This window comes from Medicago sativa, chromosome 7, assembly GCF_051527215.1.
Source record: "Medicago sativa cultivar Bolivia chromosome 7, Bolivia_mono, whole genome shotgun sequence".
Taxonomy (NCBI): domain Eukaryota; kingdom Viridiplantae; phylum Streptophyta; class Magnoliopsida; order Fabales; family Fabaceae; genus Medicago; species Medicago sativa.
Window position 1 is genome coordinate 35,626,969 of NC_140755.1, and position 63,364 is coordinate 35,690,332.

Genomic DNA, 63,364 nt, shown 5'->3' on the forward strand with positions numbered 1-63,364 from the left:
AGCTAGAAAAAAGTCACTTTTGTGGCAAGAGATGATATGTTGTTAGATGCAACATATTCAAGTAAGCAAATAAGCAAGTTCAGAGAATTATACCAACGACGATCATAGGTTTCCCCTAATCGTCTGGTTTAGAGTTGTGTCATGACTTTAGCAAGTGAAGACATTGATGCGTAAATCGTATCTTGGCATTGCGGTTTTAGTTTCCCCTTAACCGCCATGACACGTGTAAGATAAGAAGCCTATAACAAGTAAGATAAGCCTATGACGGGTTTAGCATGCACTACCGTCCAGGGAAGCAAGACTCCACACACGTGTAATCAACCGTCAGGTTGTATTGTAGACTCGTGGCGACCGTAGGTTTCCCCCGAGGTTGCCTATAGCCTAGGGTTAGGTGGAACTCACTGAGACATTATGTCTCATTCCAATCCTTATTTGTTTCAGATATCAGGATGGATATCAAGCTAGTAGCCGGATAGACGTTGCGACAAGTGTTTGTTCGTACCCGATGCAAGATGATGAGGATATTCAAGGATGTACTTTTACCATTTTAGAATAGTTGAGTTGTAAACTTATTGTACGAACACATTTGTTGTATTTTCCATTCATTCGAAGTTTTTATTGTTGTAAAATTTTAATGTATCCAGTACTAAACTGATGCACATGCTAGACTTTCTAGATACGTCTAGTATGGGTGTTACAATTGGTATCAGAGCAGGTCGATTCAGACCGTGCCTTGGGTCAGTAAGTCGCAACTAAGGTAGTGGGACCATTGGGTTCCGGGTAAATGTTTTAATTGTCGTTGTTAGTTGAGCCTGATCAACTCAATTTAACATTCGACGATTAGAACGGATGCCTGAGAGCTGAATAGGACCCAGGAGGAATGAAGTAAGAGATGAAGTTGCATCGAAAAGTAAGAACTCGGGATGAGTATTAGTAAGAGTTTGTCGTGCCAAAAAGTGGCCGGTGAACTAAGAAGTGGAAGTATAGATCCTCCGGGAAGGTAAAGTTAAGAAGGAACGTTCCGACTATGTTGGGAAAGATGTGGAAGGTACTCGTATACCCGTAATTAATGTTTGCAAATGACTAAGTATGATCAGAAGATTCAGTAGGAGCCGTGGTTTGAACAGATTTATTGTGCAGGAAGGAATTGTATTTCGGAACGTAAGCGCAAGACTGCAAGTTAGAAAGAAGTCGACGTTGTTGACTGAATTAGCAGGCTCTCAGGGATATCATTATGTGAATCAGGTTATAGATTTGTAAGTTCAGAGTGGACAAATTTCTAGTGTTCTGAAAGTGCGTTAAGTCGCAAGGTAGCGAGGCAAGTTACTCGTAGTAGAAGAAGTTAAGGGTTTAAGCGAAAGTTTATGTTGTCAGGACTAAGGCATTGATTTCCAATGTGCTGAGAACTGTATCGAAGTAAGTTGATGGTTGTCGTGCATATATAGTAGAATATTTTACGATGATGGGAATGAATGGAAATTGAGCTGAAGGAACTCGCCAATAGCGAACGTGGAACAAAATTTCAGTTTTTCGAAAATTGTCAATTTGTTCCTAGGATCTATAATAGCTAATGGGGAGTTGTCTTCACAATCTTTTATGTAACAAAAACCTTTTATGACATCAAGTGATGAATGCATATCACATCCTAAGGTTTTCAAGGGAAAAGGCATGAGCAACTATTAACGAAAATTGATACGGTTAAGGTAGCTTTGGAAGTTAATGTGTCAAGGGGCGAGAAAGAGTTCATACCAAGAGTTTAGAGGTTCTAGTATTGAGAATGGATGTCACGGAAGTGAATACATGAGTAAGAATTAAAGTGGTGCGGAGCTATAAGAAATCAGAAGGTTCTTGGATTTTGTGAAAATATGATGTATCCCTCGAATCTATGTTTTGCTTAATTAACTTGCTAAAGCTCGTTAGGATATTGAATCATAAAGTTTACGAGATTTTAGAAAGATATATGCGTATGGGTGATTGAAGTTGACATTTCTGGAATTCAAGAGAAATTTTTTTTTGCAGGTACCGGTTGTTACGACTCGCGTAGAGTATACTAAACTCACTAGGACTAAGATTTGATGGCACGTATATGTTGTCAACTTGTCCTGTGAATTTAGAGTAACAACTGGGGCTTAGGTTCAGTATATTTTATAAACGTATATAGTGGAAAATCATCAACGTCAATAACCCATGTGCTAAATTACAAGGTTTCCTTTGAAAGAACAATCAACAAGCAAGCATAGGTACGATTAAGCAAAACGTAGTAAGAGAGAATACGAAGGCACCATGTTAGATGCATAAGGCATATATGTTCAAGTACGAGATGAGTTTACCACAGAAAGTCAGAAGACAAATCATGGAAGTAGTAAGTATGTAGTAACAAAGATGTACTCTTTGAGTTGAGATTTCTCGAGAATAAGTGTAAGCAGGGCATTTATATGTAAAGAGAAAAGTTTATCTGGAGATTCAATAATATGAGCAAAGGCTAGAACAAGGTTGCAGTGTTGGTTACAACATAGAAAGTTTTGAGAAGAGTTCAAGAAGATATTAATGAAAAGATAGAAGGAGTGTGAAGTTCACCCATTTCAACGGACTAGAGTATTGGTTAGAGCCATCCGAAGGGAATCAGAGTTGCGCCGCGGAAATTAACCGATAAAGTTGTGGACGGTGACCATGGAACATGGAATGTTGTAGTAAGGATCTTCGCGAAGAATGTCTGGGAAAGTAATATAAGTTTTAATAAGAAGTACTATGAGACGAACAAGGAATTCTCGATGTAGCAAGCAAGTAGTGATGATTAAGGTAAAAGAATAAGAAAAGTATCCTCACTTAAGTATGACAAAGAAGACTAGAGTTATCACGGATGATGTAGTCGGGTTGTTTAATGGATGTTGTCGAATATGTAGAAAAGCATATGCTATTATATTGGAGTAAAGTTCATGAATTATACACGAAAAGTACATACCCTCATATACCAAACTTGTTGAATGATAACGATACTTTCTAGAAAAGCGACAAGCTATGTTTGAAATTTTCATAAAGTTAAGATTGGTATTAAGGAACTTGGGAACGAAACTGTTTTAAAAGTATGATATTAAACGTTGATGAAACCGATGAGTGCGCCGTAAGTGAGCAAGCTCACTTAAGACGTACAGACTTCAGGACCAACTTGATATGGACAAGTTTGGGGCGAGATATTAAACCTTTTTAATAAAATTTAGAGACTCGTCCTGTGGTTCTGAAGTACCATTGCAAACTTGGTTTCAAAATGAGATTTTCTTTATTCAATTAAATGTTCATTCCAAGAACCTATGTACCAAGGTTTAGAAATTTCTTGAAGTAAAGTACTAGACTGGGTATCGTTATTAACTAACAAGAAGCGGTATTTGGAAGTATGTAAGTAATATGAGGATAAAGTTTCAAGAGGAGATGGCAATGTTCGTGTGATTTTTAAATCGTATAGAATGCGCGGATTTTTGCTAAGAGTATTTATTTTCAAGTGCAAAGGGACTTGGTAGAAAGTTTTAAGGTGAGCAAACCATAGATTTGGTTATTAGATTGTCAAGAGAATCGATGTAATGGATTACGCTTCTTCATGTCAAGATAAACAAGTTAACCATGATTTCGAGTGTGAGAAGATTGTGAAGAGATATAAAAGTTTGTGAAGATTTTGAGCAAGATAAGAGATCATATTCGTTTTATGCGAATTTAGAAAGAAGAATGAGTTACATGTTTGATGAGCAAAGTATACTTTGAACTTTTGAAGTGGGTATAATCAGACTTTAAGTAGCTGAAGTTAAAGAAGGCAGGTTTTAATTACGATGATTGGTAGCAGGTTTCTAAATTTCGAGGACGAAATTTATTTAAGGGGGGAAGAATGTAACATCCCGCCTGTCGGTATCGGTATATTACCCGTTAATCGTGCCAGAGGAAATAATTCATGGAAAGTGGGTTAATAGTTAATATTTTATGACATGTCAGCATAACACGAAAAAGTATCGGTGTCGTATTTAACACGCTTAAGACAAGGGCATTTTGGTAATTGCACGGGAAAGGATATTTATTTGGATTAGGTTCCAAAATATCTCATTCTTCATCTTCTTTCTCTCTCTAAGTTTGGCAAAACTTTCCTCCTCCTTCTCTCTACTCTCCATCGCCCTCTTCCTCTCTTCCTCACAATCAATCCTTTTCAAATCTTCTTCTTTAAGTGGTAAGAATTAACCCTAGGTTCCTTCAAGATCATAGAGAAGTATATAAACTTGGGTTTTGGTTTGAATCTCTTTTTCATCTCTTTAGAAACTCATTTCCTCTTTTCTTTCAAATCATCAATTTCTCCAAGTTTGTTTAAGAAGAGGAGTCAAGCAAGGATGCTAGCAACTTAGTAAGAAAGAAACAACTATGGATTGATTAGAGGTTTGGTGGTTGGTTGAATCAAGAAGCTAGGGTTTGTTATTTGATAAAGTGGAAGCTTGAATTACTTAGGTCATGGTTTCAAGTTTGGTTCAAGTGAAGCAATGTTTTCTCAAGAGATCATAAGTACAAGAGAGTTTGGTAGAAAAGCTAAACATCAAGGAATGATCAAGAGTTAGGGTTTTGTTGTGTGAAGTGATGTGATGCTTGTGAGCTAGGGGATCAAGTGCAAATATTTAAGGTGAGTTCCTTAGATAGATTACCTCCCTTGGTTTATGTGTTTTTCTCTTGTAAGATAGCTATAAATTTTCTAGGGTTTACACATAGAAAAGTTACCCCTTTCATGTCATGCAACATTACACATGTGAATACTTGCTCAATGACTCTTTTATAAGTTGTATATGATCTCTAGTGCCATGATATGCCTTAGAATGCTTGGAATTGAGGTTTTTGAGTGGAAAATACCAATTTTGACAGTTCTGGACTGTCATAGCTCGCCACGGCGAGCAAATAGCTCGCGAGGCGAGCTTGAAGGCCGAATGGGGGTGTTCACTCGCCTCCTACTCGCAGCTGCGAGCAGGTGCTCGCCTTCCACACAGGATCACTCGCCATGGCGAGCAAACAGCGGGGCAGCTCATTGTTTGTTCGCTTTCGGGTGGTTCTGGCGTTTCGCGAGCGGTTCTTTTCAAACAATCTTTTAAAAGTATAATCCCTCAATCATGATTCCAAGGCATAGGTTGTAAAAAGGTTTTCTTGAAGGTAAAGCCAATATTTTCTTTGTGTAGTATAGCATGGCATATGAGCGAAGTAATAACTTTACGAGCGGGTAGCAAGATAAACTTAAAGGAAAGGGAAGAACTAGAGCCTTGGTATAGTTATCGAGAACTAGAATTGTTAGAAATAAATAGAATGCTATGCATTAGTAATATGCTTGATAAGACGCAAGGTAATGTGAGTATTATCTTTGCATAGAAGCAAGTGCCACACGAGTATGGCAAGACGTGAATCGATTTCACATCCATTCACAAAGTAAGTTAAGCAAGCATATAAGTTTACCTCTAGTGGGATCGTTTAAGGATTCGAGGTATAAGAGATTGTATGTATAGATTTAACCTTCATTCATGCATAAGACCAAGTTTTAAGAAGAGTGTTATGTCTCTTGAATTCCTTCCAAGGTTGGATTCAAGGGGTTCCCCAAGGGGAATGGTTAAGCCGAGAGGGAGCCGCATTTCACTAAGTTATGGTGCCGTGTCTTTTGTATTCCATCCAAGGATGGGTACAACAGGTTCTCCAAGGAGAATGGGGTAAGCCGTAAGGGACCCGCACGTTCACTAAGGGAGTCCGGTGCGCTATTGCAAAGCATTTTTACCGGTAGTAAGGGATTAACTTCCGGGGTTACTCCACTCGGGACTAATCCGTAAAATGAACTCAGAGAAGTTGTCTGTTACACGCTAACATAATCAATGAAGCTGACAATGCATATTCATCATATATTTATGTGTTATGTCATAGAGCCTTGGTATAGACTGTCAAGAACTAGAAAGAATATAGAAGTAAATAGTCAAGAACTAGCAAGCTAGAAAAAAGTCACTTTTGTGGCAAGAGATGATATGTTGTTAGATGCAACATATTCAAGTAAGCAAATAAGCAAGTTCAGAGAATTATACCGACGATGATCATAGGTTTCCCCTAATCGTCCGGTTTAGAGTTGTGTCATGACTTTAGCAAGTGAAGACATTGATGCGTAAATCGTATCTTGGCATTGCGGTTTTAGTTTCCCCTTAACCGCCATGACACGTGTAAGATAAGAAGCCTATAACAAGTAAGATAAGCCTATGACGGGTTTAGCATGCACTACCGTCTAGGGAAGCAAGACTCCACACACGTATAATCAACCGTCAGGTTGTATTGTAGACACGTGGCGACCGTAGGTTTCCCCCGAGGTTGCCTATAGCCCAGGGTTAGGTGGAACTCACTGAGACATTATGTCTCATTCCAATCCTTATTTGTTTCAGATATCAGGATGGATAGCAAGCTAGTAGCCGGATAGACGTTGCGACAAGTGTTTGTTCGTACCCGATGCAAGATGATGAGGATATTCAAGGATGTACTTTTACCATTTTAGAAAAGTTGAGTTGTAAACTTATTGTACGAACACATTTGTTGTATTGGCCATTCATTCGAAGTTTTTATTGTTGTAAAATTTTAATGTATCCAGTACTAAACTAATGCACATGCTAGACTTTCTAGATACGTCTAGTATGGGTGTTACAGATACCAACATTTAGTTATATATATATATATATATATATATATATATCTTTAGAATCCTTCATAATCTTCTTATTGTTCTTCTACTTCTTCTTAAAGTTTCTTCTTAACTAAGAAAGTTTACATGAACAATCAAAACGATTAATTTGTTAATTAAAACACCTATAATGAAAGACAATAGGAAAAGAACAGAATGAGAGAACTATTCCAACTCCAACCCCAAAACTGACGAGGCTTTGAATTAGTTATTTCCAAAAACTTTTTCCGTAACTAATCAAAAGATTCGTCAGCCTTGGAGTTGGTGCTAGAATATTTCTCTCTCACTCTATTTTTTCCTCCTATTTTTCATCATAGGAGTTTAAATTCTCAAATTAAATGTTTTTATTTTTCTTGGACACATACTTGCTTAAGAAGAAGAAGAAGAAGGTAAGGATGGATTCTGAGAACTATATATATAATTAGTTATATGTTTGTATCTCCCTTTCTAACATCTAACTTCTGCAAGAATTGAGGAAGAATATTTTTAAGATCATTCTGATTATATCGAAAAAGGGACTATGATCTATAAGGGTATATGGTCTTAAGAGCACTCTTAATTTCGAAGGAAAAAAAATGAAGGGAAGAAAACTTCTTCAACACAAGTCAAAAAGGGAGAAAGAAGAAAAGGGTTAATTTCATGGACCAAAAAAAAAATAAGATGAAGGGAAGAATGACTCGTCAACACAAGTCAAAGAGGGAGAGAGAAGAAAATGATTCGAAGTTTCAGAATACCTTTCAGTGTGTAGAATGCAATATATGTGAGCTCTCTATTTATAGAAAAAATTCACAACTAATATATGAGAAACTTTGGGAACAAGTAATTCACATATTAGATCTAGTACAAAAATATCTCAAATTCAGTACCAAATATATCATATTGAGTACAAAAAATATATTATTGAGTGCCATATGTCTAATCACTTAAGAAAATATATTAGATTGCATACCAAAATATATCAGGATGTGTTCCAAAATATTGTAACGAAATTTGGCGACTATGAAAAAACTTTCTAATAATGACTAAATTAATTATTTCATTTGAAATTTCCAAATAATAAAATATATATCAATATATATTTTTCAAATAATTTAAGGGTTAAATATGTTTTTAGTCCCTACAAAATCATGAATTTTTAAGGTTAGTCCCTACGAAATTTTAATGGTAATTTTAGTCCTCCAAAATATTTTAGTTTGTAAAAATAGTCTCTATTTTGAAAACATTTTACAAAAATTTGATAATTTAGTCCTCCAAAATATTTTAGTTTGTAAAAATAGTTTCTATTTTGAAAACATTTTACAAAAATTGGATAATTTTAGTCCTCCAAAATAGTCCCTATACAATGCAAATATGGACTAAAAGTGAATAAAAAATTTCAGGGAGGGACTAAAAACATATTTAACCCATAATTTAATATCGACAAATTTCCACTCAATTCATTATTAATTCTGAAAGGAACAAATTGGAACAATAAAAATAGAATTTGAGGTCTTTTAGAAAAAATTTCTCAAATTTGTTTTGTTCTTTGAGCATATTTGAAAATGAGTGAAGACATATTATGGTCCCGGGGCCAAGTCATAGACAAAAAAAAAAGACCAATTTTTGTTTTATTTTATTCTTCAAAATATGGGTCAAATTTATCCCTTAGAATATACACACACGTTAGCGTAGTAAAAAGAGAGGTCAGACGGGCATGGTAGTGCCATTCCTTCCGCTAGTTTATTATAAAAAATGTGCTCCCATTTTACTCGGTAACTCGGGATTTTTTTTTTATTTTCCAGAAATTTTGGTTCATCAAACATTATTGCTTATGTGACTCAAGGAATTTTTCAAAATAAATCATGGGAATGCTTGGTTCTTGATAAATAAATTCATATGATATATTAATAAATTAATAACAATAATTCATCAACTTATTAATACAAAATAAATAAACATGTTAACATGTGATTGGAATAAAAATTTAGTTTGATTATCATATTGGTCACAATCTATTATGAAACTAACTTGTGTTAAAGGTACTTAATCTTACACCAAGTTAAAATATTACTGAATCTAGTATTGCTTTAAAGATTTCTCTTCTTACATTCAGTAATTTTTCATATAAGTTTTTTTAAAAACAGTTTATCAAGTCACAAGTTAGTTCTATCAGTTGCCACAATCATGCTTTTAGGTGGAATTTATCTCCAAGAAATTATATACAATTGTAGAACTTTTTTTTTACGTTTATACAATTGTAGAACTTGATATATACACAAAAGTGAAAAGGAAATACCAACATTTAGTTATATATATATATATATATTTTTATTTCTTTAGAATCCTTCATAATCTTCTTATTGTTCTTCTTCTTCTTCTTAAAGTTTCTTCTTAACTAAGAAAGTTTACATGAACAATCAAAACGATTAATTTGTTAATTAAAACACCTATAATGAAAGACAATAGGAAAAGAACAGAGTGAGAGAACCATTCCAACTCCAACCCCAAAACTGACGAGGCTTTGAATTAGTTATTTCCAAAAACTTTTCCGACACTAATCAAAAGATTCGTCAGCCTTGGAGTTGGTGCTGGAATAGTTCTCTCTCACTCTATTTTTTCGTCCTATTTTTCATCATAGGAGTTTAAATTCTCAAATTAAATGTTTTTATTTTTCTTGGACACATACTTGCTTAAGAAGAAGAAGAAGAAGGTAAGAATGGATTCTGAGAAATATATATATAATTAGTTATATGTTTGTATCTCCCTTTCTAACATCTAACTTCTGCAAGAATTGAGGAAGAATATTTTTAAGATCATTCTGATTATATCGAAAAAGGGACTATGATCTATAAGGGTATATGGTCTTAAGAGCACTCTTAATTTCGAAGGAAAAAAAATGAAGGGAAGAAAACTTCTTCAACACAAGTCAAAAAGGGAGAAAGAAGAAAAGGGTTAATTTCATGGACCAAAAAAAAAATAAGATGAAGGGAAGAATGACTCGTCAACACAAGTCAAAGAGGGAGAGAGAAGAAAATGATTCGAAGTTTCAGAATACCTTTCAGTGTGTAGAATGCAATATATGTGAGCTCTCTATTTATAGAAAAAATTCACAACTAATATATGAGAAACTTTGGGAACAAGTAATTCACATATTAGATCTAATACAAAAATATCTCAAATTCAGTACCAAATATATCATATTGAGTACAAAAAATATATTATTGAGTGCCAAAATATATGTCTAATCACTTACGAAAATATATTAGATTGCATACCAAAATATATCAGGATGTGTTCCAAAATATTGTAACGAAATTTGGCGACTATGAAAAAACTTTCTAATAATGACTAAATTAATTATTTCATTTGAAATTTCCAAATAATAAAATATATATCAATATATATTTTTCAAATAATTTAAGGGTTAAATATGTTTTTAGTCCCTACAAAATCATGAATTTTTAAGGTTAGTCCCTATGAAATTTTAATGGTAATTTTAGTCCTCCAAAATATTTTAGTTTGTAAAAATAGTCTCTATTTTGAAAACATTTTACAAAAATTGGATAATTTAGTCCTCCAAAATATTTTAGTTTGTAAAAATAGTCTCTATTTTGAAAACTTTTTACAAAAATTGGATAATTTTAGTCCTCCAAAATAGTCCCTATACAATGCAAATAGGGACTAAAAGTGAATAAAAAATTTCAGGGAGGGACTAAAAACATATTAAACCCGTAATTTAATATCGACAAATTTCCACTGAATTCATTATTAATTCTGAAAGGAACAAATTGGAACAATAAAAATAGAATTTGAGGTCTTTTAGAAAAAATTTCTCAAATTTGTTTTGTTCTTTGAGCATATTTGAAAATGAGTGAAGACATATTCTGGTCCCGGGGCCAAGTCATAGACAAAAAAAAAGACCAATTTTTGTTTTATTTTATTCTTCAAAATATGGGTCAAATTTATCCCTTAAAATATACACACACGTTAGCGTAGTAAAAAGAGAGGTCAGACGGGCATGGTAGTGCCATTCCTTCCGCTAGTTTATTATAAAAAATGTGCTCCCATTTTACTCGGTAACTCGGGATTTTTTTTTTTATTTTCCAGAAATTTTGGTTCATCAAACATTATTGCTTATGTGACTCAAGGAATTTTTCAAAATAAATCATGGGAATGCTTGGTTCTTGATAAATAAATTCATATGATATATTAATAAATTAATAACAATAATTCATCAACTTATTAATACAAAATAAATAAACATGTTAACATGTGATTGGAATAAAAATTTAGTTTGATTATCATATTGGTCACAATCTATTATGAAACTAACTTGTGTTAAAGGTACTTAATCTTACACCAAGTTAAAATATTACTGAATCTAGTATTGCTTTAAAGATTTCTCTTCTTACATTCAGTAATTTTTCATATAAGTTTTTTTAAAAACAGTTTATCAAGTCACAAGTTAGTTCTATCAGTTGCCACAATCATGCTTTTAGGTGGAATTTATCTCCAAGAAATTATATACAATTGTAGAACTTTTTTTTTACGTTTATACAATTGTAGAACTTGATATATACACAAAAGTGAAAAGGAAATACCAACATTTAGTTATATATATATATATATATTTTTATTTCTTTAGAATCCTTCATAATCTTCTTATTGTTCTTCTTCTTCTTCTTAAAGTTTCTTCTTAACTAAGAAAGTTTACATGAACAATCAAAACGATTAATTTGTTAATTAAAACACCTATAATGAAAGACAATAGGAAAAGAACAGAGTGAGAGAACCATTCCAACTCCAACCCCAAAACTGACGAGGCTTTGAATTAGTTATTTCCAAAAACTTTTCCGACACTAATCAAAAGATTCGTCAGCCTTGGAGTTGGTGCTGGAATAGTTCTCTCTCACTCTATTTTTTCGTCCTATTTTTCATCATAGGAGTTTAAATTCTCAAATTAAATGTTTTTATTTTTCTTGGACACATACTTGCTTAAGAAGAAGAAGAAGAAGGTAAGAATGGATTCTGAGAAATATATATATAATTAGTTATATGTTTGTATCTCCCTTTCTAACATCTAACTTCTGCAAGAATTGAGGAAGAATATTTTTAAGATCATTCTGATTATATCGAAAAAGGGACTATGATCTATAAGGGTATATGGTCTTAAGAGCACTCTTAATTTCGAAGGAAAAAAAATGAAGGGAAGAAAACTTCTTCAACACAAGTCAAAAAGGGAGAAAGAAGAAAAGGGTTAATTTCATGGACCAAAAAAAAAATAAGATGAAGGGAAGAATGACTCGTCAACACAAGTCAAAGAGGGAGAGAGAAGAAAATGATTCGAAGTTTCAGAATACCTTTCAGTGTGTAGAATGCAATATATGTGAGCTCTCTATTTATAGAAAAAATTCACAACTAATATATGAGAAACTTTGGGAACAAGTAATTCACATATTAGATCTAATACAAAAATATCTCAAATTCAGTACCAAATATATCATATTGAGTACAAAAAATATATTATTGAGTGCCAAAATATATGTCTAATCACTTACGAAAATATATTAGATTGCATACCAAAATATATCAGGATGTGTTCCAAAATATTGTAACGAAATTTGGCGACTATGAAAAAACTTTCTAATAATGACTAAATTAATTATTTCATTTGAAATTTCCAAATAATAAAATATATATCAATATATATTTTTCAAATAATTTAAGGGTTAAATATGTTTTTAGTCCCTACAAAATCATGAATTTTTAAGGTTAGTCCCTATGAAATTTTAATGGTAATTTTAGTCCTCCAAAATATTTTAGTTTGTAAAAATAGTCTCTATTTTGAAAACATTTTACAAAAATTGGATAATTTAGTCCTCCAAAATATTTTAGTTTGTAAAAATAGTCTCTATTTTGAAAACTTTTTACAAAAATTGGATAATTTTAGTCCTCCAAAATAGTCCCTATACAATGCAAATAGGGACTAAAAGTGAATAAAAAATTTCAGGGAGGGACTAAAAACATATTAAACCCGTAATTTAATATCGACAAATTTCCACTGAATTCATTATTAATTCTGAAAGGAACAAATTGGAACAATAAAAATAGAATTTGAGGTCTTTTAGAAAAAATTTCTCAAATTTGTTTTGTTCTTTGAGCATATTTGAAAATGAGTGAAGACATATTCTGGTCCCGGGGCCAAGTCATAGACAAAAAAAAAGACCAATTTTTGTTTTATTTTATTCTTCAAAATATGGGTCAAATTTATCCCTTAAAATATACACACACGTTAGCGTAGTAAAAAGAGAGGTCAGACGGGCATGGTAGTGCCATTCCTTCCGCTAGTTTATTATAAAAAATGTGCTCCCATTTTACTCGGTAACTCGGGATTTTTTTTTTATTTTCCAGAAATTTTGGTTCATCAAACATTATTGCTTATGTGACTCAAGGAATTTTTCAAAATAAATCATGGGAATGCTTGGTTCTTGATAAATAAATTCATATGATATATTAATAAATTAATAACAATAATTCATCAACTTATTAATACAAAATAAATAAACATGTTAACATGTGATTGGAATAAAAATTTAGATTGATTATCATATTGGTCACAATCTATTATGAAACTAACTTGTGTTAAAGGTACTTAATCTTACACCAAGTTAAAATATTACTGAATCTAGTATTGCTTTAAAGATTTCTCTTCTTACATTCAGTAATTTTTCATATAAGTTTTTGTAAGAACAGTTTATCAAGTCACAAGTTAGTTCTATCAGTTGCCACAATCATGCTTTTAGGTGGAATTTATCTCCAAGAAATTGTATACAATTGTAGAACTTGATATATACACAAAAGTGAAAAGGAGATACCAACATTTAGTTATATATATATATATATATATATATATATATATATATATATATATATATCTTTAGAATCCTTCATAATCTTCTTATTGTTCTTCTTTTTCTTCTTAAAGTTTCTTCTTAACTAAGAAAGTTTACATGAACAGTCAAAATGATTAATTTGTTAATTAAAACACCTATAATGAAAGACAATAGGAAAAGAACAGAGTGAAAGAACCATTCCAACTCCAACCCCAAAACTGACGAGGCTTTGAATTAGTTATTTCCAAAAACTTTTTCCGTAACTAATCAAAAGATTCGTCAGCCTTGGAGTTGGTGCTGGAATAGTTGTCTCTCACTCTATTTTTTCCTCCTATTTTTCATCATAGGAGTTTAAATTCTCAAATTAAATGTTTTTATTTTTCTTGGACACATACTTGCTTAAGAAGAAGAAGGAGAAGGTAAGGATGGATTCTGAGAACTATATATATAATTAGTTATATGTTTGTATCTCCCTTTCTAACATCTAACTTCTGCAAGAATTGAGGAAGAATATTTTTAAGATCATTCTGATTATATCAAAAAAGGGACTATGATCTATAAGGGTATATGGTCTTAAGAACACTCTTAATTTCGAAGGAAAAAAAAATGAAGGGAAGAAAACTTCTTCAACACAAGTCAAAAAGGGAGAGAGAAGAAAAGGGTTAATTTCATGGACCAAAAAAAAAAAGGAGATGAAGGGAAGAATGACTCGTCAACACAAGTCAAAGAGGGAGAGAGAAGAAAATGATTCGAAGTTTCAGAATACCTTTCAGTGTGTAGAATGCAATGTATGTGAGCTCTCTATTTATAGAAAAAATTCACAACTAATATATGACAAACTTTTTTTTTTGATAAAGCTAAAATCCAATAAAAGAAATCAGGAGAGGCCTGAACCGATTACAACAAAGTAGCAAAACAAACAGCAGAACCAAAACAACAGTAAAAGCAAAAATGAAAACCCTCCCAAACCAACAAGAAGGGAGCGAAAGCAATCAAGTCATCTGCAATCTAGCAATAGGAAGTCCAAGAGTGTCCCTAGAGAGAAGCTGCTGAAGGAAAGGAGGAGGGGAAGGCCACCACTGAGTACAAAACATAGATAGACCTGACCATTTTTCGCCAAAGCGTCTACAACCAAATTCCCTTCTATGTGCACATGAACAAAAGAGCAAGCAATACTATTGTAGAAGTGCTTGCAGTTTGCCCATCTAGCCCTCATCTACCAAGGAACTCCAACATCCCTGTGAAAGGCATTAACCACTCTCAAAGAGTCAGTTTCAAGACAGATATTAGACAGATTAAGAGTCTGAGCTTTTTCCATTGCCATCATGCAAGCACTGAATTCAGCTTCCAAAGGGGTGGCGTAGCCAATGTTACTGGAAATTGCCCCTAGAAACCACTTCAAGGAATCTCTGATCACAACTCCTATGGCACCACAAGGCTGGCTACCAACTGATGATCCGTCACAGTTGAATTTAGTTACTCCAGCAGCAGGGGGACTCTAAACAACATCAAGGGATGTGGAGAATCTTTTAATTTTGCGGGGAATGTTGAACAACTTAGCAACTTTATAGTCAAGCATGGCAGACTCCCCTTTCACCAAACTTAAGCTATAACTGAGTTTTACTTCCGCCAAAACAATATTGAATAGAGTGGTCATGGCTTGTTTCTTAGTATTGAAGTAACGTTGATTCCTCTCAATCCAAATAACCCATATCATATGTATAACGGCAGAATTAACAATATGTTTAACCAAAGCAGTTTTGACTCCCATGTTACCCAAAAGTAAATGCAAGCAAGAAGAGCAGTCAAGTACCTGATCAGTGCCTTTGCCCAACCATTCCCAAAGCTGATGGGTGATAGGACAGTCAAAAAACATGTGCTGTGAGGTTTCAGCAGATTGCAGACAGAATACACAAATAGAAACTATCGTACAACCCCTCTTTCTAAGGTTCTCATCAGAAGGAATTTTCCTATGAATCAACCTCCAGGTGATAAAGAATCTGGAGGGAGGTATGTGAATGTTCCACAGCAAAGTGGCCCAGCTAACCTGCTGACCAGTGCCATTGATTATCTTATAGGCAATTTTGTTGGTGAGGACTCCATCAGGTGCAGAAATCCAACATAACTGATTAGGAAGTTCCACAACTGGCAGAGTTATTTTGTGAATTTGAGTCACTAAACCTGCATCTCTACGCACAATGAAATCAGGAATACACCAGTCTCCTTCTAGAATACAGTCAGATACCCTCATGCCCAGGGAGGAGGTGACAGAATGAGGAATGTGCCAATGCTCTGATCTAGTGGAGTCTAACCACCTATCAGTCCAGAAGTAGATATCTTTACCACTGACCATTTGGAGTTGTCAAGCACCAGTTGAAAGTGTTTCTTCATACCTGGCCAAATGGATGAAGTCAGATGGTGTGTTTTAGGCTGGCCATTTCTGAGAAACCTCTACCAACATAGAACAACCCATTGTTCAGTTGAATGCATCATTTTCCAGGCTAAGAGAGCTAAAGCAGCCTTATTCACTTTAGCAGGGTCTCTGACTGATAGCCCTCCCTCCGCTCTAGGTTTACAAATAGTTGCCCAAGCAATAGTGCACAGTTTCCTGTCTTCCACATTGCCACTCCAGATGAAATTCCTCATACTTTGGGCCACTTCAATGAGCAAGCTAGCAGGCCATTGATAGATATGGAATGAATAAGTAAGCATGCTGTTAATAACTGCATTGATGAGCTTCACTCGACCCATAATAGTCAAAAGTCTTCCTTTCCAAGCACTTAGTTTGGTCTTGATTCTATCCACAATGGGCCTGATGTAAGATTTTTCCTACATGTCATATAACTATGTACACGTGAGTATATATAGGATCGTTTCCACAGGGAGTTACGTTTAATCATAAGCATTTACACAATCGTTCACATTAAGGGTTTGGATATAATTTGTTTGTTTGTAACACTATATCCATATTTGACATTTAAGTAAAAACGAGAGGGGATCGAACTATTTCGCTTGCGGTATAAGATAACGAGCAAGCATAACAGCAGCAATCTCTCGATCGATTAACAGACTCTAGCTTTATAACCAATATTATTACAATCATTTCTACAATATCCTTCGTGTCCAAAGCGACATCGTTATTTCCAAGTTAGCGTTTAAACATTCGTGTCCAAATTCCTTAAACGATAACAAAGTCGATCGGATAACTTAATCGACCGTGTCCAGCCTGATTAAGTATCCGAAAGCATTAAAATCTTGATTAAAAGTAATTATCAAAGGTTTACAAACTTGTCAAGAGTGATATAACATAAGATAGATTGTTATTCTAGTTCTAGATTCAAGGGTTTGTGTCCAAATCATCTTGAATCTCTTTGAAAGCATTAAAAGCAAGAATAACAACAATATTGAATCATTAAGCTAGAACCTTATATATTAAAAGATCAAAAGATTACATAATAGCTTGATTGTTACCTCAATACTACATAGAAGGTGATAGTTACATATAGACATGTAAACTAATGCAAGGAAGGAAGGAAAGATGAAGATTCCATGCCAAGATCCTTGATGTCTCAATGAATCTAGGGTTGAATCTACTCCTTAATCACTTGCTTTGTGTTTCTCTCTATGAAATAGCTCTAACCTCTCTCTAGAAATGTATAAAATGTTTCAATGGAATAGTGAATAGTGCTAGAGAGAGGGAAAACTTGTATTTAAATGGGCTGAAAACGTGTAATCTCGCTTAAGCGAGATTCATCTCGCTTAAGCGAGAAGCCTAAATATCTAACAATGGCCAATGAAGTCTTGCCACGTAGCCCTGCTCCTTGATGAAGTTGCATCTCGCGTAAGCGAGTGAGACCTCGCGCAAGCGAAGTTGCTTGAAACTTAAACCGCCTTAGAATCCTGCTTGAGCGACATGGAAGCGAGATAGAAAGCGAGATGCTCATCTGTTCCCTGGAGAAATCTCGCGTAAGCGAGATGATCTCGCGTAAGCGAGATTCTAAAATTCACAAGCGACCCTGGAAGCGAGATGCAAGCGAAGGTTGAGCTTCTCCCTGGAGGAATCTCGCTTAAGCGAGATGACCTCGCGTAAGCGAGATTTGCTTGGTTCACACAACTTGAGTTTTGGTCCTTGCTTGTCATTTCCTGCATAAATTGGGTAGAATTAGGCATATAAAGCATAAATGGTATAATTATAACAATTGGTTGCTTTTCCGTAGATAACTTGCATAACAAGTCACTAAAAATGCCTCTTTTAACACATGAAGATTTTTCCTACATGTCATATAACTATGTACACGTGAGTATATATAGGATCGTTTCCACAGGGAGTTACGTTTAATCATAAGCATTTACACAATCGTTCACATTAAGGGTTTGGATATAATTTGTTTGTTTGTAACACTATATCCATATTTGACATTTAAGTAAAAACGAGAGGGGATCGAACTATTTCGCTTGCGGTATAAGATAACGAGCAAGCATAACAGCAGCAATCTCTCGATCGATTAACAGACTCTAGCTTTATAACCAATATTATTACAATCATTTCTACAATATCCTTCGTGTCCAAAGCGACATCGTTATTTCCAAGTTAGCGTTTAAACATTCGTGTCCAAATTCCTTAAACGATAACAAAGTCGATCGGATAACTTAATCGACCGTGTCCAGCCTGATTAAGTATCCGAAAGCATTAAAATCTTGATTAAAAGTAATTATCAAAGGTTTACAAACTTGTCAAGAGTGATATAACATAAGATAGATTGTTATTCTAGTTCTAGATTCAAGGGTTTGTGTCCAAATCATCTTGAATCTCTTTGAAAGCATTAAAAGCAAGAATAACAACAATATTGAATCATTAAGCTAGAACCTTATATATTAAAAGATCAAAAGATTACATAATAGCTTGATTGTTACCTCAATACTACATAGAAGGTGATAGTTACATATAGACATGTAAACTAATGCAAGGAAGGAAGGAAAGATGAAGATTCCATGCCAAGATCCTTGATGTCTCAATGAATCTAGGGTTGAATCTACTCCTTAATCACTTGCTTTGTGTTTCTCTCTATGAAATAGCTCTAACCTCTCTCTAGAAATGTATAAAATGTTTCAATGGAATAGTGAATAGTGCTAGAGAGAGGGAAAACTTGTATTTAAATGGGCTGAAAACGTGTAATCTCGCTTAAGCGAGATTCATCTCGCTTAAGCGAGAAGCCTAAATATCTAACAATGGCCAATGAAGTCTTGCCACGTAGCCCTGCTCCTTGATGAAGTTGCATCTCGCGTAAGCGAGTGAGACCTCGCGCAAGCGAAGTTGCTTGAAACTTAAACCGCCTTAGAATCCTGCTTGAGCGACATGGAAGCGAGATAGAAAGCGAGATGCTCATCTGTTCCCTGGAGAAATCTCGCGTAAGCGAGATGATCTCGCGTAAGCGAGATTCTAAAATTCACAAGCGACCCTGGAAGCGAGATGCAAGCGAAGGTTGAGCTTCTCCCTGGAGGAATCTCGCTTAAGCGAGATGACCTCGCGTAAGCGAGATTTGCTTGGTTCACACAACTTGAGTTTTGGTCCTTGCTTGTCATTTCCTGCATAAATTGGGTAGAATTAGGCATATAAAGCATAAATGGTATAATTATAACAATTGGTTGCTTTTCCGTAGATAACTTGCATAACAAGTCACTAAAAATGCCTCTTTTAACACATGAAGATTTTTCCTACATGTCATATAACTATGTACACGTGACTATATATAGGATCGTTTCCACAGGGAGTTACGTTTAATCATAAGCATTTACACAATCGTTCACATTAAGGGTTTGGATATAATTTGTTTGTTTGTAACACTATATCCATATTTGACATTTAAGTAAAAACGAGAGGGGATCGAACTATTTCGCTTGCGGTATAAGATAACGAGCAAGCATAACAGCAGCAATCTCTCGATCGATTAACAGACTCTAGCTTTATAACCAATATTATTACAATCATTTCTACAATATCCTTCGTGTCCAAAGCGACATCGTTATTTCCAAGTTAGCGTTTAAACATTCGTGTCCAAATTCCTTAAACGATAACAAAGTCGATCGGATAACTTAATCGACCGTGTCCAGCCTGATTAAGTATCCGAAAGCATTAAAATCTTGATTAAAAGTAATTATCAAAGGTTTACAAACTTGTCAAGAGTGATATAACATAAGATAGATTGTTATTCTAGTTCTAGATTCAAGGGTTTGTGTCCAAATCATCTTGAATCTCTTTGAAAGCATTAAAAGCAAGAATAACAACAATATTGAATCATTAAGCTAGAACCTTATATATTAAAAGATCAAAAGATTACATAATAGCTTGATTGTTACCTCAATACTACATAGAAGGTGATAGTTACATATAGACATGTAAACTAATGCAAGGAAGGAAGGAAAGATGAAGATTCCATGCCAAGATCCTTGATGTCTCAATGAATCTAGGGTTGAATCTACTCCTTAATCACTTGCTTTGTGTTTCTCTCTATGAAATAGCTCTAACCTCTCTCTAGAAATGTATAAAATGTTTCAATGGAATAGTGAATAGTGCTAGAGAGAGGGAAAACTTGTATTTAAATGGGCTGAAAACGTGTAATCTCGCTTAAGCGAGATTCATCTCGCTTAAGCGAGAAGCCTAAATATCTAACAATGGCCAATGAAGTCTTGCCACGTAGCCCTGCTCCTTGATGAAGTTGCATCTCGCGTAAGCGAGTGAGACCTCGCGCAAGCGAAGTTGCTTGAAACTTAAACCGCCTTAGAATCCTGCTTGAGCGACATGGAAGCGAGATAGAAAGCGAGATGCTCATCTGTTCCCTGGAGAAATCTCGCGTAAGCGAGATGATCTCGCGTAAGCGAGATTCTAAAATTCACAAGCGACCCTGGAAGCGAGATGCAAGCGAAGGTTGAGCTTCTCCCTGGAGGAATCTCGCTTAAGCGAGATGACCTCGCGTAAGCGAGATTTGCTTGGTTCACACAACTTGAGTTTTGGTCCTTGCTTGTCATTTCCTGCATAAATTGGGTAGAATTAGGCATATAAAGCATAAATGGTATAATTATAACAATTGGTTGCTTTTCCGTAGATAACTTGCATAACAAGTCACTAAAAATGCCTCTTTTAACACATGAAGATTTTTCCTACATGTCATATAACTATGTACACGTGAGTATATATAGGATCGTTTCCACAGGGAGTTACGTTTAATCATAAGCATTTACACAATCGTTCACATTAAGGGTTTGGATATAATTTGTTTGTTTGTAACACTATATCCATATTTGACATTTAAGTAAAAACGAGAGGGGATCGAACTATTTCGCTTGCGGTATAAGATAACGAGCAAGCATAACAGCAGCAATCTCTCGATCGATTAACAGACTCTAGCTTTATAACCAATATTATTACAATCATTTCTACAATATCCTTCGTGTCCAAAGCGACATCGTTATTTCCAAGTTAGCGTTTAAACATTCGTGTCCAAATTCCTTAAACGATAACAAAGTCGATCGGATAACTTAATCGACCGTGTCCAGCCTGATTAAGTATCCGAAAGCATTAAAATCTTGATTAAAAGTAATTATCAAAGGTTTACAAACTTGTCAAGAGTGATATAACATAAGATAGATTGTTATTCTAGTTCTAGATTCAAGGGTTTGTGTCCAAATCATCTTGAATCTCTTTGAAAGCATTAAAAGCAAGAATAACAACAATATTGAATCATTAAGCTAGAACCTTATATATTAAAAGATCAAAAGATTACATAATAGCTTGATTGTTACCTCAATACTACATAGAAGGTGATAGTTACATATAGACATGTAAACTAATGCAAGGAAGGAAGGAAAGATGAAGATTCCATGCCAAGATCCTTGATGTCTCAATGAATCTAGGGTTGAATCTACTCCTTAATCACTTGCTTTGTGTTTCTCTCTATGAAATAGCTCTAACCTCTCTCTAGAAATGTATAAAATGTTTCAATGGAATAGTGAATAGTGCTAGAGAGAGGGAAAACTTGTATTTAAATGGGCTGAAAACGTGTAATCTCGCTTAAGCGAGATTCATCTCGCTTAAGCGAGAAGCCTAAATATCTAACAATGGCCAATGAAGTCTTGCCACGTAGCCCTGCTCCTTGATGAAGTTGCATCTCGCGTAAGCGAGTGAGACCTCGCGCAAGCGAAGTTGCTTGAAACTTAAACCGCCTTAGAATCCTGCTTGAGCGACATGGAAGCGAGATAGAAAGCGAGATGCTCATCTGTTCCCTGGAGAAATCTCGCGTAAGCGAGATGATCTCGCGTAAGCGAGATTCTAAAATTCACAAGCGACCCTGGAAGCGAGATGCAAGCGAAGGTTGAGCTTCTCCCTGGAGGAATCTCGCTTAAGCGAGATGACCTCGCGTAAGCGAGATTTGCTTGGTTCACACAACTTGAGTTTTGGTCCTTGCTTGTCATTTCCTGCATAAATTGGGTAGAATTAGGCATATAAAGCATAAATGGTATAATTATAACAATTGGTTGCTTTTCCGTAGATAACTTGCATAACAAGTCACTAAAAATGCCTCTTTTAACACATGAAGATTTTTCCTACATGTCATATAACTATGTACACGTGACTATATATAGGATCGTTTCCACAGGGAGTTACGTTTAATCATAAGCATTTACACAATCGTTCACATTAAGGGTTTGGATATAATTTGTTTGTTTGTAACACTATATCCATATTTGACATTTAAGTAAAAACGAGAGGGGATCGAACTATTTCGCTTGCGGTATAAGATAACGAGCAAGCATAACAGCAGCAATCTCTCGATCGATTAACAGACTCTAGCTTTATAACCAATATTATTACAATCATTTCTACAATATCCTTCGTGTCCAAAGCGACATCGTTATTTCCAAGTTAGCGTTTAAACATTCGTGTCCAAATTCCTTAAACGATAACAAAGTCGATCGGATAACTTAATCGACCGTGTCCAGCCTGATTAAGTATCCGAAAGCATTAAAATCTTGATTAAAAGTAATTATCAAAGGTTTACAAACTTGTCAAGAGTGATATAACATAAGATAGATTGTTATTCTAGTTCTAGATTCAAGGGTTTGTGTCCAAATCATCTTGAATCTCTTTGAAAGCATTAAAAGCAAGAATAACAACAATATTGAATCATTAAGCTAGAACCTTATATATTAAAAGATCAAAAGATTACATAATAGCTTGATTGTTACCTCAATACTACATAGAAGGTGATAGTTACATATAGACATGTAAACTAATGCAAGGAAGGAAGGAAAGATGAAGATTCCATGCCAAGATCCTTGATGTCTCAATGAATCTAGGGTTGAATCTACTCCTTAATCACTTGCTTTGTGTTTCTCTCTATGAAATAGCTCTAACCTCTCTCTAGAAATGTATAAAATGTTTCAATGGAATAGTGAATAGTGCTAGAGAGAGGGAAAACTTGTATTTAAATGGGCTGAAAACGTGTAATCTCGCTTAAGCGAGATTCATCTCGCTTAAGCGAGAAGCCTAAATATCTAACAATGGCCAATGAAGTCTTGCCACGTAGCCCTGCTCCTTGATGAAGTTGCATCTCGCGTAAGCGAGTGAGACCTCGCGCAAGCGAAGTTGCTTGAAACTTAAACCGCCTTAGAATCCTGCTTGAGCGACATGGAAGCGAGATAGAAAGCGAGATGCTCATCTGTTCCCTGGAGAAATCTCGCGTAAGCGAGATGATCTCGCGTAAGCGAGATTCTAAAATTCACAAGCGACCCTGGAAGCGAGATGCAAGCGAAGGTTGAGCTTCTCCCTGGAGGAATCTCGCTTAAGCGAGATGACCTCGCGTAAGCGAGATTTGCTTGGTTCACACAACTTGAGTTTTGGTCCTTGCTTGTCATTTCCTGCATAAATTGGGTAGAATTAGGCATATAAAGCATAAATGGTATAATTATAACAATTGGTTGCTTTTCTGTAGATAACTTGCATAACAAGTCACTAAAAATGCCTCTTTTAACACATGAAGATTTTTCCTACATGTCATATAACTATGTACACGTGAGTATATATAGGATCGTTTCCACAGGGAGTTACGTTTAATCATAAGCATTTACACAATCGTTCACATTAAGGGTTTGGATATAATTTGTTTGTTTGTAACACTATATCCATATTTGACATTTAAGTAAAAACGAGAGGGGATCGAACTATTTCGCTTGCGGTATAAGATAACGAGCAAGCATAACAGCAGCAATCTCTCGATCGATTAACAGACTCTAGCTTTATAACCAATATTATTACAATCATTTCTACAATATCCTTCATGTCCAAAGCGACATCGTTATTTCCAAGTTAGCGTTTAAACATTCGTGTCCAAATTCCTTAAACGATAACAAAGTCGATCGGATAACTTAATCGACCGTGTCCAGCCTGATTAAGTATCCGAAAGCATTAAAATCTTGATTAAAAGTAATTATCAAAGGTTTACAAACTTGTCAAGAGTGATATAACATAAGATAGATTGTTATTCTAGTTCTAGATTCAAGGGTTTGTGTCCAAATCATCTTGAATCTCTTTGAAAGCATTAAAAGCAAGAATAACAACAATATTGAATCATTAAGCTAGAACCTTATATATTAAAAGATCAAAAGATTACATAATAGCTTGATTGTTACCTCAATACTACATAGAAGGTGATAGTTACATATAGACATGTAAACTAATGCAAGGAAGGAAGGAAAGATGAAGATTCCATGCCAAGATCCTTGATGTCTCAATGAATCTAAGGTTGAATCTACTCCTTAATCACTTGCTTTGTGTTTCTCTCTATGAAATAGCTCTAACCTCTCTCTAGAAATGTATAAAATGTTTCAATGGAATAGTGAATAGTGCTAGAGAGAGGGAAAACTTGTATTTAAATGGGCTGAAAACGTGTAATCTCGCTTAAGCGAGATTCATCTCGCTTAAGCGAGAAGCCTAAATATCTAACAATGGCCAATGAAGTCTTGCCACGTAGCCCTGCTCCTTGATGAAGTTGCATCTCGCGTAAGCGAGTGAGACCTCGCGCAAGCGAAGTTGCTTGAAACTTAAACCGCCTTAGAATCCTGCTTGAGCGACATGGAAGCGAGATAGAAAGCGAGATGCTCATCTGTTCCCTGGAGAAATCTCGCGTAAGCGAGATGATCTCGCGTAAGCGAGATTCTAAAATTCACAAGCGACCCTGGAAGCGAGATGCAAGCGAAGGTTGAGCTTCTCCCTGGAGGAATCTCGCTTAAGCGAGATGACCTCGCGTAAGCGAGATTTGCTTGGTTCACACAACTTGAGTTTTGGTCCTTGCTTGTCATTTCCTGCATAAATTGGGTAGAATTAGGCATATAAAGCATAAATGGTATAATTATAACAATTGGTTGCTTTTCCGTAGATAACTTGCATAACAAGTCACTAAAAATGCCTCTTTTAACACATGAAATATATTACTTTTGAGCACTTATCAGGGCCTCAAGTGAATAAACTTAGGCTTTCCTTTAAACAATAAAATGCCTAAAAATGTTAAAGGAAGGTTCCCATGTCTAAACCCTGTTATAGATGCTATGGTATGTGTTCTTGATAGGGAGAGAGCGCCAGAGTAGAACTTACTTTTGTGAGCATTGACCTGCTGCCCTGAATATTGGCCATAAAGCTCAAAAAGTTGCATGATGTGTCTGATATTAGACAGAGTACCTTTGCAAAATATAAGAATATCATCCGCATATAAACAATGGTTGGGAATGAACAGATTTCTGGTAGCATTGATTTGAGTCAACCTCCCATCATTTACCAGAGCCTCCAAGCCTCTACTTAAGACCTCCTCAGCCAAACAAAAGAGAAGGGGGGAGAGGGGGTCCCCCTGCCTCACTCCTCTTGAACAGGCAAAAAATCCCATTGCCTTACCATTGATGTTGATTGAGATCCTGGCTGAATGGAGAATAGTCAGAATCCAATCACAAAAGATCTGATTGAACCTAAAACAACGCAGCACATGAATAAGAAATCTCCAACTAACAGTGTCAAAGGCCTTCTTTATGTCAATTTTTAAGGCAATGTTTCCTCCATAAGCTTTCTTGTGAAGAAAATTCACAGCTTCGGAAGCAGTTAGGATGCAGTCATGGATATGTCTTCCTGGTATAAACCCCCTCTGATGCGTAGATATGATTTTAGAAGCTATAAACACCAACCTGTCAGCCAATATTTTTGTAATGATTTTAAACTGGAAATTTGCCAGGGCTATAGGCCTGAAATTGTCCAATTTATCAGCTCCAGCAATTTTGGGAATGAGGATGATCAGAATAGAATTGAGGTTGGGCATAATATAGCTGTGAGTGAAAAAATATTGACTGGATTTTACTACATCAGCACCAATAATATGCCAGAAATGTTGATAAAAGTGCCCAGAGAAGCCATCCGGGCCTGGGGCAGCCTCCCCACTTAGATCAAACATAGCACCTTTGATTTCTTCAGCAAGAGGCAAAGCAGTGAGCATTTCATTATCTTCCAAAGTAACCAGATGAGGGATGAACTGATCTGGAAGATCATTCTCTATATATTCCTCCTGGGCAGTGAAAATATTAGTAAAGTAACTTAAAACATGTGCTTCAATATCTGCCGGATTAGAGAGAGTCTCATTTCCATTCTTCAGAAGACTAATGTGGTTTTGTGCTTCCCTTATTTTGGTTGACTTATGAAAAAAGAGGTGTTCCTATCTCCCTCTAGGAACTTAGAATGTTTATGTTTATCCTGCCAGAAACTGTTCAGCAGATTCAGAGCTTGACTGTAATTGGTTAAGCAGTTGACCTCCTCCTGAGATCTTTCCAAAGAGAATCCCAAGTGATCAATAGCCAATTGGGCATCAGTAAGCTGTTGTTGTGCCATGTTGACTCTTTGAAAGAAGTTGCCTACTACAGTTTTGTTCCATAGTTGCAATTTAGGCTTCAAAGTTTTTAACTTATAGTGTAGAATATGCATGGGAGTACCTTGAGAAGGAGTGTGCCAATGTGCAGAAACAATATCTTCACAACTGTCAATTAATGTCCATGATTTAAAGAATTTAAACCTCGGAATGATAGTGATAGGAGGCCTTAGGTGAAGGGACAAAAGAAGTGGAAAGTGATCAGAGAGGTACTTGGTAAGAGTGTTACAACTTAGAGTACTCCAAAGGTCAATCCATCTCTCATTACAGATGGCTCTGTCCAGCCTTTGTGCAATGAAGGTACCTCCCTCCCTTTTATTGGTCCATGTATACTTAGCACCAATAGTATCCAAGTGAATCAAAGAGTTATTGTTAGTCCATCCATGGAACTCAGAGCAAGCAGTACGAAGAGGAAGCCTTCCTGATGAGATCATGAGTTCATTAAGCATGTGGAAGGAGACATATAAAAAATGCACAAGTAAAATGAATATTTTATTCATTTTAATATTATATTTTTTTATTATCATTAGTTCAGCCACATATTGCAATGCTAGTTTAAAACAATTGAGCTTATGGATGCTGAAATTGAATTGGGCATATTACGTGATGTTTCTATTGACCTTTGAAATTCATGAATAATTGTTATTGATTGGCTTGGAAGTTTGAATCACAAAATGCAGTTTCAAATGGTGATGAACCTTACGAGTATTCATTTGGGAATTAATTATCCATTTGCATTGAATTTGATAATTGGAAGCAGCAGCTAGCTAAATGGACTTGACATGGAATGACCAGCCAAATAATAAAGACGTTTTGCATGTAACATCAGTTACATGATGTTAGTGAGTCGAATAGCTCTTTTCAATCAAGTACACATGTATTAGTTTTAATAAGTGTCATTATGAATTAGTCTAATTAGGCATAAATTTATATTTAAAAAGAATATTGTGTTATTTTAATTTATTAAGGTCTTTTGAGTTCATTAGAGATAAAGCTCTATAAATTGTAAGTTTCATTATGAAATAAAAAAATGTAGAATTTTGATAAAAATATACCTTTGTGTATGTGTGAGAGCTTTGTCTCTTTCTTTGGTTTTGGATTGAACCAAGTTTATCGAATCTTATCAATGGCTTCCTTACCATTGTGGCGATTCTTCGTAGCTTAGCATTCCTTCTTGGATTGGAAGTGAGTGTGACGCCTTCTTTCACCATTTCTTTCCCCAAATCCATATTTTTATTTTACTTTTATTCCTATACAATTTTCTGTCCTTCATCATTTGGTATTCAGAGCACGGTTTCGTTTGGGACAATTTTTGTTTCAATTTTGAAATCATCATCATCTTCATTTTCTATGTTATCATTGCAATTCCTTTTCATTTTCTTTTTGACGTGTTAGAAAGAAAAAAAATGCCTCCAGAATTATATATGAGAGAGCTTCTCATGGTAAGGAGAATGCGTGGAAATCAAGTCAAGGAGGAGGATACAACTCAAAGAGAAAATCTTTTCCAAACAAGATGTCTAGTGCAAGGAAAGGTATGTGCTTTAATTATTGATGGTGGGAGTTGCAGTAATTTTGCTACTACTCGATTGGTGTCTAAACTTAATTTGGACACAAAACCTCATCCTAAACCTTACAAACTCCAATGGCTTAAAGAAACTGTCGAAATGATGGTTAATAAACAAGTGGAGGTTTGTTTTAGAATTGGAAAATATGAGGATGTTGTTTTGTGTGATGTAATACCAATGGAGGCTAGTCACCTATTGTTTGGGAGGCCTTGGCAATTTGATAGAAAAACTAATCATGATGGATATTCGAATAAATATTCTTTTGTTCATCATGGCAAAAAGGTTATTCTTGCACCATTGAGTCCTAGTGATGTGAGAGAAGATCAAAAGAAATTGAGAGAAAAATATGAGCAAGAAAGAAAAGAAATAGAAAGAAAAGAAAGTGAGAAGAAAGAAGTAGAGGAGAAGGAAAAGTGTGAGAGAAAAGAAGAGGAAAAGGAAAATAAAAATGAAAGTGATAAGGAAAAGGAAAATAAAAGGGAGAGTGAAAAAGGAATTCTTGTTGGTAAAAATGAAGGTTTTATAAATAAAGAAAATGAAGGAGGCAAACATAAAAAAACATGGAAAAAAGGAAAATCATTTTTACATAATTCATTCCCATTGTATGCAAGTTTGGATTTGAGGACAAATCCTTTTGAAGAGAGGGAGAATGATGAGATCATGAGTTCATTAAGCATGTGGAAGGAGACATATAAAAAATGCACAAGTAAAATGAATATTTTATTCATTTTAATATTATATTTTTTTATTATCATTAGTTCAGCCACATATTGCAATGCTAGTTTAAAACAATTGAGCTTATGGATGCTGAAATTGAATTGGGCATATTACGTGATGTTTCTATTGACCTTTGAAATTCATGAATAATTGTTATTGATTGGCTTGGAAGTTTGAATCACAAAATGCAGTTTCAAATGGTGATGAACCTTACGAGTATTCATTTGGGAATTAATTATCCATTTGCATTGAATTTGATAATTGGAAGCAGCAGCTAGCTAAATGGACTTCACATGGAATGACCAGCCAAATAATAAAGACGTTTTGCATGTAACATCAGTTACATGATGTTAGTGAGTCGAATAGCTCTTTTCAATCAAGTACACATGTATTAGTTTTAATAAGTGTCATTATGAATTAGTCTAATTAGGCATAAATTTATATTTAAAAAGAATATTGTGTTATTTTAATTTATTAAGGTCTTTTGAGTTCATTAGAGATAAAGCTCTATAAATTGTAAGTTTCATTATGAAATAAAAAAATGTAGAATTTTGATAAAAATATACCTTTGTGTATGTGTGAGAGCTTTGTCTCTTTCTTTGGTTTTGGATTGAACCAAGTTTATCGAATCTTATCAATGGCTTCCTTACCATTGTGGCGATTCTTCGTAGCTTAGCATTCCTTCTTGGATTGGAATTGAGTGTGACGCCTTCTTTCACCATTTCTTTCCCCAAATCCATATTTTTATTTTACTTTTATTCCTATACAATATGTTTTGCATGTAACATCAGTTACATGATGTTAGTGAGTCGAATAGCTCTTTTCAATCAAGTACACATGTATTAGTTTTAATAAGTGTCATTATGAATTAGTCTAATTAGGCATAAATTTATATTTAAAAAGAATATTGTGTTATTTTAATTTATTAAGGTCTTTTGAGTTCATTAGAGATAAAGCTCTATAAATTGTAAGTTTCATTATGAAATAAAAAAATGTAGAATTTTCATAAAAATATACCTTTGTGTATGTGTGAGAGCTTTGTCTCTTTCTTTGGTTTTGGATTGAACCAAGTTTATCGAATCTTATCAATGGCTTCCTTACCATTGTGGCGATTCTTCGTAGCTTAGCATTCCTTCTTGGATTGGAAGTGAGTGTGACGCCTTCTTTCACCATTTCTTTCCCCAAATCCATATTTTTATTTTACTTTTATTCCTATACAATTTTCTGTCCTTCATCACTTCCACCAAACTTCTCATGAGCACCTAGAATTGCATTGAAGTCCCCAACAAATAACCATGGCCCAGGATTATAATGCAATAAGTTGGTGAGATCAGACCATAGAGCTTTTCTGTTGATATAAAAAGTTGAGGCATAAATGGCAGCTATAAAGATGATGTTACCTTCCTCAATGCCGGAGAATGAAATACATTGTGAGGTATTGAGAAGAACAGTAGGGGTGTATTGCTTATTCCAAAGGCACCACAGAGTAGGTGTTCCATTGTTGCTATTGAGCATATGACTGTGAAGATTAAGCCTATGCCAATACCAGGTGGGGATAGAGGTAAAAGAGACAAAAGGTTCAGCAATGAACAGAAAGACTGGTTTGTGAATTTTGACCATATGATACAGGTGAATTTGGGTCTCAAGATTCCCAATTCCCCTAATGTTCCAATAAATGCATTTCATTGTGCACTATTGGGTATTGTCTGTGTTGTGCTGCCAGCTTGGGATCTGGTGTTTACCACCTCTTCAACCATTTTAGGAGGGACATGATGCGCTGCTGAGTCAGTAGATTTACCAGTTGGACTCCTTTGCTTCTTTGGTCTGTCTCTCTTAGTCTTTTTGACCACATCATAAGGTGAAATCAAGTACTTATCAGCATTTGGAATCTTAGTGTTAAGCGATTCAGAATCCGTTTCAGGATCCATTGTGCTATCAGTAGCATCAGTGTCCTCCTCTCCCCAAAGCTTTGCTCAAGATTTTATCATCCGTTCTACAAACAGCAGTTGTATTTTTAGGGCCATTACCAGCCTACAATTTCTTTTTGTCTTGCCCCAAAACTTCATCCCTAGTGGTGATAGGGGAAATTATTGGTTGCAGGATGGCGTTATCTGCACAAAGAGATTCCAGAGTGCTCCCAAATATCACAGAAGTAGAATTCTGCTCTAGTAAGGTGTTTGCACTCAAATGCATCGGTTTAGTGGCCCTCTTTACCAAGTTACTAGGGACCTCTATGTTGGTTCTATGAGGCAAACTCATCTTGCCTAGAGAAATGTCCTCCACACCTGGATTTTTAACCATTTGCATATCCAATTCAGTGGGAGTAGATTTCTTATGCATAGAATTCTGATCTAGAGAAGTGCTTGTACTCAAAGCCACCTGTGAAGATGCTCCTTTCACCAATTTACTAGAGCTCTCTAATTCAGTGTTATGAGTCAAGGGCAACTTGCCTAGAGGAAATTCCTCTGCACCTGGATTTTTTACCATTAGCCTATCCAATTTAGTGAGAGTAACTTCCCTGTCTTCTGTGCTAACAACCAGTATTTCCTGTTCAGATTCAGTGTTATGTAGGATTAGAGTATCATCAGAGGGTTTCCCCTTATCTAGATCCTGATTCCTATTATTGATAATAGTACTATCAGTGTTGTTCTTGACCAGCATTTCTTCGTCAACCTCTATGATAGGGGCCTTCAGACCCTCAATATCCTCAGCATTATCCATGTGCCTTACATTCTTAACCATCTGTTTTCCAGGAGCATTCACAGCTTTTTTCAGAGTCATTCCAGATTTGGATGTTGTAAAAACAAATTTCTTAGGAGCAGGAACCTGAACTGAGTTGGAGGCACCTATCTTGGCGCAATTTTGAAGAGAGTGACCTATCATTTTACAATTTGCACAAAACAGTGGATATTTTTCATATTGAATAGAGATGGCTAAAGCATGATCGTCCCTTTCTACCACCACATAATCAAAGATATTGCCAGACAAATCAACATCAATCAACACCTTAGCAAAAATACCAAATCTTTTGTGTTGTGTATTATCATCAATGGAAATAGGTGTGCCCAAACCCGATGATATCTCAAACAGAGTTTGTTTTTCCCATTACTCTTGAGGAAGGTTGAGAAATCTTACCCAAACTTGAGCATGAGTTTGTGATTGAGCCTGAGGTGCAAAGTCCTTTGTCCAACGATAAAATCACATCAATCCAGGCTTGAGATTAACGGTGCCAACGACCCAAATTCCACGCATGTCTTCAATGGAGTTGAATTTGAGCTCAAAGAAACCCTTTCCCAGCGGGATCAAACTCCAATTGTGTAAGTGAGGCCACATGGTACTGAGTTTCGCTTTCAAGGCTAGAGTAGTTAACGGCGCGTCCCCTTTATGAATGGTTAACCTACCATGAAGGTGAGTTCGGCACGCCGCTAGACCAGATTCATAGGCAGCTCTGGAAATTTTCACACGAACTGAGGTTCCCTGAACCACTTTGGGAGGCAAACGAGCTAGAAACGAGGCATCCAAAACTTCGCCTGAGAGGATCTGAGCGAAGGATTTACCAGAGACCGGTGGCTTCACCGATTGATTCACCGTCGTGTCCGCCGGAGAGTCCAGATTTGCCAAAAACGGCCATGGACAAGCCATAAGATAGTTTCACCGGAGAAGAGTCTTCTTGTAAAAGCAGTTCCAAAAAGTGTGGAGAGAGAGGGGAAAACGCGATAACAGCTCTTGAGAAGAGAGAGAGGGGTTCATCAACCGTGGGCGAGCGTTGCGCCGTCGTGAGAATAGAGTGTGAGAGGTGATCGGAGTAACACCGGAGCTGACCGGAGAGAGATTAATTTGCCGGAAAAGAACGGTTACTGGGAGCATCAGTTAAATTATATTAAATTTGGGAACAAGTAATTCACATATTAGATCTAGTACAAAAATATCTCAAATTCAGTACCAAATATATCACATAGAGTACAAAAAATATATTATTGAGTGCCAAAATATATGCCTAATCACTTACGAAAATATATTAGATTGCATACCAAAATATATCAGGATGTGTTCCAAAATATTGTAACGAAATTTGGTGACTATGAAAAAACTTTCTAATAATGACTAAATTAATTATTTCGTTTGAAATTTCCAAATAATAAAATATATATCAATATATATTTTTCAAATAATTTAAGGGTTAAATATGTTTTTAGTCCCTACAAAATCATGAATTTTTAAGGTTAGTTCCTATGAAATTTTAATGGTAATTTTAGTCCTCCAAAATATTTTAGTTTGTAAAAATAATCTCTATTTTGAAAACATTTTACAACAATTGGATAATTTAGTCCCCCAAAATATTTTAGTTTGTAAACATAGTCTCTATTTTGAAAACATTTTACAAAAATTGGATAATTTTAGTCCTCCAAAATAGTCCCTATACAATGCAAATAGGGACTAAAAGTGAATAAAAAATTTCAGGGAGGGACTAAAAACATATTTAACCCATAATTTAATATCGACAAATTTCCACTGAATTCATTATTAATTCTGAAAGGAACAAATTGGAACAATACAAATAGAATTTGAGGTCTTTTAGAAAAAATTTCTCAAATTTGTTTTGTTCTTTGAGCATATTTGAAAATGAGTGAAGACATATTCTGGTCCCGGGGCCAAGTCATCGACAAAAAAAAAAAGACCAATTTTTGTTTTATTTTATTCTTCAAAATATGGGTCAAATTTATCCCTTAAAATATACACACACGTTAGCGTAGTAAAAAGAGAGGTCAGACGGGCATGGTAGTGCCATTCCTTCCGCTAGTTTATTATAAAAAATGTGCTCCCATTTTACTCGGTAACTCGGGATTTTTTTTTTTATTTTCCAGAAATTTTGGTTCATCAAACATTATTGCTTATGTGACTCATGGAATTTTTCAAAATAAATCATGGGAATGATTGGTTCTTGATAAATAAATTCATATGATATATTAATAAATTAATAACAATAATTCATCAACTTATTAATACAAAATAAATAAACATGTTAACATGTGATTGGAATAAAAATTTAGATTGATTATCATATTGGTCACAATCTATTATGAAACTAACTTGTGTTAAAGGTACTCAATCTTACACCAAGTTAAAATATTACTGAATCTAGTATTGCTTTAAAGATTTCTCTTCTTACATTCAGTAATTTTTCATATAAGTTTTTGTAAAAACAGTTTATCAAGTCACATGTTAGTTCTATCAGTTGCCACAATCATGCTTTTAGGTGGAATTTATCTCCAAGAAATTATATACAATTGTAGAACTTTTTTTTTTTGACGTTTATACAATTGTAGAACTTGATATATACACAACAGTGAAAAGGAGATACCAACATTTAGTTATATATATATATATATATATAGATATATATATATTTCTTTAGAATCCTTCATAATCTTCTTATTGTTCTTCTTCTTCTTAAAGTTTCTTCTTAACTAAGAAAGTTTACATGAACAATCAAAACGATTAATTTGTTAATTAAAACACCTATAATGAAAGACAATAGGAAAAGAACAGAGTGAGAGAACCATTCCAACTCCAAGCCCAAAACTGACGAGGCTTTGAATTAGTTATTTCCAAAAACTTTTTCCGTATTCTGACTTGGGGGAACATATTTTTGTTCCTGAATCTTTCGTATTTTCGCTCCAAATCAGCTCCAGACTCCTTTCTTTTGCTCCAAGACACCTTCCATCCAATATTCATTCCTGAAATATAAAAATATGCAATTGAAGTAAAATAGTCCAAAAAGGAAACAATATTAAAATAAAATAAAACTAAATCTAAATAAAATGAAACTAAATAATATATAAAAATAGGCTAAATAATGACTCATCAAACTCCCCCACACTTGAATCTTTGCTTGTCCTCAAGCAAAAGGCAATAGACATAGTAGCACAAAAAGATTTAACATGGCAACACAATTGAAAACTTATGTCTCCTTTAAGGTTTTGTTTCAATGTACACAAATCACAACCTCAAGTATTCCTTGTGAACCTATTCAACCCAACAACAAGTCTCAAGTGAGTGTGTGTGTGCAGTCCAACCCTTTTCTTGCTCCTGTATAAGACAGATATTATGAGGAACAGGTTCTAACCTTAATGCTAAAGTAACCGAGAAAAGTCCTTTCTTCATTTCATATAAGAGAGATGGGAATTTAGTTAAACATTAGATTTAAATTAACAATTTAAGCACAAGGGGCTGCAGATTGCTTAGGGGATATCTATCCTCATAGGGAGTCTTTATGGAGAGGGTGTCCTTTCCCCCTAGATTCAAAATCACCCTAAGTAGTGCTGCAAAATTTTTAATCATCTCCGCGTAGGAAGTCTTTTTGGAGAGGGTGTCCTTTCCCCCTAGCTTTGATGAATTTATTTCCTCATTTGAGGGATTTGGAACTTAAGCTCAATTAGGGAGTCACCACCACATTTAGGAAGTTAGAGAGAGGGTGTCCTTTCCTCTACATGTTGGTGCCATTCTTCCGCCCCATTTCAGTTTAACAAATTATAAATATAACAATAAAGCACATTAATTATTTCCCACAAAAACTTATACTATTTTTACTCTGAAGACTTTTAAGGGTCTAAGTTAACATTAAAGCTAGAACATGTTCCTTAAAATACTTACTCATACACTTGCTCAAAGATTGCAACTGGGTGCTTTTCTCATTGGAGAATTTTTCACAATAAAACAAGATGTGGGTATAGCAAGAACACTAAAAACACAAGAAATCACTTTCATGTACAAGAAACAACCTTTTAAGAGAAGACAACAAAAAATTTTATGCCATAATTTCCATTAAAAACAAGCTACTTAATCATGCCTTTCGCCATAAAACAAAACAAAAGAGTAAAGTTCAAGGGAGTTTGGAAACACTACAACTCTAGACACTTTATTAGGCTCCCCCCACACTTAGGAGAAGCATTGTCCTCAATGATTCAAAGAAAAATTAAAAGAAAAGAGAAGAAGTAGAAGAAGAAGAAAGAGTAGAAGAGAGTAGGAGAAAGAGAGAAGAGATGAGAGAAGAGAGGAAGAGGAAAGCTCACAATTGTTCATTGAGGTCCATAAGGAGGACCTTGAAGATGAAGGTGTTGCATCATTCGTCGGAACATTTCATTGTTCTCTTGTGTTAAGTGGTTGCCCCTGTGGACATCATTTCTTAGCCCCGATATTTCAACACCTTGCCTTTGTTGCTCAGTGCTCATCCTCTCAATCTTAGCTTGCATCCATGCCCATCTTTCATTGCCAGTTAGCTCACCGGCTTCTTGGTCATGGTGCTCTCCCTCATGGTTCAAGTTAGCACCTTCTCCTTCATCTTGGCCTTGCTCTTCATGTACCTGGTCATCATCAACATACAACAAATTTTCTTCCACCTCGATGTTAGTCCGAGATGGGTTAGGAAGTAGAAACAAGATAGGCACATTCAGTTTGAGTTGGTATTGCATGGGTGGACGATGTTTTATAAAATTCATTGCAATGAGCGTGTCTATGTTCAACATATTGTTTCCCTCAATTTGTTTTATCCCCTCATCTTCACCCACTCCAAATTGCCTAGCTATGTATGTGATGATTCCCCCCCACCACTATCTCTCCCTTTCCGGCAGGCCTAGTACCTACATGGTGATGTGATCCTAAAATTATCTCTCTTGAAAAGAATAATAAAGTCATTGTGGGATAAAAGAACCAAATTAATTTTGAGTTCTAAGTTTTATTTTCGCAGGTCATGATATGTCAGTCTTGTTTTGGCTATATCTGGAGCTCTGGATGTCCGTTTGAGGTGATCTTTAATGCGTTGGAAAGCTTAGAATATTCTCTACATTTCGTCTGTTGGACTGAAGAGCAAATTTGGAATATTTCTTGGTGTAAAATGAGCATGAATTGGATGACGTGATTTTGATGAATGGGCTGATGTAAGAGAAGAAACAACACATTAAAGAAGCAAATGAATGTATAACATCTCCATGCATTGATGCAGCCACCCCCACCTTAAAGTCATTTTGTAACCTTTTATTTGCATTAATCAGCCACCAAAACATTATTGTAATTAGTGGCTGCATTTCCTTTCATTTTCTAAGAGTTTTAGAGTCAAAATCATCATGTAATAAGCTCTTATAAATAGAGCACGAAAATGATATGTAAAGATAGAGAATTTTGATAAAAAAAAAGTCACTTTATGTGAATTTGGAAGCTTTGCTTCTTTTTGGTTCTGGATTGAACCATGCATTGATCATATCAAGAATCCTTTCTTGTGGTGATCCTCAATCCCATAGACTTATCACTTTCTTGGATTAGAAAGTGTGGCGTCCCTTTCTTTCCATTCCATTTCTCCATTTTATCCACAAAATCTGTTTTGGTCAAAATTCTACCATTTATCCATTTTAGCCCAAATTTCCATTTTTTCATTCTGTTTTATTATCATATTTTATCCAAAATTCACAAAAATACAAAACCAAAATCACAACCCTTTTTTATCTTTTATCATTTGGTATAATGATAAAAGATAAAAAAGGGTTGTGATTTTGGTTTTGTATTTTTGTGAATTTTGGATAAAATATGATAATAAAACAGAATGAAAAAATGGAAATTTGGGCTAAAATGGATAAATGGTAGAATTTTGACCAAAACAGATTTTGTGGATAAAATGGAGAAATGGAATGGAAAGAAAGGGACGCCACACTTTCTAATCCAAGAAAGTGATAAGTCTATGGGATTGAGGATCACCACAAGAAAGGATTCTTGATATGATCAATGCATGGTTCAATCCAGAACCAAAAAGAAGCAAAGCTTCCAAATTCACATAAAGTGACTTTTTTTTATCAAAATTCTCTATCTTTACATATCATTTTCGTGCTCTATTTATAGGAGCTTATTACATGATGATTTTGACTCTAAAACTCTTAGAAAATGAAAGGAAATGCAGCCACTAATTACAATAATGTTTTGGTGGCTGATTAATGCAAATAAAAGGTTACAAAATGACTTTAAGGTGGGGGTGGCTGCATCAATGCATGGAGATGTTATACATTCATTTGCTTCTTTAATGTGTTGTTTCTTCTCTTACATCAGCCCATTCATCAAAATCACGTCATCCAATTCATGCTCATTTTACACCAAGAAATATTCCAAATTTGCTCTTGAGTCCAACAGACGAAATGTAGAGAATATTCTAAGCTTTCCAACGCATTAAAGATCACCTCAAACGGACATCCAGAGCTCCAGATATAGCCAAAACAAGACTGACATATCATGACCTGCGAAAATAAAACTTAGAACTCAAAATTAATTTGGTTCTTTTATCCCACAATGACTTTATTATTCTTTTCAAGAGAGATAATTTTAGGATCACATCACATGGTCAAGGTAATCAAGCAAGTAGAAACAAGTGTTTACGGGGTGGTTATAAAGCATTGCCCATAACATGAAGAGCTCATCCGTCCTAGTGTTCCCTAACTCGGTTCTACCCCAAATGGTGCAAGCCATAACCCTCTGAAGGTACCTAAGCACGGGATTATGAATGTTACTAGCTTTGTTGGATCTTGAGACAAATTCCCTACGTCCGGTGATACGTTCCCAAAAGACAACGGGTTGATAGTCAACCGGCTTTAAACTTTGATCCCAAGAATCATGTATATACCCCTCGTTTGCAAAGCCTAATGCATCACAAAAGTGCTGAAGAGACATATCATAATCAACATTCAATAGCTGGAAAACAACTCTATGGTTAGGGTTATCATAATTCAACCTATCTTTAGTGAAAAAAAAAGAACTTAGAAATTCATAGGTGATATTCTCATAACCTCTCATAGGTCTCAGCATCTCAATCCAACCTAGGTTTCCTAGCAACTTATAAACATCATCCCTAATCCCTAGCACATTCAAACTATAGGAATCAGGATATCTAGAAGGATGCAAGGGTTTAGAGATTAGAATTTTATACCTATCTCTTTGCTTGTTGTCCTTGAACTTGATTCCATGATTCTTTTCTTGTGCTTGCTTCTTTGATGGAGGACCTCCGGAAGAGCTTGCTGGTTCTTTACCACTTCTCCTTGAAGCCATTGTCCTTGACCTTGGGTTGACTTTGTGTGGTTTGGTGAAGGTTAGGGTTTGGAAAGAATTTTGGTGGAAAAGGTTGGTTTAGGTTTGGGTTTGATGTTTGAGTAAGGTTTATGAGTTTAGGTGTGGAGATGGGTTAAGAATTTGTGGTTTTTGGGTTAGGTCTATGGAAATAAGGGTTTGGTGAATTATCGGTTTTGGTGGATGAAAGTTGTTTTTGATGGAAGGGTTTTGTTTAGAATGAAGTTTAAAGTTGATTTGGTGAAAGAATTGAGTGATTTGATGAAGTTTTGATGGAGATGTGAAGGTATGAAGGTGGAAGGTTATGGAGGTTTTAGAGAGAAGTTTAAAAGATGAAAGAGGTTTGTGTGTGAGAATGAGGAAGAAGAAAGAAAAATTTGAAGAATATAGGGTGGAGAGATCGGGCACGGCCGTGCCAACCTTCTGGAGTTTTAGCCATTTTGTGTGTATTGTCTGGCACGGCCGTGCCAAGTAGGAGCATGGGCCGTGCCAACCTTCTGGTCATAGGGGGCTTCAAAATTTTCATCTTTCTTGAATCACACTCGGACAATTACCTACAAAACACTTAAAACAACGGAAAACAAACAAAATAAAGCAAATAAATGCGTGGGTTGCCTCCCACGAAACGCTCTTTTAGAGTCATTAGCTTGACGGTTATAAAGAGTCCTTAGAATGGATCAAAGTGATCATGTTGTGTAGATGACGGTATGAATCGTTCTTTCACATCATGATCCTTAAATAATGAACAAGAGTAAAGAGAGGGACCTTTCATAACATTTTCCAACTCAAAGCCTACCATTTTATCACTCACTTGAAATACAATCCTACCGTTTTTAACATCAACTAGGGCTCCCACAGTCGCGAGGAATGGTCTACCTAGGATTATAGGGACGTCATCGTCCTCTTCAATGTCAACTACCACAAAATCAGCTGTGATGTATATGCCTTCTATCTTAATGGGTATGTCTTCAACAAAACCAACTAAGTTTATAGTAGAACGATAAGCTAATTTCAAGACCAACTCGGTAGGTTTTAATTCTCCTATCCCCATCCTTTTAAAGAGGGACAAAGGTAACAAACTAACCCTAGCTCCCAAGTCACACAAGGCTTTGTCAACGGTCTCACTCCCAATCATACAAGGTATGGCAAAACTACCTGGATCTCTAAGCTTGGGGGGTGTCTTTTGGATAATTGCACTAGTGTCCTTAGCTAAAGTTATTGTCTCACTATGCTCTATAGCCCTTTTCTTTGAAAAAATTTCCTTTAAAAACTTAGCATATAGAGGCATCCTAGACAAAGCTTCCGCAAAGGGGATCTTAATGCAAATTTTCTTAAGGATGTTGATCCTCTAAGTTGAGCTTAGCAAGTTTTGAAGGGGAAGGAGCTTGGGTCTCATCAAGCGGTTTCACAGTTTTCTCTCCTAAAAGCTTGACACTTTCTTTCTCAATGTTTTTAACCTTAGCAATAGTTTCTCCTAACTTACTACCCTCAACAGAAATAGCATTAACACGGGCCTTAGGGTTGGCTTCGGTTTGACCAGGAAAGACTCCCGGTGTTTGAGAAAGGGTGGCCACTTGTTGGGCCACTTAGGAGATTTGGGTTTCAAGCATTTTAGAATGAGTGGCAATAGAATCAACTTTGGTATTGAGTTTGGAAAGAGAATCGGTCAGAAATCCAGTTTGGTTTTTAACTTCTTGAAGTTGTTTAGTTTGATTTGCAATAGAATTTTCCAACAAGACTTCCAAATTAGATTTCTGACGGTTGATTACATAGCCAGGTGGTGCTACTTGACCATAGGGATTTTGAGGATTTTTATAAAAGTTTTGATTTTACCTCATCCCTTGGTTGTATTGAGCATATTTCATTTGCTCAACACCATTAATAGCACTACCTAGTTGGCAATCAACACCAACATGACCAGTTATACCACAAATTTCACAAGAAGGAGATGTAGAAGCGGAAGTGACAGCACTAACATTTAGTTTTTCAAATTTTTGGGTTAGTGCATCAAGCTTAGAAGCAAGGTGATCATAGTTAGAGACTTCGTACATACCTGCCTCCTTTTCGGAGGATGAAGAACTAGTGATGGCTCTCTCGTCAGTCCACTTGTAATGATTTTGAGCCATGTCTTCAATCAAGGCATATGCCTCCGTGTAGTTCTTGTTCATTAGAGCTCCTCCTACAGCTGCATCAACAAACATCTTAGTAGTTTAAGACAAGCCATTATAAAAGGTCTGGACTACGAGCCACTTCTCTAAACCATGGTGGGGACAAAGTCTAAGCAATTCCTTGAAACGCTCCCACGCATCATAGAGAGATTCCCCATCTTTTTGATTGAACCGTGTGATTTGGTCCCTTAGTTTAACAGTTTTAGAGGGGGGAAAGAATCAGGCAAGGAATGCTTGCCTCATTTGATCCCATGAAGTAATGCAACCGACTTCAAGGGAACGGAACCAAGCGCTAGCTCTATCCGTTAAGGAAAAGGGAAAGCGATGAAGTCCTATGGCCTATTGGTTCTCCTTTAGGGTTCCACTAATTCGTAAGAAAACAGAGATGTGAAGATTGGGATCCTCGGTGGGGGATCCCGAAAACTGATTTTGCTGCACTAAGTTAAGTAGGGCAGGCTTGATTTCAAAGTTGTCATCCTCAACCGTTGGGTACACAATAATAGCTTGTGGCTCGGCCGTAGACGGCGTTGCATACTCTTTGAGAGTGCGATCAGCCATGGCGGTATTATTTCGTGCGTCTCTCTTTCTTTTATGTGAAAACCTTTCGATCTCGGGAATGAATACCACTCGATTTCTAGTTTTTCGCATAAAAAAATTGAGAACCCAAGAAGTTAATGATAACAGAAATAAAAGAGAAGGGTAAAAGAAGAAAAAGAAAAGAAAAAGAAGAGAATTCTAATCACTAAGAAAAAGTTAATTAAATTAGTTAACTCCCCGGCAACGACGCCAAAAACTTGATAGGCCAAACCGCAAGTGCATGGTCTATCGAAGTAGTAGTAAAAGAGAGTATCGTTCCGCTAGGGAGTTGTTCAATTTAACTAACTTTAAGAGAATGATTAGAGGAGAAGAAAGTTATAAAAGAGGAGGTTCAGTTGGTTGAAGGTAAATAACAATAATAAAAAGAGCCTTGGGATCATTGGTTAGTCATAATAACAAGTCCTTCACTAGCCAAGACTTTAACTTCTAATTTCATGTTTTACACCTTAATTTCTAAAGACCGATTTCCCTTAGCCCCTCACCTTTCCGATCAAGTCCGGTGAGAGTTTACCCCTAGCAACCAAGCCTATTTCGCTGACTTGATTACTAGAAGAAGCTTTTAGGATTGAAACTACACATGTCTCAAGAATTGCAAAGACTATTTCGCTGCCTTTACAATTCTTGTCTAGATTCACTTCTTCCAATATCAAAGCTCCGCTTTCGCATTATGAATTGATATTTGAGATGATGGATTAACAATTATCAAACTCTCCACTTTCGTTTCCACAGTTTGATAATGGTTAATTCATGTTAAAACGGTGAATCTAGATTAGAAATTACGGTTACATGAAATTAGGATTAAAGCTTGGTTCGATTAGGATTATGTCATTAGACTTATCCAACAATCCCAAGACAAGAGAAGTCTACTCACTCATGTTCATCGTAGACATGGGGAAGAAGAGAGAAAGCATAAAATAAATTGCAAGAAAGTAAAGAAATAAAAAGATGAACTTTATTAAGAAAACAATTGTCACTATTGAATTCCAAGAATAAAGATGAATATTTGTGATGGAGAGCTACTCTATTTATAGCTTACATTCGACTTAAAATCTAAGCAATTACAAGGGCTTTTCGGTAAGACTACAACAGAGTAACTTGGGGCCTAAGCAAAAGCAGCAAAAGGCACTTCTGAGAGGTGGCACGGCCGTGCCACATGTTGGCACGGGCCGTGCCAAGCTTCTGACTTGGGGGAACATATTTTTGTTCCTGAATCTTTCGTATTTTCGCTCCAAATCAGCTCCAGACTCCTTTCTTTTGCTCCAAGACACCTTCCATCCAATATTCATTCCTGAAATATAAAAATATGCAATTGAAGTAAAATAGTCCAAAAAGGAAACAATATTAAAATAAAATAAAACTAAATCTAAATAAAACGAAACTAAATAATATATAAAATAGACTAAATAATGACTCATCATAGCTTCAATAACAATAAGAAGCTAACTAATTGTGCCAAAAAAAAAATATGAAGCTAACTAACAACATCTGACTTTAATAAAAAACTAAATTGAAAGTGTAGTCCATCTTCATTCTTATGCGTGACCGTAACAGGAAATAAAGATAGGATGGCATCTCATGATGGCATATCATCATCGGTTGATTGACTAACCCTTACAACAATGTTCACATAGGTTGCGAGCCGTGGTTTTCCGTTTGGAGGATATCAAGATATCAGATTGTGTTCTTTCCATGGAAGATAATCATAAGATAGAAGGTAGTGTTCTCTACAGATGTATTGGTGCAGATTCATCCTTGAGATATCCCCCGAATACACTTGTCTAGTTAATAATGCACATAGGATATAGAAAAAGTAGGCTAAAAGAATGTCAAATGCAAAATCATATGAAGTAGTAGACAAATGGCAGCACAAAGAAGCTCATTTAGGGAGAGGGAAAGGCATTGAGAATTTTTTAGTTAAAACCTAAGAGGTTTGGGCAAAGAGAGAATCATATCTTCGCTGAAAAAAAACTATTCTAAATGGACATATAAAATCAAATATCATGCAGATGGCTCTATAGAAAGATACAAAGCATGTTTGGTTGCTAAAGGTTATAATCAGATAGAAGGTTTGGATTATTTTGACACATATTCTCCTGTTGCCAAATTAACAACTGTCATAACTATAATTGCTTTGGCATCAATCAATCATTGGCCCATTCATCAGTTAGATGTCAATAATGCCTTTCTACATGGAGACTTGCAGGAAGATGTTTATATGCTTGTTCCTCAAGGTATCACTCCTTCCAAACCTAATCAAGTGTGTAAATTGGTTAAATCACTCTATGGATTGAAACAGGCCAGTAGAAAGTGGTATGAGAAACGTACATCTCTTCTCCTTCATCATAATTTTACTCAATCCACTTCTGACCATTCATTATTCACCAAAAAGACCAATGCTTCATTCATAGTGTTACTTGTTTATGTGGATGATGTGATTGTTGCTGGTGATTCTATTTCTAAAATTCAATCCATCAAGGCTATTCTGCATGCATCATTCAAAATCAAGGATCTTGGTCAATTAAAGTATTTTCTTGGCTTAGAGGTTGCTCATTCTTCTGCAGGTATTTCTCTTTGTCAGAAAAAAATACTGCATTGAGTTGCTAACTGAAACTGGCCATCTTGCTTGCAAACTTGTTTCTACTCCCTCTGACCCTTCTTGCAAGCTTCATAATGATTCTAGTGCTCGCTATAGTGATGTACCATCATATAGGAGATTGATAGGCAGACTCATCTGTCTTACCAATACCAGACCAGATATCACATTTACTACCCAACAGTTGAGCCAGTTTCTCACAGCTCCAACTGAACAACATTTCAATGCAGCCACTAGAATCTTAAGATATCTCAAGAAATGTCCTGGACAAGGTTTGTTATTTCCCAGAGATTCATCTATGTGTTTATCTGGATATTCAGATGCTGACTGGGCTGGATGTTTAGATTCCAGGAGATCCATTTCAGGTCAGTGCTTCTTTCTTGGCAAATCCTTGATTTCTTGGAGAACAAAGAAGCAATTGACTGTCTCAAGATCCTCTTCAGCGGCTGAGTATCGTGCTTTAGGTGAAGCAACTTGTGAGCTGCAATGGCTTCTCTATTTGCTTAAGGATTTGCATGTTACACTTGATAAAGTCCCTGGGCTGTATTGTGACAACCAGAGTGCCCTCCACAATGCAGCTAACCCAGTATTTCATGAAAGAACCGAGCATCTTGAGATTGACTGTCACTTGGTTAGAGAAAAATTACAAGCAGGCATACTGAAGCTTCTCCCTGTTTCTTCTTCTAATCAGCTGGTAGACTTCTTCACTAAGCCTTTACTTCCTCAACCATTCAACACTCTTCTATTCAAGCTAGGAATGTTGGATATCTACCATTCTCTAGCTTGTGTGGGACTATTAGAGGAAGAAGAGAAAAATAAAGAGAGCAAATATAGTTTACTTGCATCTCAAGCTAGCTAGTTTACATTTCAGTATTGTAATTGATTTAGCTTGTTGATAGTACAATGGTACTTCACTTTCTTCCAATAAATACCTCATGTAACCACCTTCACAATTATGAGAAATGAGATCATTTTCAACTTTTGCGTTTCATAACACTAGTAACTCCTTATGTCGTTGCACTTCTATTGCTAAATCAAATCTCATCCAAAATTCAACCAAGTTAACATTAGGATTCAGAAAATTACCATAGAAAGAATTCTCACTTTCTGATCTTGATGTTGTTCTCAATATCCCTGCCATAAAAGTGTCTTTGAAATATGTTGGGATCCACATACTTCGAATCACAAACATATGTGCCAACCATTTATTCTTTTCTAACTCAAACCTTTTCATCAAAAACGCCCAAGTCTCTTCAAACTCATTTGGTGTCTCTGAACACATGACTTGAAACTTTTGTTGAATTCATCCTCATCATTCATGGAAACACCTACTTTTTCAGAAACTTTTTTCATGATATGCCACATGCACAATCTATGAGTAGAAGCATCAAACATATTTTATATAGCCACTTTCATGGAAGGATCTTGATCGGTTATTATAAGAGTTGGCTTATGTCCGCCCATTGCTACCAAAAACTTTTCAAACAACCATACGAATGAATCACTTTTCTCATTTGTTATAAGTCCTACGCCGAAGGTAATAGATTGTCGATGATGGTTTATCCCGGTGAAAGGTGCAAAAGTTAAATGATATTTGTTTGTTTGATACGTAGTATCAAATGAAACCACATCCCCAAATAAGGAATAATTTTTCCTACAAATACCATATGCCCAAAAAACATGCTTCAGTCGGCCTTCTTCACCTACCTCATACGCATAATAAAAGGATGGATTAACCTCTTGCTTCCTTCTAAAGTAATCTATCAAAACATGTGCATCAGAATCTTTATTCAAAGTCTTTAAATCTCTGGAATAATTTTGAGGATCTCTCTGCGTGCATCCAATATTTTCATAACCCCCACACTGTTCTTTTAATAAGTGGAAAGCTTTTGAAGTTCCTATATTTGCTCTACTACATGCATGTAATAAGCTTTTGTGAACTGAATTCACTTTCCTTGTAGACCTTAGAAACGGTCTCTTGAAGTAAGTGGATGTGTATGGTTTTCATGAAATCGAGCTATCTCATACTTACCTTCCCCCACCCATTTGAAAACAACATTTGCATTGCATCCTTCTCTTGTTAAAGCCCTTCTTCTTCTAACCTTGACAGTAGATTCACTTTGCTCCTTACCATCCTTCTTATTTGGCAAATAACTCTCTTTCGAGCAAACAAAATACTTCCAACGCTTCACGCCGTTTTTATCTATAGTCGATGATGATGAACGCACTCTAAATCCGACAGAGAGTGCGTATTTTTCGTAAATTTTTTTACCTTCTGCTAACGTATCAAATACTTGTCCAATCATAGGCTTTAATTCATCATCACAATTTGGCACACATTCATATTCCTAAAATTAACAAAATAAATATCTTCAATAAAATAATAGAAAGGAAAACATAATAAATAAAAAGGATGAAACAAAGAATAAATAAACTCTGTTATCAGTAGCACAAGAAATGTGACGCAAAGCATTGCAAAATAGTAATATGATGCAAAACCACCTAAGATTAATGCAGGGTTTCTCTTTCAAATTCTACATATAAAATAGTGATACCAAACTAAGAAAAAAAATAGGAACAAAAGAAAGAAAAAAAAAGATTAAATGTTGTTACTTAAAAAGAAGAAAAAGAAAACAATAGAACCAACAACCAAATAGAACCACGGGACAGCAGTGGAACCAACAAAAAAATAGGAACAAAAAAAACCTATCTCTTAGGAAAAAAGCAACAGAAACAAGAATAGAACAATAATGTTGAACCTCAAGCCAAACTAATTATAATATACCTGAGGAATTTGAAAACAAGTTGATGTATCTTTGTCCATGGAGAATGAACGTAACTCAATAGAAGTGCAAGTTGTCCAATTCAAACTGATGTATTTGGTTGGAGGTGAAGTGAGAGGGAAGTGAGAAGGTCAGTAATGAGAAGAACATGGAACATCATGCAAAATATAAGAGAAAGGAACACGCGTTCAGAAATTGGTGAGAAGAGAGTCACATGGCTCATTAATCTTCTCTTTTAATCACAACCATCTATCTAATCCAATGGCCACTATTTAATCCTCTCACCCTCTCATTTAAAAATCCCTCTCATTTGAAACATCCCATATATATATATATATATATATATATATATATATATATATATATATATATGTGTGTGTGTGTATGTATGTATGTATACCCTTAAAAAGAATAATGAGAAAATGAATAAAATTTTGAAACTAAATAAAGGCAAACTTGTCCCATATAAATCATCTTCCAATAGAAGTTTCAGAACAAGGGAAGAAAAACATCAAAGAAGAAAAACATCTAAAATATAAAGAGTGTTTGAGATTCACTAACAAGTCTACACACTAGGATAGATACACATGACAAACAATCGTTCTCCATCTAGAACGATGGAGAGAGACCACCTCTCATAGGAGAAACACATCAGGAGCGGCGCCTGATGTAACCATACTAACAAAGATGATATGATTATTATTATTATTTAACTTACTCGACAATCGTCGTATCTATTCCAATGTAAAGGGTCCAAAGTTCTGCCTACATAACAGAGCAGCTTCCAAGTCTATCATAAAAGTCACAAATGAACACAATGGAGTGAACCACATGGTTTTTGAACAGACATGGTTTGCTGCTTAATCTCAAATGCACATGCCCACTCCTACCTTATTTCTGGCATTTGAAAAAGAGGCATCAACATTACATTTAAATATGCCGCTCCTCAGTTTCCTCCATCTGATGTCTATATCTCTAGTAACTGAGTTGGATGTGTGGTTCTGACTTGTAGGACTTTGCTTGCGATTAGCATTCCTCAAACCTTCTAAAAGGTCCTTAGGTCTTTCTCGTATTGTAACGCTCGAGTTTGACACTTGTTGCCACAACTTCAGGTTCCTAGCTTTCCTGATGCTCCACATTATGGTAACGATAGCTCGACCTGGGCGGTAGGCAACTTTTCCAACAAATTAAATATGATATCTGGTGCATTATCAAACTGATTCAGAGATGGAGAAATCAGATTCCAAACATTGGCCACAATCCAAACATCGATGGCCGCCTTGTAGTGGAAAAGTATATGATAGCTATCTTCATGGGGGTCTTCACACCTGACACAAGTTGATGGGAAATTGATGCCTCTGCTTCACAACTTTACTCGCGTTGGAAAACAGTCTCTACAAATTCTCCACACCAAGTTCTTAACTTTGGGAGGTACTTTCAGTCTCCATATGCCACTCCAATACCCCGGTTTCCGCAAATGATCATTGTTTATAATATCTTTAATACAAATGTGGTAAGCACTTCTAACCGAGAAACACCCATTCTTCTCCGCCTTCCAAATCAATTTATCCATTTGGACTTGTTGGTGTAATGGAGTATTCAATATATTTTGGGTTGTTTCATTTCCAAATAACTGACGACCCAACTGTTCATTCCAAACTTTAACATTTTGATCAATTAAATGACCCACTGAATAAGGTTGAAGAGCCAACATATCAGGGCCAGCAGGATAAGTTCTAGATCATGCTCCAATATCCATGGCTCGTTATAGATAGGAATATTAACCCCGGAACCAATTTTCCAGTGGGCACTATGCCTAACGACCACCTTGGTGCTGAATATGCTATGCCAAACAAAGCTTGGATTATAACCCAATTTAGATCTAGATAACTACTATTCGGGTAATATCGAGCTTTAAAGATTCTTGAGACTAAACTATCCGAATCCGTTTGTAGCTGCCATCCCTGTTTTCCAAGCATTGCAACATTAAAAGCAGCCAAATCTTTGAAACCCATACCTCCATGATTTTTATGTACTAATAACTTTTCCCAAGAAAGTCAATGCATCCCTTTGTTACTTGCACTTCCATGTCCCCAGCAGAAGGTGTTCATCATATTTTCAATTTCGTTGAGGAGATGACATACGAAGGAATAGCTTGGAGAACAGATTTGATCATAACCTCCCTACCTACTTTGGACAGACATTTGCGACTCCAACTACTAATTTTCTGCCATACCCGGTCCTTGATGAAACTGAAGGTTGCCTTTTTGCTGTGCCCAACCATTGATGGCAGTCCTAGATACTTGCCAGTACCCAAAACTGCACACACCCCTAACATATTGGTGATGGATTGTTGCAGCGGATCTTGGACATTTCTGCTATAAAAAATCTCAAACTTAGGAAGGCTAATGGCTTGACCTGACACAACCTCATAAGTTATTAAAATCTGCTTCATTACCCTTGCTTGATTCTCCTCCGCTTGAAAGAAAAAGAAGCAATCCTTAGCAAAAAGTAAATGGGACAGCCTTGGGGCACTACGACAAACGCGTACACCTTGAAGAACCCCTCTATTTTCAGCATTTATGATCAACGCAGATAGACCTTCAGCACACCAAATGAATAAGTAAGGTGATAATGGACCGCCTTGCCTTAGACCATGCCCTGGAATAACAGTTCCCACCATCTCTTTGTTCACAATGACGGAATAGTCAACTATTTCCACACACATCATGATAAATTGGATCCACTTTTCCAAGAAACCCATCTTGTACATAACATCTTTGAGATATGACCAGTCAATCCTATCATACACTTTACTTATATCAAGCTTCAGGGCAACACGTTTCTCATCACCTTTTGTTTTTGTCTTCATATAATGACCCAACTCAATAGCTACTAAAGCATTATCCAGAATGGATCTGCCAGGTACAAAAGCAGACTGTGAATCGGCAATGCATTTGTGAAGGACTTTCTTTAGACGATTTGTAAGGAACTTGGACAGAAGCTTGTAAAGAACATTACACAATGCTATGGGTCTCCAGTCTTTCATAGTTTTTTGTTCTGTACTTTTTGGGATTAGAACTATATTCGTGGGGTTCAAGGTTGGAAGAAATTGCCCTTCCTTCAACCACTGACAACACTCATTGTTGATATCATCTCTGCATATACTAACCAAAAATGTTGGTAGAATCTAGGGTTGAAACCATCAGGTCTCGTGCATTTGTCAGGCTGCATGGAGAGCATTGCTTCTTTAAATTCTTCTATACAAAAAGGAGATGTCAGTTGATCATTGTCTTCACTATCGATGACATGGTCTAGCAAATTAACCACTGGAGAGCGAACACTTTCATGTACTTCAAAAAATTCTTCAAAGTAACTCTTCTCTATCGATCGCATCCCCGAATCATCTGTAATACGGATTCCTTCATCAGTTTCAAGAGAAAGAATTTTGTTGACTTTAGTAGCTGTAGCATGAAAGAATTTCGTATTCAAATCTCTATCATGATACCAATGCGTCTTTGCTCTCAGTTTGCGATACATATCCTCATGAACAAGTAGATGATCGAGTTTTTCCTCAAATTGTTGAATCAGACCTCATCTTGAATTCCACTGACACTGCGACTTCTACTGAACTGATTTCGACAATTTTCAATATCAATCCGGAGTTTTTGCAATGAGTTTTACTCCAATGCGTCAAATCTTCTGCACATGCGGATAATTTATTAATGACATTGTTTCCCGCATTCCTAAGCCAGCTGTTCTGAATTACCTCATTTATCCACTCTTCAGTTCTCAAAGAATTTTCAAATTTGAAGGACCTTTAGAGTTTTGTGGGCTCACCTTCTGTTGGGCCTCTAACTCTATCAATATCCAGTATGCTTCTGCACCCCCCCCCCCCATTTGCATACAAAAATTCATCCTTGTTCGTCATACCTTCCGCTAACACTTGGTTTATTTAATCCGATTTTGTGAGATTCGGAGCAAAAAAAAATTTGTTGGTTTTGACCTCGTCCTTCTTGGACCCACCACTAGTATTTTTAGCGGGATCAATTTCTGTCCACCATCTTACTAATCTCGTCTCATCCGAACGTTGACATTCCATGAACTTGAAAAAAGTTAATACTCTTGACTCCGCATTAATTCCAACTTTAACACGCCCATAAATTTTATGATTTGAAATTCCGTAACCATCAAATGCCATTGAATGACTACTTTGATTGTCATTAATGGTTGTTCCTTCCTCCTTCTGACAACCGGAATTCTTACTCCGACCACCAACTAGCCATTTACTCGCCTCTTTGTGACCACCACTAGCATAATTATTCTCAGCACGGAGGTAAACCCCACATTTTTTCTTGCTACTGGCAGAGTTGGACTCGAATTTATCACGGCAAAAATTCTCTGTGTGGCCTATAAAACCAACTGTTAATGTTACATGTACATACATAAGATATAAACCACTGAGGTTATTATTTCACCAAATCCTCTCATAGATCTCAATATAAATTATCTATCTTGTCTAAAAATAAATATTAAACCAAGAGATATATGTCTAAAAATAAATATTAAACAAAGAGATATAAAAAAAAATGCTTACTTCTTAATTAAAAAATTCCCACTTTTTAAATAAAGTAAAAATAAAAAGAAACACAATGAAAATATGTCTCCTTTTCCAAATTGGCGAGAAGATGAACTTTTTTTTAAAACTCGGTATCCGACACAAGAACCGACTAGTTTGAGGGGACCAAACCCACCGTCCACTTGCAGGGGGGCCATTTTAAGCCAGATTGTAGCTCTGTATGGACTTGCCCACAGAAACTGGTGAGAAGATGGACTTGTAAACGAAGATATCCCTCCTTCTTCCGATGCAGCAGCTGTTGAGTAAGATGACCTAAGTAGTTGACTAATTTGATACTTGAGTTGTTTATTAGGATTAAACAAACTATAATGTCTCTCTGTTTCATCAAACCCTTTTTGATTTTCATCGAACATAGCAAATAAATAAGATTCCAATGTTTGATTAAGTTTAGTAGGAGTCCCGCAAGAAACATCACTACAAGAAATTTAGCGTTTTGCGACCCCTAACTTGCGACCTTTGCCCCAAAACTGCCTCAGATGTCATCTAAAAATTAGGAATGTGAAAGTGATGAACACTATGCAATAGATAATAGAAGCATTTTTATCTCAAAAGTTAGAAGGAGGAATATTAGAAGCATCAATGTTACTTCTAAAAATAAATCTTTATACCAACAATTAAGAGTTTTTCTAAATGCACTATTTCAGAAATCCTCTCCTCTAAGGATGTCCACATCATCAAAATATGACTTGGCATTTGTTCCAAAAATTTCTCCTATTTTTTAATACTTGTTTAATAATAATTATTATTAAAAAACTGTTTTTTATTTAAAATTAAATCTTGCATAAGATACATAGTTGGTTACAATCAAATAATTATTAATATAATTAGTGTTTCGGTTAATATTTATATGACACATTAAAAATTTAGTAGGTTACAAAGTTGCAATAAATAATATGAAAATATCGTGTTTTGATTTTTGGTCCCTTACACAATTTTATTTTGATTCGTTACACAATTATAATAATATACTAATTAATTTTTTTAATTTTTTTTTTAAAGAAATATGTTTTGAACGGTTACAAACATATAATAATATTATAATTAATAATTTGTAGGTCTATTAAATTTCAAATATTATTTAATTCATTTTTTGTCGGTTACACCAAATTAAATTTAATTATTTTTTTTTGCTAAGCAAGGAGAAAGGACAGGCATCAGGAGACATCGTCGACATCCCAACTAGGTTGGCACCCCGAGACACCTCCATCCTCTACCGCCAAACTCAAAGATATTTTATTAAAAAAAAGGAAAAATATTTACAGAAGGAGGGGGGACTAGGCCAAAACCCTCATAAAAATCAGCAGAAACAACAAAAAACAGAAACATACAAAAAACAGACTAAGGAAATCTGTAGTTCTGTAAACCACATCTGTCCCGAAAGAACTCTAGCGAAATAGCATGAGGGAGAGTGTCTAGCCAAACTGCTCCAACCACAGAGTGACCCAAATGTGACAAATAATCAGCACAACAGTTACCCTCGCGGAAAATATGTGAAGCAATCACCTGAACCCGAAGATTTCGAGCATTGTGCCATCGGTTACGTAACAATACGGGCACCAAATGAGGTTTCGAGAAGATCATGATAGCACTAGTAGAGTCACTCTCCAACCAAATATTCCTCCAGCCATGTCGGTCAGCGAATTCAATGGCAAAAATAATGGCCAAAACCTCTGCATAAAAGACAGAATGCATACCAATATTACAAGCAAATGCACCAAGAAAAGATCCTCGGTGATCCCGAAACAGCCCCCCACAAGCGGCATAACCACCTATTACCGAGCCATCCGTATTAACTTTTAACCACGGAGCGGTGGGAGGCTTCCAAACCACCGGAATAATGTCCTTAACCTTGCGGCAATGGGGAGAAACCGTGAAAGAATCAAGCAAACCAGAGTCCGAAGGTAGGCAGTAACCCGTAGATATATTGCCCGTCATTGTTATAAATGAATGAATACGTACCTTAGCTGAGTGTAAAGTAGGCGCACCATCGGAAAAGCGAACAGAGTTCCGAGCCCACCAAATAGAATGTATGGTGTGTAATACCGCTGCTATATAAATATCCGACACTTGCGAAGAACAACGATATGGTCTACAATATAGAAGAGAATCTACAGTAGAACGATCAATAGAACAATTAAGCTTATTACCTATCCAGTCCCAAAGCTGATTGGCGAATGTACATGTAAGAAAAAGGTGCTCCGAAGACTCATCGGTGGACATACACAAACTACAAACCGACACTACCATTAAATAATTAAATTTAATTATTTAATACATGTTTAATATTATAAAAGATATTTTTTGAGAAAATAGTATTAAAGATATTAACAATGTTGATTTTAAAATGTTTAAATCAATAACTTATAGATAATAAACGTTATGATATTATTTTTGTAGAAAAATAATAGCATTTTGGGGTACAACGAATTCACAATCACAACAATTTTCTTATTCATCTATTTCATGGTTTTCTGATATTTTTAATCATGTTGTTTCTTTTGCAAAAAAATTGTCTATGAACACCTAGAAAACTATTATGAACAATGGTTATGAGGGTTGTTCATGCTTTGTTGTAAGAAACTTCCATTTTCTATGGAGTTAGTTCTAATGGATCAAGAGGTATTTTCATTCATATCGTTTTAGTTTTTTGTATTTTTTTATTTGTAATAGGATGTTTTAATCTGTTATGTAGGGTAACCGAAATAGTGTTACTATAAGAGAACATTGATTTACAAGTTCAAGGAGCAACTTCAAGAGGGAATGATGTATGAAATTTTCTCATTTGATGTTGGTTCCAACAATGGTTCGTATAGAGAATCATGTAACGAATACAAACTGAATTTCACAATCAATAACAAAGTCAAAATATCTAAAATTGTTTTAGTCTCTACAAACATGTATTCGTTAAAACTAGCATATGATATTTTCAATGATTCTTACGACAACAACTATTCAGTTGGTAAGTGACTACCAATTTTTTCTTATTATTTTGATTATTTGTTATTATTTATTTACCCAAATACAATAATATATTACTTATTTTTTTTTTGAAAATATTTTTTTAATAGAATTTTTTTCATTGCGCTAATAGATTTATGCTTATATAAATGGATGATTCTCCAAAAACTCAGTTGTATATTGATAAGAAATTGGGAACTATTATTCAGAAAATAATATATAAGTCATTTTTTTTAACATCATCCTATGTCATGTTCTCTGATAGATATTTGGCAAGTGTACCAAAAACTATCGAAGTAGTAAAAATATCGATCCCACAAGGACTGTTTTTAATCTCAATAAGTAAATTACGTTGGAACTTAGGATGTATAAAAGTTGTTTTTAGTTGCCACTAGGCAGTAGTTTTAGTTTGATTGCATAAAAGCAATGACAGGAAATAAAGTTGGTTTTAAAGAATAAGAGAGAGATGAGTTTAGGTCTTTCGAATCATCTATGTTCCCCAAATTGTTATGATGCACCTATTCTTATGAATGAATTTTCTAGTCCCACGATAGTTAACAAATTAGTCCTAATCAATCCCTTGAGTTAGGACCCTCTTCTCAAACTACATCCCCTAATTCCTTAGGTGGTCTAATAATCTTTGAAGGTTTAAGCACGTTAACCTAATATCACAAACAAACGATTATCTATTCCCAGACTAACCATGTTTATTAGAACAATTCAATAGGTCTAAGTCGAAAGCTATGGTCAGTAGTCATTCGTTCTCACAAAATCATGTTTATATTTGATCAGGATATAAAAAGCATTAAGAACAATTGAATTGAATAAAGACTAAATAATCATTCACAATAAATAGAGTTTCACAGCATCATGTATCAATTAGGGTTACAAAGAATCATCTCAGACCTAACCTCTAATGGATTTAGCTACTCATAATGGTGTTTACAAATAACATAATCATTAGATGAATTAAAACATACACAAAGTGATGGAATGATGAAGAAATCGTCCTCCTTGGCAGTCTTGTAGCCTCAAAATCGCACTTTGCTCTCCTTAATTCGTAACCCCTGTTTTTGGAATAGATTCAACTTAAATAGGCACAGAATATCGCCCAAATCGTGTCACATTTTAAGTGAATCGTGACACGTTTTCACCTTGTAGAGCAAGACACTGAATTCGGGTTTCTCAAAATCGTGTCACGTTTTACCAATCGTGACACGTTTCGTAAATGTCGAACCAAGAGTTCTGATGCTTCCCAAATCGTGTCACGTTTCCATAAAATTGTGACACGTTTTCCTTTTTGCAATTCCTTCAGTTTTTCTACTCTTTTTGCTGCATAAGTCTCCTTGTGAACTCCCTTTTGTGATAAAAATACATAGAAAATTACATAATGACAAGATGTCATCACAACCCCAAACTTACACCACTCCTTGTACTCAAGGAATTTACTTGCAAAGCTGACAATCGACAGTAAAATAACAATTACTTGATCAAGCGATAGTACCCAAAAGTTCAACACCTTACTAGCTAAAAATGAGCCAATTTGACTTGCACGCATCCACCAATTCACAACTCCATGCAACAAATTGAAAAGGGTTCACACATAGTCGATATGCAATCTACATATTACCATACGCTTGAAAACTTTCTAAACGACAATCAAAATCAATGTCAATGCACACTTTGAGGTCTTTAAGGGTTATAACGGGGCTTAGGTGAAGGTGGGATAATATTTGGATAAGTAGGCTACACAAACTTTGAGTTAGGCATTCCTACAAAAGTTAAGCACAAAATTCAATCCAACTCATTCACCTTATGGAACACAATTGCAAAGGTACTAGAGAATATTTATAACAGTTGGGACAATCGAGTTTGGAGTTACTCGGATTTTCAATGTTTTGTCCCTTTTTCATTATATTTTCATCATTCATTTTTTCTTGATACACCATTTTTGTGTGTATTTTGCATGACAAATTCTTTCTTTTGTTCTCTTATGTTCTCTAGTACCCCCACCCCAAACTTAGTTGGTTGCAAATTCCAATAGCAACCCCAAACTTAATCTTTAGCAACATTCTACAATGCCTAACACAGAAAAACAATAAGGGACAATCCTAAAAGTCTCTAAGCTTGTAATGTAGTTTGTCACCGAACAAAAAGTTCTAATCCTACCGGCTCAAAGTGGTTAAGAAAAGGATAAAATATAACAATTAAAATCAGGGTAGGCTTCAAAAGGCTCACAGGAGCAAGCACTTTTGCCTCAGTGTGCTAATGACAAAGATCAATCAACAGTAGAGAAAAATCGCAAGTTCTAGAAATGTAAATGCATGGAACACTCTATATAAGTAAATTGGAAAAATAAAATTTGGCCATGAATCCTTACAGTTATGATATCTGGGAGTTGTGACTACCTATCTTTAACGCCGTACACTTCGCCTTTGAAACACAAGTCACTCCTCCTTTTGAACATTTGGAATACCACTTGAACAAACATTTGTTATCAAACTTTAAAAAGTCAACTAAACAAGCAAATTCATCAATAATAAACAAGTGCAGGAATAATTACATAAACGGGGGGTACAACCGAGTTAAACTTATAAAAGCAAGTAAAATTGTTCGAACATAAAATTAAGAGTACATAACCAAAGTGCTGAAACAAAAACAGAAAAATAACAAAAGGTGGACCATCAGTAGTCCACTCAATCCTGCATCTGGTCATCCGGAATCCATGTGCTGGGGTTCTCCTCTACATAAGTGTCCTCCCCAAAGTGCTGTCTAGACTGGGCGCCACCAGCAGCAAAGTCGGCTCAGATCTCCTGCTCTCTAGCCTGAGCTCGACCTCTGGTGACATCAAAGTAGTGGTCCATAGCCTCCTCGGACCCATCAAAGCACTCAAAAGAGCCCGTCATCTTCCTCCTGTTGAGGCATACCGCCTCAGTGAACTCCTGACCAAACCTAGGACGGTTCCAATACTCCTGATCTGACACCTCATTCATCCAGTTAGCATGGCCGAACATGTAGTCCAGCATCATAGGATAGATAGGTCCATGGGCAACCTACTGACTGTTCCCCTTTCCAGCAAAGGTCTGACTCTGTGGTGGTGGTTGTGGCTATCCTGCTGCTGCTGGCTCTGCAACCTGAATAACATGCAAGCACTCATGGTAGTCCTTGACAAAGCCATCCATGTAGGTGTCATTGATCGGCTTCATCATAGGTGCACTAAGATCATTTGCGAACAAATCGCACTCTTCCTCCTCACAAAGCCAATTGATAAGGCTCAAGTGAGGGAGGGCCTTCTTGGTACCTGATGCAAACATATAAATATTGTCGGCAATTAACTCACCAACGTTGAAGGGTGCACCATCAAGAATAGCAGACAGCGTAAGCAAGCGAGGCAGTGGAATCTCTGAAGTACAAGAGATGCCCTCCAAGGTTTGCACCACAAAAGATGCCCACGCCTTAGCATAGGGCTTGAAGTCAGCCCTCAACAACATGTGCGACCCTCCATGCCACTTCGCACCCTCTACATAAATCTGCAACAACAACTCTTCCCACCTCTCATCATCCCAATTCTTGCACTCCTCCATCCTCCTCTTCACATCACACGCCTCCAGTGGCACAATCTCCAGCAAGTTATTGATCCTCTCCGGGCTGTAATCAATCTCCTTCCCCCTCACATAGGACACATACTTCCTCCCCATGAACCTAGCGTTGGCATAAAACTCTATCCCCACCGTCTTGTTCGCCTGCTCGAAGATCATACTCACAAGGGATTCCCACCCTCTCTCGGTGATGACTTGGTGGAACTCTGGGTTGGATATGAGTTTAGTGAAATCAAACCCTCTCTCGGGGATCACTCTATAGCCACGGATGTCCTTGAAACGGTCTCGGGCAGCATCGTTGTAAAATCGGTGGTTTACGGACGGTGGTGGTGCGGTGTTAGGGTTAGGTTTAACGGGTTGTTTGTGTTTGGGGGCCGTCTTGGCCCTTTTGGATGGCTGGGATGGGGCTTGGGACTTGCCTTTGTTGCATGTTTCCACCATGTTTAGGGTTGGGTGGTTGGGTTAGGGTTGTAGAAAAGATGAAAGTTAGGGTTAATGAAGGTTAGGGTTTGTGATGGAGATGATGAATATGATGAAGTTTGGTTGTTGGTGGGTTATGATGAAGGTAGATGATGATGGTTTAGTGATTGGAAGGTGAAAAGTGAAGATTTTTGGTAGAGAAGGTTTGGAAGTTCGAAGGTTAGGGTTCTGGGAAAATTTTGGCAGAGTTTGGCTACTTTTGGAAGTGAATGAAAGGAAAATCGTGTTGGGTTTATTTATAGGCTGGGAAAATCATGTCACGTTTGGCCAAAAACGTGTCACGATTTTGTTTTGTAACGGTAAAATTTTGAAACCACCAAAAATCGTGTCACGTTTGGGCAAAACGTGTCACGATTGCTCAATTTGAAAAAAAATCTTGCCTAGAAATCATGGCACATTTTGGCCAACGTGTCACGATTTCTCAATGTTGAAAGCCACCAGTTTGAGGCTTAGAAAAATTTTGAAGTGCCAAAATCGTGTCACGATTTAAGTATCGTGACACGTTTTTCAAAATGTTGAATGGGCACTAATTTAACTTAGAAAAATTCTGTGAAGAGCTACAGAGGGACGCAAATCGTGTCACGTTTTGCCCAAAACGTGTCACGATTTTGCCCAATTTTGGACTTTGAAAATTTTGTTCCTCTGTTCATTTCAGCTAAAATCTTTTTGTGTTTTTAATTTTTTTGAAAGCAATAAAATTAAGAAATACTACCTGACATATACATTTGGGTTGCCTCCCACCAAGCGCTTCTTTACCGTCACTAGCTTGACTGTCGACGACCCTTAAAGGTCCATCAGGATAAGTCCTACCCTAGCTTTCGGTAGGTCACCACCCAGATATGGCTTAACTCTCTGCCCATTCACCTTGAAACTTTGGTCACCTTCAGGTGTCATCAACTCAACAGCTCCATGAGGTGACACACTTTTTACCACAAATTGTCCAGACCACTTTGACTTGAGCTTTCCAGGAAACAGCTTCAACCTGGAATTATACAACAAAACTAGTTGCCCAGAGTTAATATCCCTAGATACTAAGTTTTTGTCATGATACCTTTTAGTCCTGGCTTTATAGATGAGCGCATTTTCATACGCTCTAAGCCTTATCTCCTCAAGTTTATTAAGTTTCAAGAGTCTTTTCTTACCAGCGGCTACTTGATCAAAATTTAGGGCATTAATGGCCCAGTATGCTTTATGTTCTAGCTCAACTAGAAGATGACATGCCTTCCCATAGACTAACTGATAGGGTGAGAGCCCTAGATGAGTCTTAAATGTTGTCCTATATGCCCACAGTGCGTCATCTAATTTCTTAGACCAATCTTTCCTACTTGACACAACTGTCGTCTTTAAGATCTGTTTTAGCTGACGGTTTAAAAGCTCTGCTTGACCATTTGTTTGTGGGTGATAGGGAGTTGCAGCTTTATGCCTGATGGTATACTTTTTGATCACATTTTCAAGAAAATTATTGCAAAAGTGCCTCCCCCCATCACTGATCAAGACTCTAGGTGTTCCAAACCTAGTGAAAATGTTATTCTGCAGGAAGTTAACAACAGTTTTGGCATCATTAGCAACACTATGGTGGTCTCCATAAGCTGATCTATGGCAGTGCCACATGATACTATGAGCTTCCTCACCTGTAACACAACATCTAATCAAACCCTCAGTGCCTACCTTAAACAGATAAGGGTCATCCCAAAAGTAGTGGTTTGCATCCTTGAAGAACTTTTTCCTCTGATGATAAGTCATGTCATCAGGAACTATGTTACCGGCCTTAAAGTTCGCTATGTCGGCAAACCATGGCCTTTCTCCAATAGCAAACAGCTGTTCATCAGGAAACTCAGCCTTGATGGCCTTCTCTTTCTTTGTCACCTCATCATTTTCCAACCATGAGAGGTGATCAGCTACCACGTTCTCTACTCCCTTCTTGTCACGAATCTCGAGATCAAACTCTTGCAGCAAAAGGATCCACCTCAACAGCCGAGGTTTTGAATCCCCTTTAGTCAAGAGATATTTCAGAGCTGCATGATCTGTAAAAACAATGACTTCGGAGCCTATTAGATAAGAACGAAATTTTTCCAATGCAAAGATTACTGCAAGCAACTCCTTTTCAGTTGTGGAATAGTTAATTTGATTTTCATTTAAAACCTTGCTTGCATAGTAAATTGCATGGAAAAATTTGTTCTTTCGTTGGCCTAAGACTGCACCAACAACATAATCATTTGCATCACACATAAGTTCAAAAGGTAAATCCCAATCGGGTGCAATGATTATTGGTGCAGTCACCAACTTGGTTTTAATCAAAGAAAAAACATTTAAACATTCAGAATCAAAACTAAACTCAGTTTCTTTGACCAAGAGGTTATAGAGGGGCTTGGAAATTTTAGAAAAATCTTTTATGAAACGCCGATAGAAACCGGCATGCCCCAAGAAACTTCTTACTCCCTTAACATTAACAGGTGGGGGAAGTTTTTCTATATCCTCTATCTTGGCTTGGTCCACCTCTATGCCCTTAGCACTTATTTTATGCCCCAAAAATATACCTTCAGTTACCATGAAATGGCATTTTTCCCAGTTTAAAACAAGGTTAGTTTCCGTGCATCGTTTAAGGACAGCATCTAGGTGAAACAAGCATTGATCAAAAGATTTACCAAACACAGAAAAGTCATCCATAAATACCTCAATGTTCTTCTCTATCATGTCAGAGAAGATGGAGAGCATGCACCTTTGAAAGGTCGCCGGCGCATTACACAGCCCAAAGGGCATTCTCCTATAAGCAAATATACCAAATGGACAAGTGAAGGCAGTCTTCTCTTGATCTTCCGGAGCCACCGCAATCTGATTATACCCCGAATACCCATCCCAAAAGCAATAAAAGGCTTGTCCAGCCAATCTCTTAATCATTTGATCCATGAACGGCAACGGAAAGTGATCCTTCCTTTATGCGGTATTCAACCTCCGGTAGTCTATACACATTCTCCAACAAGTGACGGTACGGGTGGGTATCAACTCGTTTTTTTCATTAGCCACCACCGTCATTCCTCCTTTCTTAGGCACCATATGAACTGGACTTACCCATGAGCTATCAGAGATAGGGTAAATCATACCTGCTTCCAGTAACATAAGCACCTCTTTCTTCACGACTTCCTTCATTGTTGGGTTTAGTCTTCTTTGAGGTTGAACCTCTGGTTTGTATTCAGCCTCCATGTGTATTTTGGGCATGCAATAAGCTAGACTAATACCCTTCAAATCATAAATGTTCCACCCTAAAGCTCCTTGATTGTCCCTTAACACCCTCATCAATTTTTCTTCTTCTAAAGGTGTCAAGGTGAAAGGAAACAGCCTAAGCTTCTTTTGTGCATTAGTCATAGTGGCAGGTTGTACACAGAACTCACATGTTTCAGCAAAGCGGCTTAAGTGTTCATGTTGGCTCATGCTCTCTGTCCCATCAAATTGTTTGTCCCTCAAACCGTTTAGAACAGTGGTTTTGATGTCAAAAGCAATGGGGTTAGCTGGTCGGAAAGTGTGGGTCAGTTGACCACGATGAGTTGCTAACCCATAGTCTCCTAGCTTTGGTCTCGGTGGTACTGGTTCTCCCATAATGATGGATGTAGGAGAAGAGGTTGTTTCAGATTCAGTAGGTGTCGGCTCCGGTATCGGTTCCCGTGCACAAGGTGGAACAGATTGAGACAACCTTTGCAACCGGACAGCTTTCTGAAGTGCTCTAGCAGTCCATTCTATTTTTGGATCGTATTCCAGGTCGTCGGCGCTCTGTTTACCTCGCATAAACAACAAAATACCTTAGTAGCACTGCATGATACAAAATAATTAATGAATACTTGAAACAAAGAAAATTTTAATACATAAAATTAAATTGCAGAAATCCTAAATTATAACGTAATTGCCTTGTTGAAATAAATCAACAGTCCCCGACAACGGCGCCAAAAACTTGATAGATATTTGGCAAGTGTACCAAAAACTATCGAAGTAGTAAAAATATCGATCCCACAAGGACTGTTTTTAATCTCAATAAGTAAATTACGTTGGAACTTAGGATGTATAAAAGTTGCTTTTAGTTGCCACTAGGCAGTAGTTTTGGTTTGATTGCATAAAAGTAATGATAGGAAATAAAGTTGGTTTCAAAGAATAAGAGAGAGATGAGTTTAGGTCTTTCGAATCATCTATGTTCCCCCAATTGTTATGCTGCACATATTCTTATGAATGAATTTTCTAGTCCCACAATAGTTAACAAATTAGTCCTAATCAATCCCTTGAGTTAGGACCCTCTTCTCAAACTACAACCCCTAATTTCTTAGGTGGTCTATAATCTTTGAAGGTTTAAGCACGCTAACCTAATATCACTAACAAACGATTATCAATTCCTAGACTAACCATGTTTATTAGAACAATTCAATAGGTCTAAGTCTAAAGCTATGGTCAGTAGTCATTCGTTCTCACAAAATCATGTTTATATTTGATCAGGATATAAAAATCATTAAGAACAATTGAATTGAATAAAGACTAAATAATCACTCACAACAAATAGAGTTTCACAGCAACATGTATCAATTAGGGTTACAAAGAATAATCTCAGACCTAACCTCTAATGGATTTTGTAACAGCCCGC

At 36.1% G+C, this 63,364-nt stretch overlaps 1 protein-coding gene, 1 non-coding gene and 2 pseudogenes across 2 annotated transcripts; 1 reads left to right on the plus strand and 3 right to left on the minus strand.

Moving 5' to 3' along the window:
• Positions 1-14,579: 14,579 nt before the first annotated feature.
• LOC146905925 (uncharacterized) lies at positions 14,580-15,244 on the minus strand (annotated as a pseudogene).
• Positions 15,245-38,194: 22,950 nt separating this feature from the next.
• Positions 38,195-38,908, minus strand: LOC146905926 (uncharacterized). Its single transcript, XM_085728681.1, has one exon. It carries the CDS (start codon positions 38,906-38,908, stop codon positions 38,195-38,197), a length of 714 nt encoding a protein of 237 aa, XP_085584807.1.
• A 2,274-nt stretch (positions 38,909-41,182) lies between these two features.
• Positions 41,183-41,289, plus strand: LOC146905927 (small nucleolar RNA R71). Its single transcript, XR_015020757.1, has one exon. It is a non-coding gene; the product is annotated as a small nucleolar RNA R71 (small nucleolar RNA).
• Positions 41,290-45,272: 3,983 nt separating this feature from the next.
• On the minus strand, positions 45,273-50,116 carry LOC146905928 (protein FAR1-RELATED SEQUENCE 5-like; annotated as a pseudogene).
• Between the last annotated feature and the right edge of the window lie 13,248 nt (positions 50,117-63,364).

Excerpts from the sequence above, each read along its gene's own strand:
- LOC146905926 (XM_085728681.1), bottom strand. The coding sequence starts at position 38,908 with ATGGCTTCAAGGAGAAGTGGTAAAGAACCAGCAAGCTCTTCCGGAGGT.